Raw genomic sequence first — 60,948 nt, forward strand, 5'->3', positions numbered from 1 at the left:
AAAGCTCACTGCTTCCGCGAGTTTCTCGCTCTTCCTTCTCTCTTATCAACTCTGTCAAGCAAGAAAGAAAAGAGAGAATCCCCAAAAGCTCAAAACCGACATGCAAAGAGACCCTCTAGAGTCATGATCAAAGGACAAGACGTGCATGCATCAGACAACAGAACAAAGAAAGTTTGTATTTTGTTCCTTCTTTTGCTTGTTGGGCTCAGCTTTATTTCCACTTTCTTGTTTTTGTTTTCTTTTATGCTCTGGTTTTGTGTCCTTGCTTAGTACTAAGCTCTCAGCAAAACTGGTTTATCAGAAAAATGATTCAGATTTTGGAAGCAAACAAGGGCCAGCCCAAATTACAAAGTTAAAAACAACGGCTGCTCATGAATAAAAACCCAGAATGAAAACAAACAAAAAAACTGGTCATGAAAGATGATCAATTGATCATCGTTATGTGTGTGCCCTTTCTCTGACTCTTTTATCTCTCTTTTCTTGGTGGGGTTTCTATCTCTTCTACTCTGTTTCCTTCTCTCTTTATTTGCCCACTAAATCAGTTTCTCACATAACCCTGAAAAATCGAAATGGGAGTTGCAGAGAGACTCAGAGAGAGAGAGAGAGAGAAGGGAGGGAGAGAAAGCTCGTGGAGTTTAGGGGTTGGTGGGGTGAATATAAAGATGCGTGTGCATGAGAATCAGTGGGTTTGGTTTTGCTAAAACCACCCACGCACTGTCCAGGTTATGAATCGATCGATGGCAGTTTTTTTCACGGCAGTTTTTCCTTTTGGCCAACAATTTCTCATCTCTCTCTCTCACTCTACAGTCCCACTTTCTACAGTCACCTTACATAATTATTGGATACATATTTTTGTCAGTGGAGTTTTGAGCAACAGCCACGCGATTCACAGAGAAAAATACCCACGCACGCCAAGGCTTGACCAATCTCACAGCATCAAGACCTTTAGCTCCACTCGGCTTGGCTGAGGCTCAAGCATTACGGAATTTTTATTTAAGAACATCTCAAATCGATGTGTCAAAAGTACCACATAGACCTTTAACATCTAGAAATAACATCTCACATCACTCCAACCGATGTGTCAAAGCTGATGTGGAATGAAGGCTGGAGGTTGAGATATTATTTTTGACATCCCAAAAGTAAGATATCAAATGAATATTTTATTATTTTTCTTTTCTTTTCTTTTTAATTAAAATATATCAATACTAAAATGTAATAAAATAATAATTTAATTTGACATATCGAGTGGAGTGTAAAGCTGTGTAAAATTTCAAATAGCCACATCAGCCATCAAATTTTTTAATTTGATGTTTGGTATTTGATATCTCCCTTGGATATGTATCTTCAAACGATGTGTCAAAAATGCCACATAGACATTTAACGGCTATAAATAACGTCTCACATTACTCCAACCGATATGTCAAAGTTGATGTAGAATGAAGGCTGAAGGTTGAGATGTTATTTTTGACATCCTAAAAGCAAGATGTCAAATGAATCTTTTATTATTTTTAAAAGATAGCTAGTTATTACTTTCATTTATTATTTTCCTTTTTTTATTTTTTTTCTTCTTTATCTTAAATGATTTGATTGTTACAATAATTATTTATTTGACATATTGGGTGGAGTGTAAAACTACGTAAATGTCAAATTGTCACATCAGCCATCAAATTTAAATTTGATGTTTGATATTTGACATCTCCCTTAGAGATGCTCTAAGTTGATCTAGAATGAAAATGATAATTGAGTTCGTCTCGTTTCGCGTCATGTTATTTAGATTGTATCGTTGCGAATTTATGTACAATGTTGTTTGATCATAGTCAAAACACAGTGCTCTTCACTTGCAAAGTTAAGTTTATATCAAACACTATTGTTATGAAACTATGAGTTTACTTTTGTTTCTTATTTCTAAGAACAATTTAATCTCTGTGAGACAATTGTTGGTGGAGCATCTATGTATTAATAGCCGGCTTTATTTTTTATTGGCTTAAATGTTAAAAGAATAATGTTACTCTTATCATATTTGTATACCACTTCTTTATACCATCTTATGTGGCAGCTGAGGTGGATAGCCACATCAATTAAAATTATTTAATATTTTCTTTTTTTTATGATTTATTCCCGTATTTGTTTTTGTAATTGCTTTAATTAAAATATACTTCATTGATTTAATTGATGTGACATATAATATGGATGTGCCACATAATGTGGTATAGAATTGTGGGATAAAAATGTGGTAAGTGTAGCATTATTCATGTTAAAATGGTCCTTGTGTTTTACACATTTGGCAAATTTAATCACTGTGTTTTCAGTTTGGTCAATTTAGTCCCCGTGTCTTACTATGTTAGCCAATATTGTTCATTATGTTAAATTACCTTTAAAAAATTCATTAAAATTAAAAAATTAATATAAAAAATTGTTAAGTTAAGTTTATAATATTAATACAAATAACAAAATAACAAAATAAAAAAGAAATTCTGGAAAACCAACAGACTCTGTCCTTCTCTCATGTTTGCTGCCACCCAACACAACACCACAACCATCGTTCTTGGGCAATCTGATGTTGAATCTTTTCACTCATATTTTCGGGGGTGGGTGGGATGGAAAAAGGAAGAGAGAAAGAGAGATGGAGGAGTTGTGGGGAGGGAAGGGAGGGCTCAGGCTAGGTTTCTTTATCCCTCCAAGGGTTTGTTGGTTCGTAAATTTGTGCCCCTCACTGGGCTAGGGGCCGATTCTTTGATGGCTCCAAGAGAAAACCCATCAAGGAAACCTTCAATTGTTGTACTCATGATATTGAAAGGTGAGGCACTTTACTGCAATGAATGTGGAGCAAAGCAAAAGAATAAGCGAAAAGAAACTAAAGAACTTGGTTGCCATGTTGGGATTCGACAATTGAGAGAGAGAGAGAGAGAGAGAGAGAGAGATAGGGTGGTGGCTGGGACTCCTCATGGTGGTTGTGGTGGCATGAGAACATAGAGGCTGTCGGGTTTCCAGATTGTTTTTTTTAACATTTATTTATTTTAATTCATATTTGTTTGCTTTGTAAATAGAACTTAATAATTTTTAAAATTTTAAATGAATTTTTTAACGGCAATTTAACGAAATGGACAACATTTGCTAACGGAATAAAACACAGGGACTAAATTGGTCGAATTAAAAACACAAGGACTAAATTTGACAATTGACTAAAACACAAGGACCATTTTAACATTTCAGCCTTTTTTATTTGTTTATGAAACCTCGATTTTACGCGGAAAACTATATTAATGAACTTAAAAATTACAATGGAGACATAAAGCCTACCCAAATCCATAGAACCACAAAATAAAGGCGTCTTGGGATTGTAAACACTTGCATTTTCAATGTCTTGTCTATTTTTAGAAGTAAAACTATAATATATAGATCATATGATCTATCAGCAACAAAAACACACACAAAAACAAAACAAAAAAAGATCATATGGTCTAACATATTATACATCATTTGTGTATTTATTAGATTATTCACTAATTCTTGAAGCTTGACCCCCTCCTAGGGATGTATCAATCCCAAATATTTAGGGCCCGTTTGGTATTTAACTTGAATTCAACTTTTTAAACTTAAAAACATAATTTGAATCCAAAATAAAGAAAACCTGTTTGGTTGCCCTATTTTTTAAAACTCAAACTCAATAACAACTAAAAAACACCCCAATTATTAAAAACAAAAAATATGTTTTTTTTTTCTGTTTTTTCTAACAACTCATAAGTTCTCAAATTTTTATGATTTGAGAATAGTTTTCAAGTTGCATACCAAACAAGTTTCTGAATTTTAAAAATAAATTTAAGAACTCTTTATTTTTAAGAAAAATTCACTTCATTAGAGTATAGAATTTGTTTGCTTTATCATTTGGGCTTCGCCAGCTACCAGACCACAAAAGAAGAGGAAAAAGATTTGTAGTGGTATTCTATGATTTTTTTTATTTATTCTAAGTTGTTGACAATTCTAAAGTTCAACTTGAGAACCAAAATTCAATAATTTTGGGATCTTGGTTGAGTTCAGGTCTCATGTATCCAGGGGGTGTGACCTTTGAGGGAAGCCATTTCCCCGGCCTCGGCTAAGCGGCAAGCCGCTAAGTTTGTGGTCTGGTGGGCCCTGCCGGCCCGCTTACATCGGTGTGGGAAGTTCACGGGCGGTGCTGTAGAGTTGTAGACGTAAAATCCAAGACCGGGTGTCCTGAGCTAAAAACGTAAACCTAATGCGGGTCCCACCTAACTCCGAGTTAAGGAGTCCCCGACTCCTGGCCCCACAAGGGGTCCTACACCTCATCATGTATCATTATCTTGCAATTTCTTATTTAACCCATTAATTATAATGAATTGACAGTATTAATATTATTGGTTCACCCCACCATAATAATAATAACCCATTATAAAAGAAAAAAGAAAAAGAAAAAGAAAAAGACTTTTACGTACCTGCTTCATTAAACGGGGGCATAAAGAACCCGGAGGGCCCGTTTGGAATGATGATGTCCAATTAATGAGAACATACAATGACAAAACAGAGTATTAAATATTTTTACATAAAAATAAATATTTTCACTTTTATTTATTTTATGTATTTTTTAAAAGGATTTCTAGTCAATTTTTAGAGAGGTGGATTGGGCAACCAAAACTGGAGCTCCTTTTACATAAGCCTAGCAGAAAAAGAGAACAAACCGACATTTGTCATGAGTCAAATAGAAAAATAATTATGTTTATAATTTTGGCTGTTGAAACTTACGGCCGAGAATTATTCTCTCTCAGCCATAATCGTTTTGAGCAAAATCAGATCAAACAAGTGTAATCTACAAATTCATGCATCCATCAACATCGTCATCAATCGCACGGTAATTCATGTATAGAACGATTTGTGTTGAACGCATATCCCCTGATCAATCCGAAATGCCATGATGTAAGATTTGCGCAGCCAACACATGAATTATCCTAGTAGTTTATATGAATTTTCACATTCATCCTTGTAGAATTCTTTTTTCTTTGAGTTCCATCCTTATAGTTTTATTATGTTTGCACAGTGCTTGAAAGAAAATGCTTAAACAAGTCCACAAGTCCTCCAAAGTTTTCAACTTTTTTCTTTCTTTATAATGTTACATGTACTACATTTACTAATCATATCCCTCATAAAAATAAGACCAATCTATCACGTGAGTCCAATATGTAACTAGTATATCTACACAAATCAAATCCTAAGATAGCATTATAGCTGACAAGATCATAATTGTATATTCCATAACTTTGTTTAATAAGATAAGTTTTTTTCCTCAATTATTAGTCATAAATAAATCAAAGACAAATTAAGGCTAATCAACATCTATGAGTTTATTAATGCAATATGGTCCACAAGAAATGATTAATGAAATATTATTTAAATCATAGCGGCACTTGTGGTACCTAAGGCAGGATTTCCTCCTTAATCATTCATATGACCATGATTTTTTTTTTTTCAATTGACTTCAATCATGTAGCACAACGCACTAAAAAATCTTGAATGTCAAATACTCAAATGGGTATATCTCTGATTGAATTCCATCTCACTCATTTCGTTTCATTAAAAAGAAAATTGCGTAATGACACATCAATTAAAACCTAACCCAACCTCATGACACATCAATTAAAACCTAACCCAACCTCGCAACCCGGTGAAAATTGCAAAAGATTATACACTTGAAGTTTCCAAAGAATCAAAGATTAGGTTATTATAGCAATTTGACAAGCTTTGCGTACATTATTTTTTGTTGTCAATGTCATGCATCTATACTATACCATACTAGTCTATTTATTTTTCTGGTTGAATTCTCAGAGTACAATGTAGATCATACGTTTGTACAAAGTACTTTTGCATTACTGATTACTTGTCGTGTGTGCAGAATAAATTCTAATTTAATCTCAAATTTAATAAAGTTTCACTCTCTTTTTTTTTTTTTCTTTTTATGATTAAATGTATAGAACTAGTCTTGGGTTTCACTATAATCGCCTCTTTTATTTTCTAGGAAATTTTCAAACTTCCTCACAAACTCATGTCGTCATCCATTAAAATTCAACTCATCTATGTAGACAAATTTAAGTTCAATGCTCTTATATATATTTTTTCAGGTTGTCTAAGCTAAATTATTTAAGTTCATAATGGTTTAGGAGGTAACGAACTTTTCTAGATTTAGAGCATGAATTAATTAACATATTTGCTCTCTTCAAGAGCTTTGTTATTAGAAGCACACATACAAAGACTATTTCAAAGGATAATTACGTCGTCCACACAATGATAAATCAATTTATGTCACAGGAAAACATTCAACCCTAGTATATCACACTTATTATCAACGCCGCGATATACTCTCTAACTTAACTACATGTATAGTTCGTCATGTATATAGAGTTTTATACAAAAACATTCATTATATGTTGTATTTTATTTTGTCAAATATTCGATGTGAGACTTTACATTTTTCAATAATTTTTTCGGCAAATATGAGTAAGTTTGCATTCTAATTTGCAACTATAATAAAAGCCAAAGAAAGATTTTAGTAAAATAAGCATGTTCAAACAATTAGGTTCAGCTAAGTTTAGAATGCTAATAGGAATAGCCAAAATTGAAAAAGCTGGTAATTCTCAAAATATATATATAGACGGGACATCAAGTCACCTAATAACTGTAATCTTATTTGGTGGCAGACTCTAATAAGCACAACTACTTCAAGCGTTATTCCTTTGGCTTACGTACTTCAAGCTTCCTTTCACGAAGTAACCTTAGCTAGGGCCTTTAGGGCAAAAGCTCATAGATTCTTGAGAACTCCTTTATTTTTATTTTTTGGTTGTAATTCTTGAGACCTTGGATTGTGTTTTGGACACAAGACAGACAAGCAATATGATATGACAATGAGAAGGTCAGGGACCCCATCCCGTCTTGCCTTTCTTTTGTTTCTTTGGCCATCCCATCCCATCCCATCTTGTTAAGTAAGTTATTGCTGGGGTTGGGAGGGCCCTTCTTAGTAAGGCAGGGTCCCTTGTTGGCTAGGGAGAAGGTTTTGGGTGGATAAATCTGACCACGTCACCTATGAGATAACTCTCAAGAACCTACATATAGGGTGGAATTAGAATAGTGTCGGGTAAAACACCAATCTAGAATGTTTTTTCTTGAAATAATCGCACAAGTGACGTAGTCGGACCGTTCTTCTCCTAAATCCTAATGCTGTAAATGTCCAGTCCACTCAACAAGATTTGGATATCAGTGTAAGGTGCATTGCTTTTCAGTCGAATTGATCTTGATCAGGCTCCACATGAACAATATGATCATCAATGGAGTGGTGCAATGATTTATTCAAAGAAAAGATCCACATTGCTACAATATCCGGTTGATTGTCTGCCGCATGCACGTCAGCATATCGATGTGGACTATTTAATTTGATGAAAGGTTCTTTTTTTAAAAAAAAATTTCACTAATGGTCTTTTAGGTTTACGAAATTGTCACGAATCGTCCTTAAGGTTTTTTTTGTATGACATTAATAGTCCTTAACGTTAGGACATTCTATCACAAATGGTCCATACTGTTACAAATTATGTTATGTGTTTAACGTAGAAGATAAGTAGAGCCACATGTTCAATCACACATTGTGACATTTGGATTAAATAAATATATATATTTAATGAAAATCCTTTTATTTTTTCGTGCAACTTCCCACCTCCTCCCTATACTTATCTCTCTCCCGTTGTCCTCTCTCTCCCCCCCTTCTCTTTCCCACTGCCCTCTCTCCCTTTATTTTCTCTCCCCTTATGCTCGCCCTCTCTCCTCCATGTGCTTTCCCTCTCCCTCTATTTTTCTTTCTTGCCTAGAAGAACCCGACAACCCCATCCCCACCCTCTCCCTTTGTATATTTTGCAAAAGAATCACTTGCATAAGGGAAGTTCCACATTTCCTTTCACACAAACATTTATTCAAAGAAGTTAAAAAAAAAAAAATTAAAAGGTAAAGGGAGAGCATAGGGGAAGACTAGAGGAGGCGAGAAAATACAAAGGGAGATGGTAGGGTTGGGCGTGGGTTTCGGGTGGGGATGGGAATGTTCGGGTTGTGGGCAAAAAAAAATTGAAGGAGAGAGGGAGAGCATAGGGGGAAGAGGGTGGAAAGGGATGGCATATGGGGAGAAAGACGAAGAAGAGGGAGGGGGATGAGAAGTTGCAGAAAAAGTATTTTCATTAAAAAAAATTACTTATTTATTTAATTCACATGTTACGATGTGATTGAACATGTGGGCTCTACTTATCTTACACGTCACACTTAACAGAATTTTTAACAGCATGGATCATTTGTGATAAAAGGTCCTAACGTTAAAGACTATTAATGTCACAAAAAAAACCTCAAGGACCATTCGTGACAATTTCATAAATCTTAGAGACCATTTGTGATAAAAAGCCTTAAAGAAATGATGATGTATAGGCCTAGATAGGGTAGGGGGTCCATATGATATCATTTTGGTTTGATGGGATAAAAGATGAGACACCACCACTCAATAAAATTTTCAAGTTGAAAATGTAGTGCTAGATCTTAAGGCTTTTGATTTGATACGTAGCAATATGGATCTTAAGACTTTTGAAGAAGGTAATAATGCAAACCTCACAAGGTGTAGTTTGAAAAAGTAAAAAACCCTAGCTTCTGAGAGTGTCTTTCACCGCCGTTTCACCTCACTGAGAGGAAGGAGATCACGATCCTTCCCTTTTCTCTCATGTTTCTTACCCATGTTTTGAGTGTCTTTCGAGGTCCCTCTCGAAGCATTTAGCTTCACCCATTTTGATGGGTCCGAAGCTCTCTCCTTCTCGAGAGCTAGTGACTTGATCGAGTTTTCTTGCTTGGATATAAGGCTTTATACCTATATTCTTGTGAGTTTCTCTAGATCTCCATCATTCCAATGCTCTTAGTGTTGTCCCTTGCATGTCCCCTAATTGGTCGTTGTTTCTTCTAGGTGTATTAGTGATTTCGAATATTGTGGAGATGGAGTTTCACGGTTGATGTCGGCTATCACTCAGACTTTCTCTCTCTCTCCCCCTCTCGATCTAGCTTCATCTCTTGGTTACAACCACTAATCCAAAAAAACGATCTCTCGCGAACATATTGGAATGTGTAGAGCTACAACACAACTATGCTCGGGTGCTTGCACTGCCTCATTCCTTCATGTTTCATGGTTCTGGTTCTTATGGCATTAGGCTGTTTTGAGAGTTACTCAATTGTGGTGGCAGACCTGTGGTGGTGTCACATCCTAGAATCGACTCTGCCGTAGCACGATATGTTTGTGTCCCCCTCTCTGCCCTTATGGTTTTGTTTCTGGGAACTCAAGAGCAACTTCTCAGTGGGTCACCCATCTTGGGATTGCTCTAGCCCAAACTCGCTTAACTTTTGAGTTCCCATAAGATGGAGGTAGGCATGTACATATAAGACACATCACCCCCTCTCCGTTGGTCGATGTGGGATGTTACAATCCACCCCCCTTAGGGACCCGAAGTCCTCGTCAGCACACTCACACCACACGGTAGAATGACTCTGATACCAAATTGTCACATCTCGGGATCGGCTATGCCTTAGCTCGATATTGTCAGCTTTGGGTCCCCCTCTATGCCCTCACGGTCTTGTTTCTGAGAACTTAAGAGCAACTTTTCAGTGGGTCACCTATTTTGGGATTGCTCTAGCCCAAACTCGCTTAACTTCGGAGTTCCCATAACTCCGAAGCCAATGAGCTCCCAAAAGGTTTCGTGTTAGATGGAGGTGGGCATATACATACAAGGCACATCACCGCCTCTCCATTGATTGATGTGGGATGTTACAGGTGGTTATGTTTTTATGTTGTGTGTGTTGATGTTTTGTTCAATTGGGTGTTATGTTGGTTTAGTACAACTAGATTTGTCAAATTAAATTTTGTTTATCTGGTATCATCATCCGGGATAGTCTTGTTGTCCATATCCATGTGATATTGCAGATTAGTTTGTAATGAAATGCCATCATTCCATTTTTTTTAATAAAAAAAAAATAGTAATTCTCAACAAATCAACGAACAAGAAAGAAAGATAATAATCTCCATTTCAAGTGTAGGGCGGGCATATATCGTTAGTTGTGTTTTGTTTTCTTGCATTTCATGGTTCAAAATGAAATGATAAAATCATGCCATGCATTTGGTCTTACAAAATATATTTCCCGATGGTTCCTAAACTAGTTTATTTAATTTGCATTTGTGTGTATATATATATATATATATATCTTTAATGCGGATATTCGAATGTCATTATTGTGCGGACACTATGTATTTTATACTACCTCCCTTACTTTTTTTTTTCTATTTATAATAACATCCGCATAATAATAACGTAAATAAGAGAATAACTGTGTATGTATAGCCTATAGGCATGCATGTAGTGTATAGAAGATAAAGACAGATACCTTTCACCCAAATCATCCTACAATAAAATCAGTAAAAGGAGTTAGGTAGCGCAGCTTCAATGCCACATGGAAATGGAATAGGATAGGGTCAATTTCTTGGGGGCCCGTTCAGATGTCTCTTTCCCATAGGTTTAACCGGTGGTGGTCCCACCCTCTCCACTAATTACTATGTCCCTTCTGATTGTCCCACCAATTGATTGTGAGCTATGATCAAATTTATTTATTTTTATTTGTGGTGCGATCTCAAATTCATCGCTTGTTTACTAGGGGTTTTTTTTTTTTTTGGAGAAGTGTTGCCTATCACTTTGTTAGCGGTTGATGGGCTTCAAGTCATAATTGGCTATGGATGATTAAAAAGTACATAATATAGAACAATTCATGAATGTTATGGGATGACATCCTCACTCAAGTCTTGCCATAATCTAGCAAATTTTTTTATTTCTTTATAAATCATGTTGGAAATTGTTATTAACACTCAATCTAAATTTATGCACTCGTAAAGAAGAATGTATGAAGTTAGTTTTGAAGTATATTTATTATTTTATGTTTTCTTTTAAATCTTTATTATTTAGGAGTTTATATACGTCTCACAATATAATATTTCACTTTCCTGCTCATTATATCTCCTATAAATGATCACGATGGTGGGGAAGGGAATAGAATTGGTGATCACCATAAGGGTAATGATGAATGCATGGAAAGGGGAAGGATAGATGGGAGCATTGTCATGCTCCATATCCAACTCTTAAAATAGAGAAAGCTTTAAATCCGAGGAGCGATAAATGAATTCTTAGTGGTTGTGGTTCTTTATAGTTAAGTTAGAACAACTCGGGGTAACTCCTAAGATAACTTAGAGTCTTTTTGGCTAAAAAGTAGCTTAAAAATATGAAGCATGATTAGAGATGCCCTTGATCTAGAGTAACAAATCAATGTTTCAGAAAGATTTTCATCTTAACACAAGCATGCACCATGTCCCGTAGCATAGCATAGACTCATCTATTTGGTAAACGTTCTGACATTTTAATTATAACTAGGATGGTCCAAGATGGCACATTAAACCCAACAGACTGATCAAGAAAAAGAAAATTGTACTGTATTTCGCCAAGATCAGATCAACGTTGACATATATATGATTTTATTTATATGACCGAAAAAATAAATTAATTTCGGATAAATGATAATAGAATTGGATTTATGCCTTCAAAGATTCCATCCTGAACATGGAATTGTGCCTGGAAGGATTCCAACTTACAAGTTAATCATTATGTTTCCGATGGCTACGTAAAGCTTAATTCATGTGGATAAAATTCATCCTAATAAAGGAAGAAAAGGGAAGGGGAAGATGCCCATCAGACTATGAAGGGGAGGGAGAAAATATTTACAAGAATGCCAAACACGAATAATTTTTTATGACAAAGGAGTGAGAAAGGGACCCAACTGAGTTTTGCTCAAGGGAATTGTTCCATAACAAGTAGTAAGACAAGTTTTTATTTTCAAATTGCTAATGTTACTTGTTGATTAAATTGTACCATATTTATTCGTTGTTTGGCTTATCACATCCCTTCCCTAGGAGAGATTTACTTACTTAATCTCTCTAGAAATAGGATCTAGGGAATATCGTTTTCGTTTATGTAAAGAAACATATTTCCCTACTCCGGTATCACTGTTTTCTTCTCTCTTCATGTCATTAATCGTACGAGAAGAGAGATAGAAAAAAAGAGACAGTGACACTGGATTATGAAGTTCCTCTCCTGTGTAAGAGCAGTGGCTTTGAATCTGATAGGGTCCTTTTTACTCTGCCAGGTGCCAATATCAAAACCAATACCAATTATCATTGGCCTTCCCCATTGGAGCAATCAATTTATCATTATCTTTGGCATATGTTGCGGACAACGATCACTTCAAGACGAACATCACAGGGGAAGCCAATAATTGATGTCCCAAGTGGTATCAGTCGTTCTATGCTGTATTTTTACCCCAAGTGGTATCAGTCGGACAACGATCACCTTACATACGAACTGTATTTTTAGCCACAAAACTCATGTGAACGGTGGGTTCACTTAAATTACAACCGGGTTAATGAAACCTGCACACTTCTTACATCGAGAATCTAAGCATCTTCCAAATAACAGAATTCTGTAATGAGGGCTTTATTTATATATGGCTCTTGGGTGAGGCTCTATCTTTTAAATGTTAGATTAAATTGGTTAGTCGTTAGATCAAATTAATTAGTCTAATCCAACAGTTAAGAAATAAGGCCATCTCCAAGTGGGATCCGGATCCTCTGCTCTGATTTTCTCTGCCATGATCTGCTTTACTTTTGTTCTCCATATGCCACCTCATTAAAATTTAATCTAACGGATTTAAAAGTTGACACATCATCCTAAAACAAAAACTCAATTTATTCCTAATTAAAAAAGAAAACAAAAATCCCTAACACCCAACTAACAGTAGTTAACGTCCATCTTTTTTTAATTCTTATTTTTTTTTTTCTGTTCTCCTTATTCACGTTCTGTTTTTTTTCATCTCCTTATTCACTTCTGTTCTGTTATTTTTTTTTAATCTCTTTCTGTCATTTTCTCCTATTTTTCTCTCCTTGCATAAACCATCATGCCATCATCTAGCTAACTAGAGTGCTAAAGAGAAAAAGAATGGATGTAGGAAATAGAATCGAAGAAATATTTATAATCTCCATTAAAAAGACAAAAGGTTTATAATCTTCCCATAAAATAAATGATAAACATAAATTTACACATCAATAATAAAAGAAAGAACAGTTATGTATCTTTGGCAAGCATTCCTATTGATATATTGACCTGTATAAAAAAACAAAGAAAAAACTAGTTAGTATTATACAAATAAAATTTCATAATAAAGGTATTACTGAATGCATAATATACCCATGAGTCCAGATGCCATCTCCAGTTTGATCAACATTTGAAGCTGTATGTGGCTTATCGATCATCAAGTTCATAGCCTATATAAGGTAGTTGTGAAAATTGATTATAATAAATAAAAAAATTTACCATGACTTACAAAAAGGATATTATAAATCTTAATATACCTGACTCCGCAGAATGCCATTTGAAACTTGTAAGTCTTGAAATTGTAAAGGGAAACTTGCAGGGTTAAGTAATGGTTGGAAACTATTTTGAGGTTCTCGATAAGGCATCCATGATATTGTATTAGGTGCCCCATGATCTTGTGCCTATGCAGTATTACAGTAAAATTTTAAACTAGAAACATGATATGAAAACAAAAATTAAATAAATGATACTTACAAGATGTGTAGCTGAATGACATATGTTATTATCTCTTAAGTGTTGCATTTGGAGATGCACCTGTTCATAATATACAAATTAAAAATTAAATTAATAAAAAATATTATTATATTGGAATTGAACTTTGAATGTAAAATAAGAAAATACCTGTGACGAACGAGAACTAGATGATTTTTTATTCTTAGCTATGTTTTTCTCCAAACAACTTTTTATTCTTTTTCTTCCACGGGAGGCTTCCCTCTTCTTTAATCCCTTTGCTTGGATAACTTTTGCACTATCCAAGAAACATGCCTCATTACCACCATTTGTCACTATGGTGGAAGGTGACCCTTGGCCATCCTTATCATGTACTTGACCATCCATTTTTGAACTTAACATGTCTTCAATGGTTTTGCTTAGTTGATTCAAATGACTAATAGAAATCTTATATGTTTCTTCACTCTCAGCAGCTCGAGATGATATCTTGGTAAACATGGAACATAAAGACCTATATCGAGATGTTTGTTGTAGTTTCACATCTGTTTGGATGTCACGTCCGTGCATATCTTTCACACTTTCAGATCTTGCTTTTCTTGTCCACCTTTTTAAGATATATTGGTCAGGAATTTCTTTGACATTCATGTAATTAGTAAGAATTTTCAGTGCATGGCTGCACAAGAAACCTTTCATCTCAAACAACCTACAACTACAAGAGACATCGCCATCTTTCTGTTTTCTAACACGTCGCTCTTTTGAGTTACCATGTAGGACAATTGTATACACCAAATCATCACCATCTTCGTCACAAGATATCATGTCTAATTCAAGTGATTTGATATACTGAGCTTGGAAATCCTCAAATATTGCTTTTGTATAAATATTTCCTGCCTTAACCACCATTGAAACAGGTATTGTCACCTTAGGTAACTTTTGACATAAAGCGTACTCTGCTTCCAACTCCTTATATCGCTTATCATTAAGTACCCTTTCAAAATGCATGAAAAACTGCACCACATCATGGTCCACATTCAAATAGTCTTTTAAGGTAGCATTAAAACTTTCACTTATCTGTGTGGTTTTTACTCTTGCAGACCAAGACCACTTACAGTATGCCATTGCCCATTTCTTCCTTAAATCAAAAATGCTTTCTAACCAAGGATGTCCACGCACATTGTATTCATCCAACATTGAATCCCAAGCAACTAAGAACTCATCTTCCTCCTCATAGTAATCCATAAATTGTGTTAAAACGCTCCTAACTCCACCTGTGCACCTAAATAAACTGTTTACATGTTTCATGGCATTTTGCATTATGTGCCATGTGCAAAGCCTGTGATATGTATCAGGCATCACATGTGCACAAGCCTTAACCATCGCAGCATCTTGATCAGTAAATAAGGTTTTTGGGGTCTTCTTGGACATGGCCTCTAAAAATGTTTCAAACAACCATATAAATGAATTGGCAGTCTCATCGTACAACAATGCTGCCCCAAAAATGGTAATCTCACGATGATGATTAAATCCCACAAACACTCCGAAAGGACGATTTGCTTCATTAGTTTTGTACGTGGTGTCAAAACACACAAAATCACCAAATTGACCATAATCAACAATCATCTTCGCATCAGCCCAAAATATATTAGTAATTTGCTCATCACAATCTAATTGCACAGCATAAAAAAAATGAGGGGTTTTCCAATGCTTCATTCTGAAAATACTTTAGTAAGCTTCCTGCTTCTCCATATGCCAATTTTCTTTGCCTCTTCGTCCGAAGGTAATTTTTTTGATCTTGTTTGATATATCCAAGAGATTCTCTTCCACCAACTTGCCTACCCATTAACTCATATGCTTGCCTAAGTGGAATCCCAGATTCTTCTGTCAAATCTACTTCAATAGCCTGTAAAGCAGATATTCTTCTATGAGACGGTAACATATGAGTGCATTCTTGTCTTACAAGAGGATGATTGTGGTTTTCCATAAAATGGCTAACCCAATACTTACCATTAGATTTATTCAACTTAATGCTCATTTTAGCATTACAACCCGTCCTTGTTTCTGCCCGAGAACTTTTGGTTAAATAATCTCGCTTATCTTTCGGTCGAAAACCCTCCTTGCAACAAACAAATACTCTTGAAATTATTTGACCAGTATTCTTATTCTTGTTATGTGAATCTCTTCTAATGCTGAATCCTGCTCTTCGCCCATATTCATTGTAAAACTCATATGCAGCTTGTTCTGAAAGAAATTCCATATCACATATGGGCTTATAATCTAAATTATCTTCACAGATTGTAGCCACTGGATCTTTCATTCTCAATCTGAAAGAGGGAAATTTTGAATTGTTGCAGACATAGGAACCAAAAAAGAAAAGAAAAAAAAGAAAACGAACAGCATGCCAAATAATCCTACTTACTTTATGGGATCAAGTTCACGTCTTCACACTAACCAAAGCACCACTATCGAGTCAAGTAAGAAACAACATGCTAAGAGCCGTGAGTGGCTTCCTAGACTTCCTCCTTTCAAGGGTTGACCGCCTAGTTCTCTCCTGGGGTTGATGCGAGGCTAATAGCTGTATTTGGAGCTGTGATTGACATTCAACATTTAAGGTAAGATGAATATGAACTTAAATAAAGAGAAAATGACAGAACCTGAAGCAAGAAGGAGAAGAGGACAAAACCTGAAGCAAGAAGGAGAAAAAGAGAGAGGACGACAGAACACGAAGAAGAAGAAGAAAAAACAAAGAGCTTTGGACGTTAACTACTGTTAGTTGGGTGTTAGGGTTTTTGTTTTCTTTTTTAATTAGGAGTAAATTGAGTTTTTGTTTTAGGATGATGTGTCCACTTTTAAATCCGTTAGATTAAATTTTAATGAGGTGGCGTATGGAGAACAAAAGTAAAGCAGATCATGGCAGAGAAAATTAGAGCAGAGGATCCGGATCCTCTCTGGATCTCTAAGTGATGGCAAATTCCTAAATTATAGCGCTAAATCCCTAAAACTCATCTCAAAGAGTGGATTACACAAATGCCCAATTCCTAAATTGAGGGCCACATGTGGCCCTTTGGCCAGCCAGGACTAAATAATTGGATGGGGCCCATTTGTTTTTCGTTTTCTTGTATCAAATAGGTCATTTGTTGCCATTGATTAAAGAACCGTTGCAAATCAAGGGCTTGAAGCCACCCAACGGTTAGCTGACGTCAGCAAGCTATTTTTATTATTATTTATTTTTAATTTAAAAAATTCAAAAAAATGTATAAATACCTACCTCATTCTTACATAATTTCTCACAACATCTTCAACATTTTACATATTATCCTTCCTCAATTTCATCATTTTACATAATTTCTCACGTTCTCTTCATTTTTTTACAAACTATCCTTCATCTTTTTCCATTTAAAAAAATTCTTTCCTCCCATTGTTAGAAAAAATGGCTGGTATTTGGAAGAAAGGAGGAAATTGGACTTGAAAGAAAGATGAAACTCTTTGCAAGGCTTACTTAAAAGTCTCCAAAGATAGTCTCAAGGGTACAAGCCAAACTTTTGACGGCGTTTGGATGCGTGTTTCTCAAAAATACTAAGAGCTTTACGAAGGCACCACTTCAACGCCGAGAAACCATAAAAGTTGTAGCGATTGGTGGAAGAAGCACATATTTCCGAGCATGAACAAATGGCATCAAGCCTTGAAAAGGGTCGAGAGGAGACATCTAAGAGAAGCCAATGTCTCCGATGAAGTAAATGTTTTTACTAGTTTCTTTAATTATTATTTTTAACTGCGTACTTCAAATTTATTTAATTTACTTTAATTATATTTTCTAACAATGCCAAGCGGAGGAGTTCTATATGGAAGATGTCAAAAAAGTCTTTAAACTACATCATTGTTGGGAAATTTGTAAAGGTTGAGTGGCATTTCAAGATCCACCAAAAGAAATTTTTGGTCATACATCAGCGCGAAAAAATTTGCCCATTAATTTAGATGATGATGAAGAACCATCTCCGATCACCAACGAAGATCCTTCTTCTGCTCAAACATCCATTCCTAGACCTATAGACGAAACAAGGCAAGAAGAATGAAAGAAAAGGCAAGGACAGATCAATTAGAGAGGAACGGGTGGCACAAGTGGTATTGATCGTTGCCTATCTTCCTCCTATGCTAAAATTTGATTAGTACAAATTTAAAAGTATATGTTTTTAAGTTTGGTCTCATCTCATGTTATTTATGTATAGATTGACAATGTAAAAGTGAAAGATCAATTAGAGAGGAACGGGTGGTACAAGTGGTCTTGGTCATTGCATATCTTCCTCCTATGTGTGTAGTAACAAAATTTAGTAGAACTGGAGAGAACAAGGTAGATCAAAGGCGAACATTCCCACGAACAAAAAGAAGAAGAAAAATTTGAACTATCGGACTGATTTAATGTGAAACTTCTCTCACTTCAATATGTGCTTTTGACATGTTGAAATTAGCAAATTAATATCTATAAAGTATAAACTAATAAAAGTAAGCCACAAAGATTCAAAATTGATAGGGGAAAACGAAGCTTTGAGCTCCAATTGTCACTTTGGCCTACTCGGAAATTGCCTTATCGATAGGCGGGTACTTAAAAAAAAAAAAAAAAGATTTTAAATATATTATTATATTAAAAGAGTATAGTTCAGCATCTATACTCCCTAAATATATTATTTTAAATAGTATATCTGCATGACTATACTATTCAAATATTTATTATATTTAAAGGGTATAGGTGAGCAACTATGCTCCTGATATATACTAATATATTTAAAGATTATAGCCGCACAGTTGTACTCATGAAATATATTATTATATTTAAAGAGTATAGTCGAGCGGCTATACTGCCTAAATATATTATTTTAAGGCTATACTATTTAAATAGTAAATTAATAACTATAAAATATAAACTAATGAAAGTAGGCCACAAAATTTCAAAATTGATAAGGAAAAGAGAAGCTTTGAGGATAATGATTGACATTATAAGAAAATTTAAAATATATATATATTTACTAGGTCTATCATTTGGTAATGATTGACACTATAAAAAGTATTAATACTTTAATAGATTGGAGATAGAATTTTGTAAAATGGGACAATAGAGAGTTGAGTAATGGCCTAATAGTAATAGATAATGCTCTAAATTACTCTTATCGATAAATAAAAAATTGGTAAAAAAAAGTTAAAAATAAAAAAGGGTTCCAGTATATATATATATAAAGAGTATAACTGCTCACTTGTACTATTTATGAAAAAAAAAGAAGAAAAAAATAGAGTACTGCCGAGCGACTATACAATTTTTTAAGAAATATTAATAAAACCTACTATAGCCGCGCGGCTATACTATTTTTTAAAAAAAAAGGGAAAAACGAGTATAGCCGTGCTGCTAAACTATACAATTTTTAAGAAATATTAATAAAACCTAATATAGCCGCGCGGCTATACTATTTAAAAAAAATAGAAGAAAAAAACGAGTATAGCCGTGCTGCTAAACAATTTTTTAGAAACAATAATAAAACCGAATGTAGCCGCACGGCTATACGATTTTTGAAAAATTATAAAAACAAAGTATAGCCGCACAGATATACTATTTATAAAATACTAAACAAGAAAAAACACATATGTGTTTCAAACTACTCTTATTGATAAATTAAAATCAGGGAAAAAAAATTAAAAGAAGAAAACAATCCCAGTATATATATATAAAGAGTATAACCATTCGGCTATACTATTTTTAAAAAAAATCAGAAATAAACCCGGGTATCTCCGCACGGCTATACTATTTTTAAAATAAATAAAAAACTGAGCATTGTGAAGCGGCTGTACTATTTGTTAAAAAAATAAAATAAAAAAGAGAACGGCATAAGTATAGCCGAACGGAAATACGATTTTTTAAGGAAATATTAATAAAACCGAGTATAGCCGAACGGCTAGACTATATCTTGAAAAAATTAATAAAACCTAGTATAGCCGCGCGGTTATATGATTTATAAAACGGTATTAATAAAACCTTATCGATTAGGTGACACGTGTCAAAAAAAAAAATGGAGTATAGCCGGTCGGCTATACTATTTATGTAAAAACAAACAGAGCAGCCGCTTAGCGCCAAGTAGCGCACGTGTCAAAAAGGTCTGGCAGTGCGGCTGAACATGAATAACACCGAGTATAGCCGTGCGGCTATACGAGTTTTTTTTTTTTAAAAAAAAAAAAAAGCCGTCTAGCTATTAGGGGTCACGTGTCAAATTCAGTATAGCCGCACGGCTATACGATGGATAAAAATTCTTTTAAAAACGGCGTATAGCGGCGGCTGTACCATTTTTTTTAGAAAAGGAGGGCTTCCTATCGATTAGATGCCCAAGTGTCAAAAAAGTGTAGCAGTCCGGCTATACTATTTCTTTTATATATAAAAAACTCAGTAAAGCCGCGCGGCTATACGATTTTTTGAAAATGTGAAAAAAATCGAACGGGAAAAAAGAATTCGACGGTTCGATCTGATCGAACGAGAGGGAAGAAAGAGATGTGATCGACGGCAGGAGAAAAAGCTAGGCTTTCTCAGTCCTCGCTCGCTGCTCTCAAATGGCAACAAGCAAGAGAGTTTGGGAGTGATGGGAGCTTACACAACTCTGATCCCATTTTACCACAAGCCCACCAATTCTTGCCTTTTTTTGTCTGGTAAGCCTTTCAATTCTCTATTTTCCCATTTCGATTATTTGGACTTAGACGGATCTTTTGGCATATAAATAGCGAGAATTTCATAAACCAAAAAGAAAATTTTGATTCTGACATATTGGGATAGTTGGAAATCGGAAGGCATCAATCAGTTGATTTGAAAGAATACAACTTTAATCTTCTAGCAAAATATAACGCAACCATTGATTACACATGTTTGGAATTTGAAGCAGCCGGAAAAAACCAATTCTTACAATGATAGAAATCAAAGGAAAATATTATGTTTCTTTATGGATAAACATTGTTGGGAGAGAAAAGAAAGGTTTTTTGTGTGTGTAGTGAATGTATAATTGTATATGCCAATGTGTATAAAATTTTGTCTGGTTATGCGTTTTTAGTCTCATTGTAGAATTGTAAATTTAAGGACTTGTAGGAATTCAGTAATTGATTTTTTAATCTGTCAATGTTGTTTGGAGGGAGCTTTTGCTGGGGCATCTGGGGCAGGAATCAGGTGTATCCGGTTGAAACCGAAATACCGGGGCCAATCTTTTCTTTGTGCAAGTCAGGTATGATAATAGAGTAAAGATGTTATAGATGTAACATCCGTGGCTAATGGTTAAAGCTCACTTTTTTGGTGTGTAATCATATGGATGTCATTGAACTTCATAGAAACTCTATGTAGGAAAGTAAGTTTTCAAGCATTGGATGTGGCATTTTATTTTCTTGGTAAAGTCTTTCCATAGCTTAGTTTTGAAGCCTGGTATCAAATGTACGGTATTCCCTCCTCCTGCTTCCCTCTTCACTCTTTTTACATTATGATTGGAATCAGGCACCTCTTTAGGTCAATGATGTGCCTTCCATATAGTTAGCTTGATTTTTTATTGTTACAATACTTAGTTGGATTTTATTGTACTTAGTGTTTGGGGTTGAGGATGTTCACAGGATTTTAGAGGACATCTCGTTCATCCCCTTTCTAACTATTTTATCATTAATAAAATCCATATTTGTTACCAAAAAAGAAAAGAAAAAAAGGGCTGGCTTCGAGGTTACTACGTGCACCCTCACTCAACACTGAACGAAAGGCAGGCATATGCACTCATATGACTTGTGATCATATTGTTGCGTAATTGTGGATTTGTTTTTCTTTCATTAGGCAGATAGTGGTCATCACTGCAATGGATGTAGCTTTTGCTGGTCTAATGGTATATAGAATAGTGATAGTTTGTATGTCTCGCTCTTTTACATCATTTGCTTTGTACCACTGGGAAAATAGGATATCAACTCCAAATGACTAAACTTTATTCAAATAGGATTGCGACTCGTAACATGCATTCACCACACTAGCTTATTGTTTTATTTTGTCCCAACAGGGAAAGTTCAGACATACCGTCTTTTGATCATTGATGAATCATAGGCAGTTAGGATTTTGGCCTCTAAATGATTTAGTTGTCATTACTCTGTTGCTCTTTCCTTAATAACCTCTGGTTCTTATTTCTTCAAAATTGTGATCACTATGCAGGTTATCATGAAGGCTTGAATATTTGACTGAGTAGGGGAAGAAAAAATTCTTACGCAAGTTCAAGTATCATTTAGTGCATAGCTCACCACTACCCTCAATGGGATCAATACAAGAGGTCAGGTCCCCTGATCAACCTTGAGGTACCAGTTCTGTTTTGTGGTTAATTTTATTATCATCAGTTTCAAGTGACTTTCAGTTGTCAGTGTGGGACAAAAATCTTTTGCTGTATAATGTGGTGTTAGTGTACTTACTATTACTTGAACAAGGCTCGACGAGTCAACAGTTGTGCATGTGAACACTGATCACATAGGTGCACAGGCACAAACATCATTTATCTTTCGTATCGTTTAGGGGTTTTTACAATCCTATTGCTGTTTTGTCAATGAACCCTTGACTAACATTTTGGTTATATGTTGTCACATAACAGAGTATTGGGGACAAAATTGAGGGGCTATTGACTGAAAATATACTCAGTAAAGTTTCCGTTGATTGTTATTTCAAACTGGCCTTTCAACATCGTCTCCAAGATGGGCAACTTTCCTTTCAATCTGGTATATTTGATATGGGCCTCACATTCATGTGTAAACTTTGTATATGGTTGTATTACTCATTGGCTTACAGTTAAATGTGATAGCAAAAGGATTTTCTAAGTTCAATCCATAATGTTTGTCGTGAACTTTAGGTCAATTAATGCCTGGATGCAATTCGTTGCATATGGATGGAGGAAGATGCACAGGGGATGTTCAAAGATAGCAGTCTTCTGGATTACACTTTATAATCCACAGCTTCAGCTCCAACTTTTAACGGCTGTGGTATTTGTGAGAGACCATTTCAAAGGATTGAGAACAAGCAGGAAGGTGCTAGCAGGTTAGTAGAGAAAACGAATTGCCTTCAGAATGGGTGGAGTGATAAAATTGCACCTGAAATTTTTTTCGTATCCCATCTGGTTTGTTGAATTGATTGGGGTGTTTCCATGTATCAAAGTAAATATTTTGTACGAGAATTTGTGAACTGTTTTCATGTAATATGTGTACATACATATAAAGATAATGAAAAGAAGGTTTTTATGTTGCTTTTCTATTTTTCAGCTCGTAATATCCTTGAGGATCGGGGTAGGGGGAACTTAAAATTTTCCGACATTTAGCGGCAGTTTTCTTCGACGTTGCAAATAGTTGTTTTACCCACAGCGAGCGACGGTTTGTTTCGCTGCTAAAGACACTTTCTCGTTACTAAAAGTACGAAAACTGTAGCGAAATATCAAAACCCGTCGTAACAAAGCGTAACTGTCATATATTCGCTGATTGTGGTGAAAAAGATGCATCTTCCTCGTGAAAAGATGGTGGCGTTGCAAGTTATATGCATGGTTGTGTTATGAAAGGATCATGAAGATCATCAGCTTATATATAATTAAACTTTTTGCACAATTTTTACTGTCTAAACAAAAAGAAAAGAAAATTATAGAGACCTATGTTGATTAAGCTTACTTGAAAGAATCCCAATTGACGACAAACTGTTTTGATTTCTTGGATAACCATTGCTCGTTCATGAGGACCTTGTTTCAGTTTGCCAAAATCAATAGTGGGCGCATTGGTGATGTCTGGTTCGAACTTGGAAACTAAAAAATTCAAAGGTACCATTTTTCTCAAAAGAAACAAAATTGTGTTTTTGTTTGGACTTTGTGCAGGGATGGGATGGGAGGCAACCAATTAAAGACAGTTTCCCTCTTTTGCATTCTCATTGGAATTGGGAAACTGAACTTGTGGATCATAACTTTCTTCCCTTTCTGTATGCACATTTACTGGAATATGGGAACCGGCAATTTCTCATGTTGGTGCTGCTTCAGTTGCAAATCAGACTACTGAGGGTCCCTAGTTAATGTATAAATCCCTATATTCATGGACTGTTGGAACCAAAAAAAATGGCGCATCATTCCATAATTATGATGAGAGTCAATGGGAAGGAAAAAAAAATTATTTTGATTGTTTTTTCTTTTCATATTGAGGAAAAATCTACAGAAACACTTAATCACATTTGCAATATGGAAGCTGCAAGGTTTGTGTTGAGTGTCTGCACAAGCAAACTAATTTCTCATCTCAATTTCTTGTACAAAGCAAACAAGCATATATGTTGTTCGCCAAGTCAGCAAAAAGAGAGTTTGGAATTGGAGGTGTTTAACTGCTCACCAACCGTTTGGCTATACTATTTTTTTGAAAAACTTTTTATAAAAAAAAAGGGTATAGCCGCGCGCGCGGTATAGCTGAGAGGCAAAATTTTGACAAATTACAACTTAAATGTTCGGGACCCACACTATATATGCCACAGACGCTGGTTGCCGTGGCATAAAGCATGGGCAACACCATGCTTGAACCACAGTTGGGTGATTTGTGGCGAATATATATGTGGCCAACACCATTAGCTACGGGTTGTCTGGCTAAGTGTAAGATTGGCCGCGGTATATCCGTGGCTTATATGGAGCTTTTCTAGTACTGATATCATCCGCTACTTGCTAATAAATATGTCTATGATGGGAGCAAGGACCTTTAATTCTTGTCTGACCCAACGTAGGCTGGCGAATTCTGAATTGTAATTGAATCAATAATACTGATCATAAGTCACATATTATGTTATTTCAGAGGGATGTCTGCTGCTATAACCAACATAATCTGTTAATTCACCATATAAATTCGCTCCAACACTTGAGAAAAGAAAGAAAGAATTGTCATGAAACAAGGAGCAACGATGCAGCTAGCTATACTAGTGAACATATGTTAACAAAAACAAAGCAAGCCAAAGCCAAACTTTGAAAGAGAAAACCTTGAAAGAGAGAAGGATAAGCTTAGATGCTACCAAGGATTTGGTGTGAGCCAGGCGACTGGTCCTGTGAATAAAGATAAACCAGAAACGATGTAGTGTCTTAGATGTATATCATGTAGATCATTAGTGTCACTGTGGAGTACGTATTTGAATTCATGGCATTTCTGGCATAAAAACAATATCCGATCACGAATCCCGACAATCTCTACCCATCGAGGAGGAGGAGGAGCACCATTCTTATTCTTAAGTCTTATTATTACTAAACTCCAGCTTGAAAACTTGAAATGCTTCATCATAATTAGGTGGACATACAAGCAGATTCACAGAATGATCGTCCGGAAAAGTAATCATAATCAACTCCTTTGATGTAGAGAAATCTTTTGCAAGGGAAAGACGACTCTTTTTTATCCTAAATTTCTTCTCATACTAACAAAACAATGTAGCTATGGAGAATATATATATTATTAGTTTATTTTTACTCAAGGGAACAATGTTTCTGAATCCTACCCAACCCAAGTGAGTGTTTCATATAATTTGGCTGTAGACACGCACACGACCTAATCGACTTATTACAAGTTGCATGTCAAATAGAATTCAAGGGATCCAAAAAGGTCCAACAAAGAAGAAAAAAAAGAAAGAAGCTTACCTGGCCAACAAGATTGTAATTATATCCAACAGATTCAATTCAGAAAGAACATATGTATATGAGTTTATATAGACGTATGGAGTTTCCTTGTGGCGTTGTGGGATTAGGATTCCTGTTATGTTATAAATAAAAAATTGACAACCAAATATCCTTATAATTGAAACAATAAGGGTCTTAAGCCTATGATTATGCCTAATGGACTATGGTATATCAATTAATATGGAAATCAATATTAAATCATCAATTAATCTAACGAAAATTAATATCATATTATTAATTAAATAAGCAAATCATGTGATCGTACCTCGACTCGTGAGTCGCGCAACCTCTTCCTCCTCGAGTTGGCTACTGATTATACGGATACAACAAAGAGAGCCAAATTAGAAAAAAAAAAAAATTAAGAAAAGATAATTTAAGAACAAAATTGACGTTTGCTTGAAGAAAAAAAAAAGCATAAGACTTAATTTGGAGTTGTGCAATTGGTGTTTGTTCCTTAAAAAAAAGTTTTGCTCAAAATTAGCTTTAACAAAATTGGTGTTAATCCTTTATAAAGATAGCTCCTCCCAATCCCAATAAATAAGGAGTTGTGCAGTGTAAAGTTTCCTTTAAAAAAAAAAATCCTTGTTTAAAAAGAAGAAGAACAAAAGCTTGTTAAAAGGCCTTTTTTTAATAGCCTTTTATCATGTTTTAAGTAGCACATATTAGAGCTTGTTAAAGCCCACGTTTAACCTTAGTCCAGTTTCTTTTTTTTTCTTCTTTTAAACCCTGGTGGAAAACGATGTTGTTTTGGCTAGGATGTTTTATTAAAAAATAGGCGCGAGTAGCAAAACTTGGTTTTGGTTGAGGCAATTCGTTGAACAAGTTGAGTGCACCTCCCAACCTCACCAAAGGGGCAAGATGTAGCACTTGTAGAGGTTTTTTCGGTGAGGGAAGATGCAGTTGTACTTCTTTGAGCCTTAATAGATCCGCCACTATGTACATCCAATCCAATCCAATCCAAAGTGCATTAGGACTTAAATGGGAAAGGGCTTCCTTTTGTCTTTTGAAATGCTAATTTATGTTTTCTTTTTCAGAGATATTTTCTAAGGTATGGAAGTCTGTTATTATTATTATTTTTTTTCACGTTATCTCTAAAGAAAATAAAAAAGGAACAGATTGTGGGTCTTTTTTTGGTGCTCATCTTAGATAATTATTTTGGGGAGATTCAAATATTATACTCAATATAGAAGTCTAAATTATAATAAAAAATCCTATATGAAATGGAATTTAGAAACACACCCAAATTCTATTTACGACATAACAAAAAGGTTTTTAACTTCTTTTAAATTACAAAACTGTCATTGATTTCTTAAAACAAACTCAACCCCAAAACCTCATAAAGAAGCCCAAAACACTCAATAAGGCATCAAAATAATTTAATAATCAAAATTAAATTCAATAGGACTAGCTATCATTTTTTAGGTTTTTTTTTTTGTTTGTTTATAGAAATTAAATGGTGTAGGGTTTATCTATATTATTAGTTATAAGAATGGGTATATAACTAAATATCACTTTTTGTTGTTGTTGCTGTTGCTTAGAATTATTTATTAGCAAACAAAAAACAAAACAAAAAGTTTACTTATAAAGAAAAGTTATTGTGACATCTTAATTTAACATTAATTGATTAAAGAGAAAAAAGTTGTGGGTATTTTTGGTCCTCTTTTATTTTGTTTATCTTTGTCTAGAGTCTTTTTGGTCCAGCCTTTATTCTTGTTCTATTTCTCCTTGGTAGCTCGCAGTTTTCTCCTTTAGCTATTGGTTGGCCAGTTTAACATTTAAAATAGGTTTTTTTTTTTATCACAAATGGTCCCTTAAGTTTGCGAAATTATCATCTTTTGTCCTTAACTTTTTTTTGCGATACCAATAGTCCTTAAGGTTACCCTCCACACATCAAAATGGTCCCTGCTGTTAGCTTCCATCAAATTATCTGTTAAATGGCTGACGTGGCACGTGTGTGGAGCCTACACATCCAATAATATACATCCACATGGCTTTAAATAAAATATATTATATTTTAAATATTTTAAAACTTAAAATAAAAAAAATAAAAAGACAAGAAGACCTGTACCATCTGCGTGATCCCTCTGCCAGTGCCTCCTACCCTTGTAGACCCACTCTTTGCCTCTCTCTCTCTCTCTCTCTCTCTCTCCTTTTCCTCCCTCATCTTCCTCGATTTTTACTGGCTGATCTACCATATCTTGATGTAGTTTTTCCTATGGCCCCACAGATTGGCTGAGGCTGCAATACTACCAAAGACTATATGGGATATATTTGTTTTGGCCTCTTCGGGTTTTTTTGGGGTTGGGGCTATACTTGGCTGAGGAATTGGAGCCTCTTGGGGCTTTTTGGTTCTGCTTGTGATTGGACATGGGTAATAAAAGCCATAAGCCTTTTGGCTTTGTACAATTAAAAAAAAAAGAGAGAGAGAAAGAGAATACACGGAGAGGTATAGAGAGATATAAGAGCATTGCCACCAGAGGGCCCAAGGGGGTTGGGGGAAACCCAAAAACAAGCTTCCAGCAACAATAATCTGCCAGGGCAAACAGTGGAGCCCACGAACCTGGGCAAGCCTGAGGAAAGGCTGGCTCCAGCCCGCGGGTGACGTCATTGTTTAATTTTCTTTACTGGCGTGCAATACACGCGCCGGTTTAAAAAATTTGACGCGTGCTCTGATGCCTAACGGTAGGATTACACGTATCGCTCATTGGGCCATCCGATCCGCTTTTACACTTATCCAACGGCACCATTTTTTCGCGAATAAAAAATCAAACAGTAACCCCAACGGCTCTATGACACGTGGAAGCTCTGGGCGATCCGATTGGTTTTTCCAGCAATCCAACGGCAGGCAATTTTTTGGCAAAAAAAAATAGAAAAAAAATCGGAAAAATTTAAAAAAATACGAAAAAAATACTGAATTTTTTTTCTATAAATACCAACCAATACTCTTCACTTTTAACACCAACTCTTCATACATTTTCTTCTCATTCTACTATTTTTCACTTTGTAGTCAAATTTTTTTCACTTTCAAGTTGTTTTTTTCTCTCTTTCAAGTTGTTTTTTTCTCTTTCAAGTTATGGGTTCTTCTAGTGAAACCGGTGGAGGAGCATGGAGCATGACGGAAGATATTAGCTTGTGTGAGGCTTGGCTCCAAGTTAGTCATTGTCCCGTAACGGGCAATGAGATCAAATTCTGTCATATGTGGAAAAAAATTCATCAGGAATTTTGTGAAAGGGTAATTGGTTCGACCCGTACGGATCAAACATTATCTAGTATGTGGAAAATTCTTAATAAAGAGTTGGGAAAGTGGAGAGATGCCTTGACAAAAACGATGAACAACCATAGAAGCGGGCAAAACCTTAGCAGTGAGGTAAATTATTTGTAATTTTTTTCTTTATTAATTTCTATGTCATATTATATTTTATTTAAATTTTTCTTGCAATTTATATATTATGTTAATATTTCTTGTATTTCCAATATTAATATGAATGTTTCTTGCAATATTTATATTTTTTTGCATTTCTAATAAATGGTTAAAGTTTCTTGCGTTTCCATTAATTTTTTTAATACTTGTTGCATTGCTAATATTTTTTTTAGTTTCTTGTATTTCCTTTTTTTATTTTTATTTTTATACTTGTTGCATTGCCAATATGTTTTAAAGTTTCTTGTGTTTCCATTAATTTTTTGTTATACTTGTTGCATTGCCAATATTTTATAAAGTTTATTGCCTTACATTTTTTTATATATATAGATTATGCAAGCACAAATGTTTTTTGGTGCTACTGGGCAAGGGAAAAAAAGTTTCAACCATACCCTATGTTCGGAGGTGGTGAAGAATTGTAAGAGATTCCAAATTATTCTAACGGGTCCAACGATAGTGTTGAACGAGATGCCACTCCATGAGACACCGACATCGGATTCACCTATGGATTCCCCGATGAGTCAAGACTCACCTATTGAAAAAGAGCCGAGGCCTATTGGGAGGAAGGCGGCGAAGGCGAAGAGAGTGAGTAATTCTACCAAGAATACATCTAAATATTTGGAGGAGCTTTCAAAGATGCAAGTCATGAGAATTGAAATGGATATGAAACAACAAGAGCACGATAGAGCAATGGAAGTGGAATATGCAAAAGAAAGGGAGTATGTACGCCAAGGAAAGATTGAAAAAAATGATCGGGAAACCATGGCTATGGATACAACCCATATGTCCCCCGAAACAAAACAATATTGGAAGTTAGAACGAAAGGATGTTATGAGACGAAGACTTTTTCGTGACGATGGACCTAGCAACACGGATTGGTTAAATGATCAAAACCATTAAGTTAGTTTGCTTGCCTTTCATTTCATTGTACCATTAAGTTAGTTTGCTTGCCTTTCATTTCATTGTATTTTTTGTTTTGTTTAAAAAAGTAGTTGTAATTCATGTATTTTATTTTATGAGTTGTATTCATTTTCTTTTAGTGAATGAAGAAAATATTCAACAACATTCCTTTTTATTCAAAACATTCCATACATAAAAAGCAACCCACAACCAAAGCATAAAAAATAAACAAACCACAATCAAAGCATAACAAATAAACAAACCACAACTAAAGCATAAAAAAACAACAAAGCATAACTAAAAATACAACATAAACAAAATACATTAAAAACATATCTTCACTTTACTTTATTGTCCTTCATTGCCTTTCACTGCCCACAAATGCTCCATTAAGTCCATTTGACGGTGTTCATGAATATATGACGATTGCATCTCCGTGTAGCGCTCAATCATCCGATGCATGAAACTATCGTCTCTAACTAATGGATCATGTTGCACTGGTTCTCCATTTGGCCCCATAGGTTTTTCATAAATTCGTGTTAAGGCGGTGTTCATTGGATCTGGTTTATACTCATCTTCAGCAGCATCGTAATCATACTCATCTTCCACAATCATATTGTGGAGGATGATACAAGTCATCATTATACTCCTAAGCACCTCCTCATCAAATAGACGTGCCGCTCCCCTGATAATTGCCCATCGGGCTTGAAGGATACCAAAGCACCTCTCCACATCTTTTCTGTACCCCTCTTGATAGGCAGCAAAAAATTTTTCCTTGTGAGATCGGGGATGTGGAATTGTTTTCACAAATGTTGTCCACCTCGGGTAGATACCATCAGCTAGATAATACCCGTTCTGGTAGACGGTATTATTAATTTGATATGTAATAGTTGGGCCTTCACCTCTCAAAACATCATTGAACACCGGGGATTGACCCAGGACGTTCAAATCATTTTGAGAGCCGGCAACTCCAAAGAAGGCGTGCCAAACCCATGTATCAAAACCAGCAACTGCTTCGAGGATGATGCTTTTTGCCCTTTCCGATTCTCATAATCCCCTTGCCAAGCAGATGGACAATTTTTCCATTGCCAGTGCATGCAGTCAATGCTACCAATCATTCCAGGAAATCCACGAGACTCAGCTTTTTGTAGAAGCCGTTGCATGTCCTCGGCGTAGGTCTGCGGAGGTAGTCCCTGGTGTACAGATTTTCCACTGCATCACAAAATCGCACCAAGCTCTCCAAAATAGTGGACTTCCTCATCCGGGCAATCTCATCCACCTGATCAGCAGATGACCCATACGCCAACATTCGTATCACAGCTGTGAGCTTTTGCTCGGGAAGCAGCCCCAAATCTCCAGCACAATTTTTCTTTTGAACAAAGTAGTCATCATAATTGCAAATATCATGCATGACTTTATTGAAAAGATGGGGTTGCATTCTATATCTTGCTCGAAAATGAACATCAGAGTGCAGAGATTGTGAGATAAAATAATCTTCCATAAGATTCTTACCCCGAGAATGTCTATGTCTGTCCAAATTTGGTGCCCGGCCTTCTCGTGAACCACGGCGGCTCTGGTTTTCTTCCTCCAGCAAAGCAATGGCCACACCAAGTTGCTCATCTAGTTCTCTCTGCGCCCTTTTACTTGCAGCTCTTCTACGCATTCTTGCTCGCCTTTCTCGCTCTTGCCTCTCTAAAACCTCTTCCATGTCGTCTGACATTGAGAATAGAGAATGAAATCTAAAATATGAGAAATGAAGATGTAGAGAAGATATGGTGTGAGAAGTATGAGCTAAGCCTCTGCATTTATAGAAAAATTTAGGCAGATAGAGATGACACGTGGCGCAATTTTAGAGGGTAAAAATCTTATCTGAAATTTGAAATTCACATGAAATTTGAAATTTGAAATTTATCTGGAATTTGAATTTTGAAATGTATCTGAAATTTGAAATTTGAAATTTATCTGAAATTTGAATTTTGAAATGTATCTGAAATTTATCTGAAATTTGAAACCGAAAATCTGATCCGATATGAATAGTATTGACACATAGGAACCCAAAAATCTTATCCGAAAATATTATCCAAATTAATTGTTTAAGTAAACAAAGTTGTGAAAAAAACAAAAAAATGAATAGTATTTGCCATGGCAAGCCTTGCATTGCTGGAAACACAATTTTTTCTAGGCGAGCACTATTTACGTAAATAGTACCGCCTTAGGCTCCTGGCAAGGGGCTAACTGTGGAAGTGCTCTAAGGGAGGAAGAGGAGGGAGAGGCAAAAAGTGGGTCTGTTGAGAGGAGGGAGGCGCTGGCAGAGGGAGGGCATGGTGCAGGTCTTTTTATTTATTTATTTTTAATGGATTTAAGTTTTAAAATATTTAAAATTTATTTTATTTTATTTAACGCCATATGACTATATATTATTGGATATGTGGGCTCCACACAAGTGCCATGTTAGCAATTTAACAAAAAATTTGATGAAAGCTAATGGTAGGGACCATTTTAATGTGTAAAGGATAACCTTAAGGACCATTAGTGTCACAAATAAACGTTAGGGACGAAATGTGATAATTTAGCAAACCTCAGAGACCATTTGTGATAAAAAAACCTTAAAAATAAAAATAAAAACATCATACAATTCATTGTGAATTTCGTTAACCGTGGGTTTATAATTGTTGTCCTTCTACATCTTCCTTGAAGTCGGGGTCAGGTTAATGTTCATCATGAAAAACCCCGACTTGATCTTTTTTGGTTCTAAATTTTTTAACCTAGCTTAAACCTAGCCCAAGGAACTGGTCTATGTTGAGCAAGAATTCTTCTATAGCATGGGTGGGAGTGATCAAATTGGGATAAGCCTCTTGTGAGGATTTAATATGTGGGCAAGCCGAGAACCAATAGGCCTCACTTTGTTGAATATGAACTAGTCGATAACTGGAAACCTAATCCATTATCTATCTTTTACAGTATTTGGGGAGGGCACAATTTCGGGTCAACCCAACTTAACTGCGCAAGAGAGCATAAATTGCTATATATGGATTGAGTTATCAGTTGGAACAAAAACTTAGGGGTGTTTATAATTCTTGGTTAACCTAACCAAACCGCCCAATCTGATCACAAAGAAATTGGGTTGGCCTAATAATGAATGAGTCTTGAGCCCAAAAATTACAAACCGGCCCAACCCATGTAATTATGAGTTGGGACCAATAATAAGAATGGCTAGATTGGCCTAATAATGAGGTCTTAGTCTAAATTGAGTGGAAAGGCTATAATGAGGGCTTAAAGTGAGGAGGTTATTTGAGGAGGTCAAATCTCACCATCAACAAATGTAAAGAAATCATGGGACTTAAATATTTTAAATGTTTTGACAGTCGGATTGGTCTCCTCAAATAACCTCCTCACTTTAACTCCTCATTGTAGAAGCTCCCGGGTCTTGAGCTTAATAATGAGTTGGGTTATAAGTTGGGACCAAAATCAACTCAACCCAACTCATACCCGCCCCTACAATATAATAATATTTTCTTATTGTATTAATGAGGGCCGAACACCGACAAAAGAAAACTAACCAAAACCTAATGTGAACTAAGAGAGCCTACATAAATCTTCATGCTAATAATGTTGTTGCATTAACTTACATTGGAGTATATCATAGGAACTTTTTTTATATTTTCACTAGTCCCTTGGCATATGCTCACGCATGTGCCAATTGGTTTTCTTTTTTTCTTTTTTCTCTTTTATTTTATTTTTTTAATATGAAAAAATATGAATTTACCATATTATCCTCATTTAATTAATAATTTCAATTTTTATTGTTTGAATTAACCAAGGGTATTTTTTGGTATTTTGAATGTTTCACTATTCTTTGCCGTTTGCTCTATATATATAGATAAATTACGATAACATTTCATTTACTATTTCTTGTCGAGCATATTAACCTTTATGATTGTTCTTAAAAAAAAATTAAAAAAAAAACTTCATGGTAAAAACGAACTTTTGAACAGATGAATCACATAATTTTATCAGTTGATAAGAAGCTATAGATAAACATATCTCTAATCTCACCTTTGCAATGCCCATACTTCCTCAACAACCCTTCTTTCAGAAACCCAACTTTCTCCAAAACCCTTTGAGACCCCTTATTCTCAACCTCCACCAAAGCCTCAATCCTCACCAAACATGGGAGCTCTCTGAACACCCTACACATGGCCATCCTCAATGCCACTGTTGCAATCCCTTGCCCCCAGTACTCTGCAGACACAACATAGCTAACATGTGCTCTACACGTGTCATCACCCTGTTCAGGTTTGACAGAAACATATCCAATTGATTGGTCATCCAAACATATGGACTGACGCCATGGATGTGTAGCAAGCTTCTCAATATATGTCAAGGCTTCTTCCCTAGAGGTTATGGTGTTCCATCTTAGATAGCGTGTTACTTTATCATCACTTGCCCATTTGAGGAAGTCATTGGCATCAGAGAGTTTGAAAGGACGAAGGGAAATTCTTGATGAGTTCATAGAATTGCAGGAAATTTGAGACGGTTCCAAGCTCAATTTGGAATAAGTAGGCATGTAAAGTGGTGGATTATATGAACGTGTAGCTTTGCCGTGGAGGACCAGGTCAATTATTTTGACACTTGCCATTCAAAATCTTATCCAATAATGCATTTGGGTGCATTGAACCTGCCTAGAGTACTAGTACTGCAAGCAGACAAATTATGTAATGGGAATAACACTTTATATTATTTCCGATCAATAACTCAATAACACGTAGAATAACTTTTCCACGTGTGATTGTGTTATTGGCAGGCTATCCCTGTTACATGTAAGAATAGAAGAAATGGAAAAATAATTAAAAATTGGGTTAAGCTAAAGTCTGGCCAACTCCGAACATAGTTCCATCCTGAATAACAAATATTGTCTAGTTAAAATATAACATGTTTATGAATCTGAATTATAAATAACAACTTGTAACACATGTTATGTTTTAACTGACGGTACTTGTCACTTAGCCTGTCATGTGTCAGGATGTCCAATTAAGTTTTTTAGGACTATTGGTGGGTGGAATAAATTGCCTAGCAATATGCTAGAGGCATTGTAAAAGTACTTACAAAGGTAGACAATTATCTGAATTGTAATTCAATACCATACAAGCCTGACTGCAAATGCTTCAACAAGCTAGCTAGCATGAAAACGTGAGTTTCAAGGCATAGAATCAGAGGACAGAAGACTATACATGAAAACATCTTGAACTGCACCTTTGTGAAAAGTATACTTCCTCAAGAGGCCTTCCTTGTAGAACCCAAGTTTCTCCAACACCCTCTGGGAGGCCTTGTTCTCCACCAAAACCAGAGCTTGCATTCTGACCAAATCAGTGAGCTCTTTAAACCCATCACTTATGGCCATCTTCACAGCTCTGGTTGCTATGCCTTGTCCCCAATACTCAGCAGCTAACGCGTATCCCACCTCTGCTCGACACTTGTCATCACCACCTTGTGGCTTGATGAAGAGAAATCCGATCGAACGGTCATGGATGCAGATGGATCTGCAATAAGGGTGAGGGATGCAAAAATCCTTGATGTAGGAAAGTGCTTCTTCCTTAGAGGTGAATGTGTTCCAACGAGTGAATTGTGTTACCTTTTCATCACCAGCATACGTCAAGAAGTCCTCAGCATCTGAGGGCCTATAAGGACGGAGTGTGATTTCCAGAGAATTGTTTGCCGACATTGAACCAATTTGCACAGAATGTGAAATAATAAAGAAGAAAAAAAGTGTCTTTTTCAACAGACAAAGAGAACTGCAAAGAAAAAAAACATGCCCAGTGTTGCCCTTTCTCGGGTAATTGGTCAACCAAGGCAGCCACAAGCACATTACTTTCTTGCTGATTGCTACATTTTCTTCTTGCCCACCACTCCAAGTAATTGACCAAAAGCAAAGAACCCACCTTGTCCCTACTCATTATAATACACAACCGTATTTCTTGGCAATTTATTATGCTCTCACTTTTTTGAGCATACATATACCCAAAGGCCCACAAATTCTTCCCACAATTACTCATATTTCCAAGTGACCATAACGAGAATTTGCCCACATGGAGAGAAGTTCAGGCCTATCAAATGGAAGAGAAGGCAGTGAAGCTGACTTCTCCATGATCACACTTAGGCCCTTGGAGCTTTCTGACATTGATGATTTCATGGTGTGGGCTACAGATGAGAAAGTGCCTCGTTTCTGCACTTGGGAACCTTATGCCAGCAAAGAAGAAGGCCTAAACTTCATCAAAAATGTTGTTCTCCCCCACCCGTGGTTCATGGCAATCTGCCTTGAAAACAGGCCTATTGGTTCCATTTCGGTGACCTCGAATTCGGGCAACGATCGGTGCAGAGGAGAACTTGGGTATGTTTAAGGGTCCAGGTACTGGGGCAAGGGGATTGTAACACACGCTGTGAAACTGGTGGCTGATATTATATTCAAAGAGTGGACACATTTGGAGAGGCTTGAAGCTCTTGTTGATGTGGAAAATGTGGCATCTCAGAGGGTGCTTGAGAAGGCAGGGTTTCAGAGGGAAGGTGTTCTGAGGAAGTACTTTATTTTGAAGGGAAGAAGTAGGGATATGGTGATGTTCGCCCTTCTTTCTATAGATTGGCAAACTTGATGTATTTGTAATTTGTAAACCCAGTAAAAGCAACAAGAACATTAGTTATGTATTGATTTTATCTATTTTTCATGATTTTTGTTTGAATTTTGAGATCAATAATGGGATACACGTAGAGCAATGAAAGATGAAATCCAGACATTTCTGATATTGATTGATTGAGACTTCGGTGCAACTTTGTTATACTGCTGCAATTCAAATTGCTACTTTCCAATTTGTTACTCAGATCCAAGCAAATCTTAGCACACTTCTACATATAATATTGTGTTCTCTAACTTTAGGTAAAACACTTCAGCACGTGCTTCGAGTCAAGCCTTGCACTAGACTTCGAGTCAAATCTAATTTTAGAAAACCTATAAAGATTTCAACGCAAATCAACAATAAAATAAAGTTTCAGAAAACCTTGCGAATTTTCCACTTCTCACCTACTAGTCTTTGTGTATATCAGCCACCAATCGTTGAGCTGTAATTCTAGTTTCTAAAAGTAACGAGTTTGATATGTTATATTCTGAAATTGTAGTTGGTTGGTTAAGTGCAACTATATTCGAATATTTCACATTCTTTTTAGTCGTTGTGTATATTAGCCATCAATCGTTGATCTAACTGCTGTAATTCTAGTGTTTAAAAGTAACAAGTTTGATATGTTATGTTGTGAAACCGTAGTTGATTGGTTAAGTGCAATCATATTCGAATGTGTATCTTATGTCATAGTCTCACTACGTAACACAATTGTAACATATTATTTATTAATTTTACATTCATTAGGATAAGAAGTTCAAACTTGAAATTTCTTCTAATACCAAAAATAAATTACCATTAAACTGCTCCAATTTGCAGGGTTGCAGTTCCTTGCACTCTGTGACTTAAACTTGCCTAGTGTTTGTCCTGGCAATTGGTCAACCAAGGCTGCTGCCCATCAAGATTTGCCTAGTGTTTGTCCTGGCAATTGGTCAACCAAGGCTGCTGGCCATCAAGCGCGAGTAATATTATTATTTCTTGTTCACCACTCCACTGCAAAGCAACACCTTATTTCTAGGCAATTTCTTATGCTCTCACTTTCTATTTTTGTGCATATATAAAAGGCAAAGGCTCTTACAACTTCTGCCCATGATTGCTTTAGCCTTGGAGACAAAATTTCTTATATTTTTTCAGCCCTGCAAAGACTTTTCATAAAATTTCTAAGTGACCATAGTGAGAATTGTACACATATGGAGGGAAGTTCTGATATTGATCTCTCCAAGATCAGCCTTAGGCCATTGGGTCTCGCTGACATTGATGATTTCATGGTGTGGGGTACAGATGAGAAGGCCTCTATTTTCTGCACTTGGGAACCTTATGCTACCAAAGAAGAAGCCCTAAACTATATCAAAGAGAAGATTCTCCCACACCCCTGGTTCAGGGCAATCTGCCTTGACAACAGGCCAATTGGTGCCATTTTAGTGACCTCGAATTCCGGCGGTGACCGGTGCAGAGGTGAACTTGGCTATGTCTTGGGGTCCAAGTACTGGGGCAAGGGGATTGCAACCCAGGCTGTGAAATTGGTGGCTGATACTATTTTTAAAGAATGGACACATTTGGAAAGACTTGAAGCTTTTGTTGATGTGGACAATGTGGGATCACAGAGGGTTCTTGAGAAGTCTGGGTTCCTCAGGGAAGGTGTGCTTAGAAAGTTTTTTATTCTGAAGGGAAGAACTAGGGACACGGTGATATTCAGCCTTCTTTCTACAGAATGTCAAGCTTAATATATTAATTTGTACCCATTATGCAAATGTACCCTATATACATATATATTAAAAGTCTCATAATATGTGATGAACCATCCTTATGCAAGGCTTTTCATATTTTTTTTCAGGAAGAAATAATATTTTAAGTGAAGAAAGTGTTTGGTTGAATTGATAGCATTTCAAGAATAATGGTGGGTGAACAAAGTATTGTTCTTTTTTATTTATAAATGTATGTAAAATTTTATAGTGCTGGCATATAACGTTGGTGGTAAGGGTGGACACAATTTCGGGTCAACCCGACTGAATCGAGGGTTGGCCTAAAAATGAGTGGGTCTTGAGTTCAAAAAATTACAAACTGCTATGTACAGTTCAGTTACGGGTTGGAACCAAAACTTTAAAATAGATTTAATTTTGAATTAATCTGATCAAACCGCCCAACTTGATCACAAAAAATTTAGGTTGGGTTGAGTAGGCCTATATAATGATAGTCTGGGGTCCAAGAAATCATAAACCACTATATATCGAGTTGGTTTACGAATTAGGACTAAAACTGACCCAATCCAACTCATGTCCACCCCTAATTGGTGAGGAAATAGGACATGCAGGTGAGATTGTAGTTATTTTTAATGATGTGTTATACTTGGAATAATATGTATGGGAAATTATTCAATCCTTGACTTACTCTATGTTTACTAACAATGAGTATTGATATCAAATTCCCAATTTCCTAAAGTTAATTAACTCACAAGAATAAAAAAAATTATGTGAGTTTCACGTTAAATTATGTAGTCTAATATCAGAAAAATCAAGAATTAAACTGGTTAGAGAAGAGTAGTTAGTCGCATACCAATTTCTTCTTCCCTCTACTCCTAATTTTTCCCAAAGGACTTAAAAAAAATAGAAGCAAGTAACTCGAAATCAAATTATAACACAACAATTTCATTGCAATCCATATAGTACTAATAAGTAATATAATGATTTCTAACTATATTTATTGTCGTATAATATTTAATTGTTATTTAAATATTTGTATGATATTTTTGCCCCAACCATCACATTTTCATTTTCACCTTATTATTAGCTCAAATGATTAATAATATTTATCTGTAATTTTCCTCTCCTAATATCGTTTGTATAAAAAAATGAAAAAAAAAAAAAAAAAAAGGCCTTTCCCGATTAATGGCTTTTCTAGTCCGAAGTAAATCACCGAATCCAAGGCCCATACTGATTATAGAGAGTCGGCCCAAAACTCAAACCAAATTCTTCTCTTTTGCGCTCCGCACATCGTCAGTGTCTCAGTCATCATCACTGTCATCACTTGCACAGCAGCAGGAGCTTCAGCAAGCAAGAACATCATCATCAAACATGGACCCACTCTCCGCCCTCCGCGACTTCACAATCCGAGGCGAGTTGGAGAAGATCGTCCGAGTCAACGACGAGTTCCGGTTCGACTCAGACTACAGCTTCCCCTGCCACGCCGAAACCGCCTACCGGTCCAAGCAGGGCAATCTTTATACCCTCGAAACTCTCCTTTATTACGTCACCAACCACCACCTCAAGCACACCGACTACATCCAGAGCGCTCGCACCCAGGGGATCCCCTCCGTCACTTTCCCCGACCGCAAGCCCCTCCTCGACTACCTCACCGGAAAGATCTCCTCTTCCGACTCCATCGAATTCCTCCTCCCCCCTCAAAATGACGCCGTCCATCCCAAACTCCCCAGTCTCGATCCGAACGTCAACAGCGGCATCAACAAAGACAGCAACGATTACGGTACGACTGATTCTAGGGTTTTCAGTCAAATTGAGACCCCGGTGGACTACATGTCGTTGATTTGCTCCGGGGAGAGGCCGTTGAAGGACCGGGAGGGCTTGTTGGAGTGTAAAGGGAGGAACTTTTACGGCGTTTTGACTTCGGCGACCAAGCGAGAGGAGGAACGACAGCGTATCGAGTCGCAGCAGAGGAAAGACGGGTTGGTGGCGAAGAGTAGGCTAATGGGTTCGGACGAGAGGGGTTTGACCGGGTTCGGGGACGAATCGGGTTACGACCCGAATCCCAAGCCCAAATTGCACTTGAAGGGTGGTAAAATTGGGGAAGGTGTGCCCATAATTTTGGTGCCCAGTGCGTTTCAGACGCTGATTACGATTTACAATGTGAAGGAATTTTTGGAAGATGGGGTTTATATACCAACGGATGTGAAGGTGAAGCAGATGAAGGGGGCTAAGCCAGACTGTGTGACGGTGCAGAAGAAGTTCAGTAGGGATAGGGATAGGGTGGTAACGGCGTATGAGGTCAGGGATAAGCCCTCGGCGTTGAAGGCCGAGGATTGGGATCGGGTTGTGGCGGTTTTCGTGTTGGGGAAAGAGTGGCAGTTCAAGGATTGGCCTTTCAAGGACCATGTTGAAATTTTCAATAAGAGTAAGTGGAGCCTTTCTGTTCTGGGCTTAATTTGATTGACAAATAGTTATCTGGGTCATAAGGATATTTGCTTTCTGAGTTTGTTTATGTGATTGTTGAAACAACAGTGTAGCTTATGTGATTTGGGGTTGTTTGTGTATGTTTGTCTGTAATGCAGTCGTGGGGTTTTTCATGCGTTTTGAAGATGACAGTGTGGAGTCAGCTAAAATTGTGAAGCAGTGGAATGTAAAGATCATCTCGGTGAGCATCTTGAGCTGGTTTGCTGCTTTGATTTTAGTCAGTTATGTTAGTTAGGGTCTTGCTTTTGTAATTCGAATCATTGTCAGTGTCACTGCATCTTCCACTTCATTCTTTTATCTGTTTGTTCTGTTCTCATTCCATGTGAACATATATTCTAAATGTGCAGATTAGCAAGAATAAGCGGCATCAAGATAGAGCCGCGGCATTAGAGGTGTGGGACAGACTAGAAGAATTTGTACGGTCACGGTCACATTCTTGATGTGCGTCAAGTTTTGGGGAGAAGGATGTATGCAGCTGTCTCATGTTGGAGATCACTTGGATTTTGGTGCTCCTGTCTGTAACTTTGAAGTTTAGTTGCAAAATTTTGAGGATATTATAACCTTATGTTTTTAGCTGAGTGGAAGTTATATCAATCAAGAGAAGAGTACATGGATAGATGATTGGTTGGTTGAATATCAAGGGTGGATATTTGAAGATGGATTTGCCATTTTACAATTTATGCAAAGATTTGGCATGCATTTGGCTGCTCGCACAGTTATTTTAAAGGATTTCTAATTTATCTTTGAACTGATTGAGAAATAACAGCCGGCTCCCTTGAATCAGCTTCTCCTGAGCTTCTTCAGCCGGAGTCCTAGACACTGCTTGGCTTGCTTGGAATTGCTGGATGTTTTACATATTTGCAAGCTTTGGAGTGTACAAGACCGACCATCTCCTCCGACCAATGCCAAAGCCAATCGGAGGGGCTAACCTTGTCATACAGAAAATGCGTTGAGTGGAACTGCTATGTGGCTATCCCAGAGAATGGAGATTGAAAAGCTTATTTGTATTAAAGCCCTAATTTTTTTTAAGCTGGTGTTAAAGTTGCAGTCTTATATTTTCCGATGGCTCCTTTACGGACGCCTTTATGTAATGCCAGTACCCCTGGTTGATATTCAGTATCATAAATCTTGTATAATTGATGCTTTTCAGTGCAACAATTTTACTCTTGGCAAGTGCATTTGTTTTTGTTATGCTCCCTGTGTACACTCAGAAACCAGAAACCTTTATTATCAAAAAGGGAAGAGAGCAGGATGCCTCTTCTGTAGTACAAAAACAAATATAAACCTCTCTGTTGAGGTCACAATGAATAATAAATTACATACATATATCTAACTACTGAATTCTAAACAATAATGGAATACATTAACAATCATCAAGAGCATTATGTGTAACTCGAAAGGTTGGCCAACAGGAAAGAAAATCAGCACATTGAGAGGGTAGCATATGCTGCAGCCAGAACAACAAACAGTTGAGTTGTAGACAACTTGATGGAGTTTCCAGATGAGCCAGCTTCAGTTGATGGTACATTTTTGGATCCAGTTCCTACACAATATGAACATCGTAATTTGAGATGGAGCAGAGCTTTTAAACTTTGTTAAGGGGGAAAAGAAAAGAAGACAAAACTATTTTATTCATGCATAGCTGAAAGAATGATATGAACTATTTTGTACCTGAAGGACCATCACTTGGAGATTCTGGTGTTCCTGCTGGAGAGTCAGCTGGAGAAGCAGCTGCGCATTTTTAGCAGTGTACAATTAATTAGTAGAAGATTAGCATCGACACGAGCCAAAAATCAAAGAAAATAATCATCTGCAGGCTTACCGTTACACTGGCTGAGGGGTGGAGTCTGAACATTGCAGGCACCTGGTAATGCCAGAGCCTGAGTTTGATTGACATTGATCCCGAGTGATGAGCCACCGCCGTTAAGGACCTCACACAAGCACTGTGGAGAGGAGCGGACGACGCTAGCAAGCTGTGAGCAGCATCCTGAAGAAGGGGTTGAGGAGTTGCCAGTAATGTAATTGAGGCAAGGTGACATACTGATGATCACATTGGTACAACTAGACTGTGCTGCTGCTTTCGCCAAGAACATGGTCACCAGGACAAGGACCAAACTCATCTCCATCCTTTGTGCCATTGCAACAATTAAGTTCTTGAATTTGTGCAGGAAATGCTTGAGAAGTTGTAATATCTGTACTGGGATTTGAGTGTTTGATTAACTTGGTGAATTTTAGAGGAGGGGCATGGGCCTTTTGTAGGGGGCTAAAAGAAGAAACAGACAAAATGTTGGCTTAATTGGGTAACCAACTTCTCCTACTTATATTATTTCATAATGGGTCTTTTGTACGTATGAATCTTGGAACTTCAACATTTTATTCAAATGTTGTGGCTCTGCTGGCATAGGACTAGTTTGGAGGCCGGTTATTGGGTGACCCAACTTCTATTGTTTTTGGGGATCTGTTAGAAGCTGGAGACTTCGAGAAATTGTTAGAGCAAAAAAGCTACGTACATAGGAAGCGGGTTTTGGAGAGAAGGGAAATTACATTTGTTTTCTTATTTTTTCGGTATTTCAATCAGACTGATGCGCATGGTTTATTTGACTTATGACTGTGTACAATGAGTGATATTGGATACCTGTCAATGAGAGAGGGTCAACTACTCTCTTATCCTGTATCTGCATGCGTCTGGCAGTATCTTTGCACATAAGTTGGTCAGCGAAAAGTTGGGATGGTAGGGTTGTCAAAATGATTATTGAAGCCAATTCTTTTTCTTCTTCTTTTTTTGGTGAGAGAAAGCTTCTCAGCAAAATAGAAATCTGTCAATATTGAAGTCCTTCTGCAAATTGGAGTACAAGTAGCATTTGTGGTTGAGTTTTGGGCTCTCCCAATACTACTAATTTTCGGACAAATGTGAGTTATGCTACTTGATGACGATAGTGTAACCCCCTCCTTGCATGTCCCTCTCCCATAAATTATAGCAGTTTAGAATATCGCATTAAAAGCTCTAGTTTTGGGATAAACATTACCCTCATTTGAGAATATCCTAACACATTTGAGAGCTATTAACCAACCATATGAATCCACATTGCATCAGGGGGTTAGAAAATTTCCTAGCCACCACCAGGTCAGCCAAAATGCAAGTCAAAATGGGCTCCATACAAATATGCCACATAATGCAAATCCCACCTACTCAAAAGTTCCAAAACCCCTTGTTTTCACAAAAGTTCGTTAAGGTAGTTGAGCTCCAAAACCAACTCACCTGTTTCTTCCCTCCATTTCTCCTCAATCCCCTTCATCTATAAATTCTCTCACCCTTCTCACCCCTAAACACAATTCACTAAACCCATCTAACTCTTCTCTGATAGCACCATAAACTTATACATTTTACCTACTCCTACAAAACCACAAATTTGCTTCAATTTACAATTTCAGATATGGAGATTTCAGTGCCTTTTTTCCGTCTAGCTATGGCATTGGCAATGACTCTGGTCTTGGCTATGCCTGTCTATGGCCAAGTTGGTTCTCCTTGCAATGCTTCGGCGATTTCTAGCTTGACCCCTTGCATGAGTTTTCTCACTAATAGCAGCTCCAATGGCACCTCACCAACCGCAGACTGCTGCAATTCACTAAAAGCGCTCACAAGTACCAGCAGAGATTGCTTTTGCTTAATTGTAACTGGAAGTGTTCCCTTCCAACTACCGATCAACCGTTCTCTAGCCATCTCTCTCCCTCGTGCCTGCAACATCCCCGGCGTCCCACTCCAATGCCAAGGTAAAAGAAAAAGTTTCTAATTTCATATCGCACTTGGGTTTTCAATGTCAACGTGATTGTGTATCTTTTTAATATGAATACTAACATGATGTTTATAATGTGCAGCCACAGTTGCACCTATTCCTGCTCCAGGTACGATTATTAGCGCTTTCTTGTTTGACATGTTATATTATCAATGGGACATGTTACATATAATTCAATTCTCTCATAACTTCATAAGTGAACATTAATTTCTTATATTGTTATGGTTGTTAAGTTGGTGAACTAATGTTGACTAATTGTATTTTTGGGCAGGTCCTAGCTCCCTTGCGCCAACCCTCTCTCCTGGAGCTTCACCATCTGGTCCAACAGGTAATCTCTGAAATTAGTACATTTTCAGCATAGTTGTCTGTCTCATTTAAAAAGGCAGATGTATAATTTTTTTAGGTGTCTAAAATTGTTGACACACTTCTTGTTGATTCCCCATGTATGTTTCTCTTGAGCAGCTTCCTCTGTCCCAGAGCCAACCTCATCTGCTCTGTCACCGGAATCCGACACAACACCACTTTTAACTCCGCCATCTACAACAGGAGGCTCTGGAGCTCCAACCTCAACTACAGGGAGCCGCCCTGTTTTGACTCCTTCGGCTGCCTTTACCTCTTATCGTCTCTCACCCTCTCTTATGCTTTTTGCATCAGGCATTCTGGCTTTGAAGTTTTTCTAGGCTGATTATGTTCATCTCTATACAGATTTCCATACATTATTTGAGAAATATTCTTTTGTTGGTATGAGTGTGACTATAGTTTTAGGCTAGTTTAGATCATTGCAACCCATGTTGGGTGATTATCTATTGAAACTTGGGTTTCTGTATTGTATAATTTGAATCAGTGCAAATAAAAATTTGTTTTACTTCATTTTGGATCCCTTCAGACTTTATTTTGGATCCCTGCAGGGATGTCACTGCATACATGGATGAAAAAAAAGATCATTAAAAAGAGAAAAGCTTAGAATATCTCAATTCTTCTGTTCTATGTCACCATTTAACTCTGGTAGTGAGAAGGTTCCTCAACAGAGAGGTCGCTGCATACATGAAAATGGAACTCAAAACAAATTTATTTGGTACTGATGAAACTGTCATACAAATAAATCAATAAAATGGCCTTTTCAACTTGGTTAGCAAAATGTTTGAATTGTATAGCGTAATTATCATAATTTCTATACTTAACAATAAAATGGCATAAGATATCAGTTCAAGCTTATAAATATGCAGACAGAGCGAGACATAATTACCTTCTGATTCAATGATAGTCATGGGCATGAGGAGATTGGTTTTCTCCGGGATTTCTTGGATTTTGGCATTTCTGCTTTGTGTTTCACCATCTGCAGTTAAAACCCAAATTCCTGGCTGCTCCATGGTGGGTCTAGACCTTGAGCATTGCTTGAAACTAAGCAGTGGCTTTATTTCCATGGATGATACTTGCTGCACAGCCCTTAATCAACTCGTCCAAGCCGGGTATGGATGCTTGTGCTCTCTGATAGCAACATCCCCATCTCTGCCTCTTTTAGGCACCCCCCTTTCATTGCCATTATCAAATTGCTACATATCTGCACCACCGAGTCGTGGTTGAAGTGCTGCAGGCTCCATTGAACTCAACCAGCAATGGAAATGCTACAGTGTTAGAAGCAAAGCAGCCGCCAGTGACCAAAAGCACTGATGATATATCAAACAGAGGAAAAGACCAAGCTGCATCCACTGCCAATGCTTTTGCTTTCCTTGGCTCTTCAAGCTTGTAAAGCATTGTATTAGTTTTAATTTTCTATTTATCTATGCAATAAAAAATCAACTGATAAAGTAATCTTATAAATAATGATTGATTTAAAACTTCTATAAAATCATCAAACAGTTTAGTGTTGAGGCCTCTTCTTGTTACAGTTAGTTTGGAAAAAAAAACTACCGACTGTCAACTGCCTCCAAAATCCTAAAACTTTGGGTAGTTGGTTAGATAGAGATCACATTCTTTTCGTTATTAAACAAACCTAACGGCCTTCACACAGAAGCCAGAAAGGGTACTTTCGGAAAATCAAAATTCCTCTGTTTCCCGCCATTTCTCTCTCAACACTCAAAGCATGATCACCACCACCACCGCCCTGCACCGGTGGCTCATGGCCTTCGTCCTAGCCTGGACACTCGTCGTTCTCTCCGCAGCAGCAGCAGAACCACCGCCGCCGCCAGGTTGCGCCGACGAACTCGTGAGGTTCTCGCCGTGCCTGCCGTACGTGTCGTCTCCGCCCAACAACCGCTCCAACTCGGCCACACCCAAGTGCTGCGACGCATTGTCGTCGTCGTTTGAGTCCGGCGGCGCCTTGTGCCTCTGCTACTTGATCCAGGACCCTCCGATGCTTGGGTTTCCGGTGAACGAGACTCGCGTTCTGTCTCTGTCCTCCACATGCCCTCTCAGCAACAACGGCACAAGCACAAAGAGCGCTGATAATTCTTTGGAGTCGCTCTGCTCAGGTTCTTGACTTTCTTCAACATTTTCCTTTGCCCAATTTAGTTACTTATCGATTGAAAAATTACCAATCTTTATTTCTTAAAGCTATGAATGTAAATACGATGAAATCTGGGTTCGAAGTTCTAATCCATTGGGTAACTGCAACAGGGTCGCCTGAACTCCCTCCTCTCCGCAGCTCAACGATTTCAGGGATTTCAAGTCCTTCTCCTTCTCCTTCTCCTTCTGGTACATTTGGATTAGTCTCTCACTCCTTCCATGATTTTCTTGGATTATTTATTTACCTTCATTTGGATTATTGTTCGTTTTTCAAGTACATTGAGATTTGAGAAATATGCGAGTGAATAAATGGGAGCATATTGGGTTGACTAGCTACCTTTGACTTAGGTTTTTATTCATTATTTTTCAGGAGCTGACAATGCTTCATCTCCTTTGATGAGCTTACCATCAGAATCAACAAACAGTTCAAGCTTGCTGCCGGGAAAGAGATCGCCGACAACTCCACCAAGCTCAGCAGTAGAACCAGCTGGGGTGTCTACAGCAATGAAGCACATTTGCAGAAGCAATACATGGTTTCTACCTGCCGTACTGATTTTTCTTGTTCCCATCTCCACTCACCTGTAGTACTAAGCTCATCTGATCATACACCTAATCAAGCATACTTGTGTTACTCTGTTACATTGATATTCATGAATTTGTATATTCTGATACAAAGTTCTGCTTAATTGTGTGATGATGACCTGTGATAATTGAGCAATGAAGTCTAAATTTCTTTAGAAAAGGTATTAGCAATATCAATTCAATATGGCAGTAGGCAAATGAAATTCACCACTCATCTATTCTTTATAATTGTATGATAATATGCCAACTACTTGAAGGCTATTATAAGTAACTTCATCTGCATCAACTATAAAACCCACTTTCACAGCATACACAATGCATTAACTGCAGTACTACTTGGCACTAGCTTCACGAATCCTGCTTCAAAATCCAGCTCCACCTAGAGCCACAGACTCATGGCACACCAAAAGCGAAAAAGGAAAATATATTTCCAGCCAACAATCATTGTAAATCCTGGGATTCATAGTATATGAAGAAAGACAAATGCTTTATTGTCGCATTATATGTTCAGAAACTCAGTATTTACTTCCAGCCATCAGACCATTCAGCTTCATCATCCACGACAGGTTGGGGAGCTTCTGTTTGCCAGGACTTTTCCATGACAGGTTGGGGAACTTCTGTTTGCCAGGAGTCTCGAGCCCATCCATCATCTCCAGAGCACCAAGTGTTTCCTTCATTGTTTAAGAGATCTTCCTGTGGGTCCTCATAAACAAGCTCCTGCCTCTCAGGGGGGTTACAGCCCAGATAGGATGAGTTGTCTGCACAACGCCATAGAAGCCTGTTCCAGTTTGGGTCCTGCCAAAACCAAACAACTGATATTATAAGAAAATAAATCCTTGAATTGCACATATTTATTTATATAGACCTCAGTTGATTTGAGAGAATGTCCTGCAACCTGTAAGACAATGGGACAATACCTTGCTGATGATGTGCGGATTCCCAATTACAATTAGCAAAGCTTTAGCACGAGTAATAGCCACATTAAACCTTTTTGGATTGCTCAAAAATCCCAAACAGTATCTTCTGTCAAATTCATCGTGTTTGATTGTTGATCGGACAGTTGATATTATTATAACTTGTCTCTCTTGTCCCTGAAATTGCTCAACACTTCCAACCTTGATGTTAGGCATCTCCAAATTTTCGAAAGCCTTCTTCAGTTTTAGTACTTGCTGCCGGTAAGGTGCTATGATCCCAATATCTTCCTCACTCAAATTCCTTTTTGCAGTCAATCGCTTAGTGACCTCTACTACCTTACTTGCCTCAGTCCGATTAAACCACGATGGATTACTTCCTTCCCTCTCATCACAGCCTTCGATGCCAAAGAAAAGAACAGGGAAATCCTTGTTAGGAAGAAGGTCCACCCTTGCCATGAAGGGAACTGAGTCATCTTTACAAGCAATCAACTCTTGTCCATAGAACAACATATTAGGGAGATACAAAATTTCTGGGTGGCATCGATAATTTCTAACCAATTTTGTTACATAGCTTTTATCCCCATTACTATAAAACTCACATTCGAACATTCTCTCCAAGTATGATCTCCCCAAACCAAAGGATTCTGCTTGGCTGGAGTTTATGATTGGACCTAATTGCTTAGGGTCTCCAGCAAGAACAACTACTGTATTCCGATGGTAGAGATTCGATATCGGGATCATGGTTTCTGGTTCTGAAGCTTGGCCTGCCTCATCCAAGATAATATGAGAGAAGTGGCCTCGTGGGACACCTTCTGCATGAAGCAAAGAGGCACTCATATAGGTTGATATGATGATCCTATAGCGCACGAAGACACGGAGTTCAGGACACTTGAAGGTATCGTCATCAAAGAAGCAGAAGTCAATATGGTTAGGATTGACATCTTCATAAGGACGGGAAGATGCATTGAGCCTGAATATTTCGTTCTCTCGAACTGCTGTACCAGCCTTTGCATTGAGGAGTTTTTCCAGAATGTGGTCTGCTGCACTATTTGAAGGTGCACACACAAGGATTCTAGTATTCTTCCGAGTTGCATAGAGTTGGAGGATTGCTTCCACTAATGTCATAGTCTTGCCTGTTCCAGGAGGACCATAAATCACATAAGGTGGCCCTCCTTTGCAGCCAAGGATCATCTCAACTGAGCACATCTGCTCCTTATTAGGTGTACAAGATATAGGCACCAGTCGAGTGCCTCTAATCATCCTTCTTTGATAGGACTCAGATGGAAAAAGGAACATTATCTCTAATTTTTCTGCTGCATCAACCGCTTGATATAACCTTCTCATGGTGATTCGATTAAATGTAAATTGTACACTATAAAGGTTACCATCTCTGTGGCATGCGTGAAATTCTGGAGGAAACTTCAAGTATACATCATCAGCCTCAACACGGTAGATATAACCCTGAGCAGAACACATTAAATTTTTTTGGAAAGATAAGCTATAGAATTCTGGATATTTAAATAACATGAAAACATTTGAGTATTGATGAAAAAGGCCAAATACACGCATTAGCCAACAGCTTGTGAAACACAATGCATATGCATGGATTAAATCTCTTTCTTCATGAATGAACTGCCCATGGATCATGAATGGCCAACTTCTGCCAACATTAAAGGAAGGAACCTTTCAACTATTTTCTTTGGCCAAAAATTACTTTGGAGAATGATTTCAAGTACATGACAAATTATAAAATGTAAGAGTGGCAATAAGTTGTTTTAAAATATAAATAGTGTGGAATGATAATACTCTAGAAGTCCAAATCTATATCGGTAGAGCTAAGCATTTACAAATAGATAGATGAATAAGTATATAATACCAACAGCTAACAATCATAGCATACAGTAAATGCATTAGATGTTTGGTCTTAATGATAAGATTTCGTTTCAGAAGGACAACCTGATACGGAGGAACTGTATCATCTGAATACTCAGAAAGTTTGGCCAAAACATAATCCCCTTGGACAAGTGAAGGCCTTCTCTCAGCAAGCCCTGGGACTTCAAGGGACAAAAATTGAGGTCCTCTCTTCCTCAAAGTAACACCTACCATATCATGGCTTCTCATACTTTCCTGAAGCAATCACCAAATTTATCACAAATCAAGAACAACTTCATACAGTGTTGTTACAAAATGAAGAACTTACCTCTATCTGTATTTCCTCCATGATGAGTAAATTTTTGAAGTAATGTGCATAGTTCCCTCTCGTAAGACCTTCGGTGACAACATAAGGAATCTGCTTGCTCTCAAGTAATTCTCTGATGTCTTTTGGAATGTCGTATCGAGGAAGCCTATTCTTGTACGGTCGTCGGTCTGTTACTCCACTAGGGCGTACACCCACATGAAAACCATCCACAAGAAGTGGTTTCTTTCTAGTGGCTCTTGTGTATGGTTTTGTTGAGGCCATAGATTGGGATATTTTATCTTCTGCTAAGAGAATAACAACTCGTTCAATCTGTTCAGTCTCCAAATCAAAAAGCACAAAGGCCTTGTGCTGACCAATTTCCTTGGGTTTGCAAGATAGCCATATAGTCAATGTATCTCCTGGCTGAAGCATTCTGTCCTCCAGAGAAGTAGACTCAAGGAAGGCTTGGATGGTTTCGACATCAGAGTCTGCAGTTGGGGGTTTCATCAGAGAAAGCTTGAAAGAGTCCTCTGGACTTGAGGCGTAAATTTTAACACCGCATAGCTCCACCGGGTCATGGGTGGTGTTCTTAATAGTTATCTTATCCACAGTTGTTTCTCCTACGCATACTGATTGAGGCTTTTCTCCTTGCTTTCCACCCACATAAGGGAATGGGACTGAAATAACAATTGGACCTTCTTCATTTGGGTTGTAACTACGCACCGATTTATCATCCTCGAAATCTATGAAGCCGATTTCTCCTTTGTCTCCAATGACAGAGCATTCCTCATCCGACTTATAACCATTTATACCCATCACCAAACGGAGACTGACATGAAGAACAAACTGTGAGTTACAAACTAGGGAAAAAATGAATAAAAAAACAAAGAGAGAGGAGAAGAAGAAGAAGAAGAAAGTGGTTTCTGACTAGAAGATTAAGGTATCCAATGATAAGTACCAAAGACCAAATCCCCCCTCCCCCGTTGATCCAGATAGAAAACTACCAGTCTACCACAGACCAATTTCGCTACCAAGGCTTGGCAAAGGTACATTGGAAGCAGTAGATTCAAAATCAGAAAAACAATTACATGAAGGCTCCAACAAAGTTAGTAGACCCACAATCAGAAAAATCGCAGAACAGGGAGAGCAAAGTGAAAACGCGGCTACCGTGAAGCATTTAACAAAATTTATATAATCTTACATCAATTCCAGAAACCCATATGAGAACCAAACTCTACATTAATACCCGAACGCACGCAACAAACACATTGACAAATACAAACAAATACACAAACAATAAGAAATCGCTATGAAAGAAAGCTAAGAATCAGTTGAGAGACAGACCTGAGAAAAGAAATGCGGAGGCCTTGAACGACAGAGATGACCCAGAAACCCACCGCTGATCAAACCTCAAAGACTAGATCTTTGAGAGAGAACCAGACAATCCGAAAAAGGGTTCACTGCATTTCATCCAATAGAAAGAAATAGGCAAATAAAGTTCAACTTAGTGTACAAGGAAGACTGGAGAGTGAGAGAGAATGAAAAGGAAAAGCCCCGGACAAACCAAAATACTATTTTGTAAAAGTTGCAAACAAACAAATAACCTGGACCCATGATTTGATTTGTGAAGTGGCATTTTCCAGTTTTAGATTCATCTTGTCAAAATTCTTCGCTCTAACTTCCCCCTTAAGTATTATCACTAGTGAATTAGTGATGGATGGCCAAAACGTGGTGCAGCGGTTCAATTTTCTGCTGCTCCATACAGTGCTCAACATGGGATAAAGGGGTATCCTGTACTGTCTCGTCCCTGCCCAAAACTCATTTCTGTCAAGGTCGGATAGAATAGCCCAAAGTAATTGAATTTGTGTTTCCAGTTTCATGCAAGTTTTATGAGAGTGAACTGTGAGTATGGGCCCATTGCATTCAAATAATATGATCATATAAAAATACTCATCTGGTCTAAAATACACTGCCCATGTTCCAAAGTTTAGGTTTTTGTTCATGAAAGATTTGTGAGACTTTTTGTGTAAATACCACGAGATGTCCCCACACATAAAAGGTGGGATTAATCCCCGCTCGGGATTCGGCTTGCCTCTAGCTCCAAAGTGCTTTCAACGGGTTTGAGACCCCATTATTGAGGCACCAGATAACTCGCCATTAGAGGTGACAGTTTGCCAACCGCACAGCACCTTGTGGTTGATTTGTGAGACTTTTCAAATGATAGAAGAGTTGAGTTACTTTTTCTTTACAAAAGTTGAGTTCCTTTGTTAGATGGACAACTGCAATATAAAACAACAATTTTAGAGATTTATTTGTGCATGAACACCAAACATAACCACCACCCATATAGGAGAGGTTCGAAATCCTGAAGTCACCCAATGAATATTTGTGTTTGCAATAACACAAATAAAAAACCACAGGGGAAATAAGAAATCAAAGATATTTCCAACAAGAAAAAAAGAAAAGGAAATGAAAGATAAGGAATGAGGAGACAATGAAGCCTCCCACATGTTCAACATACCCTGTCCCCTAAAGAGAGTACTCCAGTCATTACAAATGAAACTCACACTTTTAAGGACCATTTTTTTGTTTTCAAAATACAACTATTCCGGCATATCAGAACTTCAAACAAGAACAGAGCTACTTTTAGCATTTTAAATAGGTTCTGGCAGGACATCAAATTCCCTTCCTAGCATTGTCAAATTCACCCAGCACAAGTTTAAAAGTAAACTAAACAGAAGTCTGATGACAGATATTAAAAGATCATGCGGCAGCAACACTAGCATCCCTGATGGATTCCCGCCACGCATACTCCCTCGCACCATCCTTGTCAACTATCTTGATGACAAAATTGGGGGGAGCCACCACCAGCCTCGACCGGATCTCAATAATGCACTTATCAACCAGATCAATTGCTTCCTCCACAGACATGCCACTGTGGTAGTGCCTGTCCATCAGTGAGAGTGCGAAATATGACCCATATCCAAAGGCTCCCTTTTCAACCTTGTGAAGCGAGGCAATGTAGTCAATGTAGTATAGGGATGCCCCGGCCTCTTTGTCAAAACCAGCCATAAGGATGTTCACCATGTATGGGTTCTGAAAAGAAAGAAGAAAGAGAAGTTATACATCAACTAACAACTATTTAAAAATTCTATTGGCTTAAAGAATAAAGGTCAAGTTAAAAAAGCCTTCCAGGGATAAACTAAGCAATGGACTTCTTGGTAAACAACACAATAAATTAACCATATGGTTATTTGTTCTTAGCAAATGAAAATTCAAAGTGGAGTTTGCACTAGATACAGCAAATTCAAAACTAAGTGTTTGAAGTCGCAAAAACAATAAAGAAAAAATTTGTGACTTCAAAAGGAAAAATCATAGTACATACAACCTTTCTTGAGTGTTTGAACCCCCACCCCAAGAATTTTATCCTTCCTTTGACAATACCCATAAAAGTGAACTGCTAGTGTCTAAAACCACTGGTAAAGCCAATTTGGGGAACCCAAGTTGACTAAGCAAATTTATAGAAATACCATCTTCAAATATTCACTATTTCATTGATGCTCCTTGCGCTTAGGAACAGCCTCAAAACTGAGAAGCTTATAAAATACTGCAGACTACCCCGGTGATTTACCCTCAATATCCTAGACCTTTGATGAAATGGTAAGAACATTCCTGAGATAATGTTCTAAAATACAGATGCAATCTCGTTTGAAACCATAAGCAAATGGTAATTCAAATAGAGGTTTAATGTATAGAAGCAAAGGGGGCGAGGAATGGTAGGATACTTTGAGGACTACTAGGGTTGGACTTGAAGGCAAGAAGTCACTAGAATTTTAGAATTGATTCTGGAAGTTGAGGCAGCAACTACTCCATCACTTTGGGTTTCATGGTGATTAAAGCTAGGGCTGTTATCAATAAAATCAGGGAAGTGAACTTCAGGGGGCGTTTGGTAGTTGATGTAAAACAGATGAAAAAAGCATTTGGTGTAATGTTTTTAAAGTTTGGAGAAGACAGTTTTCAAGATATGGAAACAAAAAAGCACTATTGTTTTTTACAACAGCTCCGCACTGTATCCCGCATTTTTGAAAACTAGAATCCAAAACAATAGAAAATATATTCAAAATCAAAGCTAATACAACATGGAAGCTCTTTTCTTCCCCTTTTTGTTCTGCCAGACTCTTTCTTCTCCCATTCCTTCAGAGGAACACTTGGAAGCTCAATTAAGTTTCTACGGAACTTCTCAAGCGACCTCATTTCAATTAAAAAGTTTGACTAGTTAACTAACATAAATACTTTCAAAGAAGCACAGTGAAGCTTAATTCGGTTTGTTAGAAAACTTCCCAAGATACCTCATTTCTAAATTTTTAATTGTGGATGTTTATAGAAACATTTTACATAAGTTATGCACGGATGGAGCAAATTTAAGATAAAAATTAGATTGCATTAGTATGACTAACTAGGGTTACAACTCTTCTCAAACCACATACTAAGCAACATATACGTAGCATGTACAGAACCCACACCCTTCCCTTTAAGATTATTTTATACACGAATTCAAACTGGTAGTCTCTGATCACTTAAGTTCGCAATATAACTTAGCCCGCTCAATCACCTCCTATGTTACTGGTAATTAATGCATACAATAAGAAAGGTGTTTTGATCCTCACCCCTAATAATGCTGTAATATGTAACCCATTGAGAGTTTTACTCAGGTTATAAAGTCAAACACCAAAACTGGCTCACTCAAGAGGACATTACAACAGGATGCTCAAACTCAAAAACAATGTCCACAGAGTAAAGAATTTCCCCACTTCACATCATTATTTCTTTTTTTGGGCTTGAAACCCACTTCATATAATTAATTCCCACGCTGTTGCATCTTAACTTAAACCCGATCACGTCACAATGAATCAAGAAAAACCCTAGATTTGCACAAGCGGAAAAACACATACAAAATGAGACTATTAACCTTTACCCTAGATCCCTAATATTGGGCAAAATTCTAATTAACCAAGTAGTGAACAAAGAAGTTAAATTTAATCAACCAAAAAATTAAAAAATAAAAACCAATACCTTTCGCAAGGCGGTGGCGAGCTCGCCACGGGTGAAATTAGCCGCAGCAGCAGTGGTCAATGGGATCCCATTACGGAACTGATACAAGGCCACATTTTTCTGTATGTACTCTGTGAACTGAACTCTATTTCCCCCAATTATTTAAAAAAAGTTAAAATTAGATTCCAAACCACAATGATCGATAATCAAAATAAAACCCCAAAACAAAAAACAAAGAGAAAAGATTTTGCACCTGTCGCCGGGCTCACCGCTGGCGGCGACTAGTTTGTGTGAATCGAGCACCATGATTTTGTCTTCGTTAGACTTGTGCACCAGTATGCTGTGCACGGCTGACGTGTCCGCCGCCACCACCGCGAAGCCGTCCCCTACCAAGCCGAAGATGGACTCCATTGCCTTGTTCTTGATCTGCTAGGTTTTCGAGTTTCGATCTCTCTCTCTCTGCGTTTTTGATTGCTTTGGAGCTGGGTCACACTGTTTGTGCTTTTGGGTTAGGAAATTGGAGGTAATAGCAGGGGACTTGAGGAACAAGTTCACTCAGAGGGTCTGTTTGGTTGTATGCAATTTGTTGGTCCACATACAGAATAACACATCTCTACAACCGGTTCTGCTATCCCAATAGAAAGATAAACTTCTATAAAATATTTTTTTTAAAACAAAAGAAAAGATATTTCTTATTTTATAATGAAAAATACTTCCCTCGTTATCATGTAAGTATAAGCTCTTATATTCCTCAGTGTGATATGTGTGCATACGTTTTTGTTTTTTGGATAAATCATTTTTGCATATGTATTAAATTATGATTCGCAAGAAAGAGGAATATCTCATTACTAGGAAGAAGACAAACAAAATCCTTTTATAATACAAAATATATATATTTTTATTTTATGAAAATTATATTTAATATTTCTAATAAGAAAGATAAAATATGGTGTTGGCTTAAAAGATTGTTAAAAATTGGTAAGCCAAAGTTAGTCTTTCCAGCTTACACTCGATTTAAGTGATTAAAATTCAAATCACTTAAAGTGATTATATAGAGAAGTAGAGGCTCGATCTATGCTTGAATGCAATACATCAATATTTTTTGTTGGGTTTAACGAAATGGTGCCTGAACTTATGTCCGAGTAACATTTTGGTCCTTTATTTATTTTATTTTTTTTTCACTCTAGTGGTGGTGCTCCAGCTCTCTATTCAGTGTCAAATTGATCATGCCGTCAAAGTCCGTCAATATTGTGGGCATTTGAGACTCTTATCATTATTTTGACTGCACAAAAATAAAACAACATTAAGGCAAATATATAAGGAAATTGCTGATCATATTTATTTGTTTAGGTGCAGCAGGACAAGTCTAAATTGTTGATAGATCATGTTTGATTTAGAATTTCCAAGTCAACGATTCAAAGTCACACATACAAATATAGATGATTGTGACTGACAAACATCAAGCGACACCGCTTGAGTGTTGCAAATGCTTTGTTTGTTAGGCTTACGATTTTTAATAGAAGCATGTTGTGCATATTTCGATGACAATAAATTGTTTTTTATTTATCTAATGTATTTTAAGTGTGATAAGTTGTAAGTAGAGGTGGGCATTGGGATCAGAAAATCGGAATACCAAATCGGAGTGTATGAAAAAAAATTGGTTGACTAAAAAAGTCAACAAATCGGACTGGAACCGGGCTGAACCAATTCCAACCGGTTTTGATTTCAGTTTCACATCACATCAAACTGGACCGGACTAGTTGTGTTTTTTTTTTTTACAAATTTTTAAATCCATTGCTATAATTTTAATTTTATAATTAATATTTTTCCAAGTTCAACTTCAAAACATTTCTCATTGTATGAATTGGATCATTTGTTAATTTTCAAGCTCAAAAAAATAACTTTTTTATTTTATTTTATATTTTATTTTTAAAAAAATTAATAAAATAATAATTCGGTTCAAAACTGGAATTGGTCATAATAGAACCGGCTGGTTTTTTTTTTTTTTTTTTTTTAAGTCACTTAAACTGGACCGAACCATATAAATTAAATAGTACCAGTTCCAATTATAGTTTGAGGTGAGAACTGGACCGTACCCACCCCTAGTTGTAAGGAGTAGATATTCCCAAATGGATCAAAAATATTGTACACACTGGAAGACGTTTAGAACACTGAGCAAGAAGCCGACACTCAGCAAATATTTCTTAAATACATAAGAGTTAGGTTATTGTTGTAAAACTCTTTGTGTATTGAACATTTAAGGCTCTTTATCTAAATTGACTTTAGGTCCCTTCATGCATTCATTTCATACATGAAAAATTGTTTTATAAAATATTGGCTAAGTATGAAAAATGGTTTTTCAGAATAATCATTTTCTCAAGATAATTTTTGGCGGCTTTTATTTCCTACACATCAAATAAGAAAACATGATTTTATGGGATTTTTATATAAAGTATATATTGACTTAATGAGCTATTATTTTTAGCCTAAATCATATTTTCAACTAAAACCGATTTTTCATATTTTTATTTGGTGGGAATTTGGTTTTCTAATATTTTTATTTGAATCCAAATATAAGGTACTTCCTTATTTACATTGCAAACGTAAGTAAATGGAGTAATATAAAAATAAATGAAAGTAAAACTATAAAAACAAATATTTCAATAGCTATTTTCCTAACGTCTCAATTATTTCCAAATGGCTATATTCCGAACGGTGCAATGATTTCCAAAAACTATATTTTTGTACTTAAAAATATGTATTAGATTTTTGGTTCAAATAAGAACTCAATATATTCATCCAAGCTTGAAAGCATTCATCATACTCTGAATATTATTTTCTCTTGAGCCAATCTTGTTCAAATTCATACAAGAGTTCTAGTGTTCGAATTACTTCTGTATCATCTACTTAGAAAGGAGAGTTACCATTGAGTGAGCTTCAATTGTATATCCCTATCAAGTAGGAGAGATTTTTGTTTCGAGAGTTATTTCATTCAAACTTGTAAAAGGGGTTGGTTTGACCCTATGAGGTGAGAAGGGTGTCTTCCACCTTGTGTGTCAGAGTGGTGTGCTCTAGCTGTGAAGGAGTGGTGTGCTCTAGTAGCGTAAAGGTTTCAACTCCACCTGCAAGGAGTTTTCCAACATAGTGGATCAAATTCAAACTCTCAAGTGGTGTGCTTGAGGATTGGATGTAGTTTAGGTGGACTGAACCAATATAAATCTCTGAGTTTGAATCTCTCCTTCCCTATCTCTTTATTATTGTGCTTGTTAATTTAGTTATCCGCATTTAAATTTAAATTTGCAATTAACCTTATTCACCCTTCCTCTAAAGTTGATTCCCTGGGCAACATGCTTGATTTGATTGCTAAAAGATTGAACAAATCTCCAACGAGGAATTAGCAAAAAAAGAGGTGATGAGAAATTCAATTCTGAGACCAAGTCACACCACAAGACTTGTTATTTACCAAACCCCAAAGACAAAATGGAGAGTGAGAGCGGGGGAGGTGCAGCTAGAACCATTTTTCTCATTTGATATGATTCGCAAAAATATGAAAGGACAACATACATAAACCTTTGCGATTCATTATTACATCAAACTGATATGTCTTGTTCTCAATATTGGCAGTGTTGGTGCTAACGATTTAATAACTATCTTTGTAGAATGTTTCAGTTTATGCTTACCATAATGTAAATGGTTTTCTGCATTAAAATTATAAATTAATTTGCGGTGAAATTGGCAGCAGCAGGAATAGATCGAGGCCAGTTCGGGCACTTTGGTGAGCCAGGAGGGTTGCAAGGGGCACCATTGGCCATGGCACAAATACATGAATCAATACCGCCAGCAGATTCACAGTAAAATCTGGTACGCCCAACATTCCGATAACAAGTACTACATGTCAAGGCGCACTCGTCAATGTCGGGACAACCGCCGCCAATAGTTGCTAGTGTACATTCATCCGCTTTCACCATTGGCATCATTCTTCTTACTGTCCAGAAAAATAAAACAACTTACTTAAGCTAAATAATAAATTAATTATGAATAAAGACCACACATATATATAATTCGTATATAATTTCGTTGGATAATAGTTCAGATTGATGCACCGACATGGCAACATTGTGACAACTGTGAAAAGAATTATTCCATTCATTCATCCATAATCATGTATCAAATGTGGGTGTAAAATATACGAAAAAGAAGAACACAAACCTGAGGTGAATACAAAGAGGGCAAGAAGCAAGTAAACGGGAGCAAAGAGCTTGGCCATTTTGAATGCTTGTTTTAAGACCGTGTATTGGAAGAATAAGAAGAATGAAAGCAATGCTTGTCAATTGGTGTTACTATGGTAGGTTTATTATAAGTAAAGCACGAGTGAGAAGATGTTCCCCTTATTAATGCAAAATTAAGCAAATTAGGCAAATTAAGCAATATCTGATGAGACGAATCCTTCAAAATCTATCAGAGATATTTTGGCTATATAAGTTTCCTATTGAGGATATAAATGGTTATTAGCCAGATAATAAGGGTAAGTATTTGAATATTTACCCTTCAAAGAAAAAGTGAAGAAGAGCGAGAAACTGACCTTGTTTAAATGCGAAGGAATGGATGGCTCTGGATATTTGCTTGCGAAGCCGGAGTCGTAGGTGTTGTGGCGGCAGGGATGGGAGGAAGCAAAATATGGAGGTAGTGACGGGAGGAAGAAGAAGATGTTCAAAGATTTTGGGTTTTTAGTTTTTAGTTTTTACCCTCTTTTTTTTTTTGTTAAGTTAAATTTAAAAGTAGAAGAAAAAAAATATTTTAAAGTAAATTTTTCTCAACTCTTGGATTAAATCAAATGGTGAATAACCACAAGTCTCTTAGAAATTGTTGCACAAAATTAAAACAACATTAAGGCAAATATATAAGGAGATTGCTTGTCACAGTCTATTTGTTTAAATGAAGGGCAAGTCTAAATTGTTGATAAACCATGTTTGATTAAAGTCTTATTATCACAAAACGTCCCTAAAGTTTACGAAACTATCAGATTGCATCCTTAATATTTTTTTTTGTCATTCGTGGTCCTCAAGGTTAGTATGCATGATCACAAATGGTCCCTGCCGTTAAGTTCCGTAAAAAAACTCAGTTAGTTTGCTAACGTGGCATATATGTATATCACAAAACATCCTTGAGGTTCACACCTATCACAAATGGTCCTTACGAAATTTTTTAATTTTTTAAATTTAAAATTCATAACATTTTTGTTTTCTTTTTAAAATTTTATGAATTATAATTATTTTAAAATATATATTAAATTTTAAATACATGTGACACTATATTATTGTAGTTGTGGGCTCCATATATATGCCACATCAAC

At 36.8% G+C, this 60,948-nt stretch overlaps 9 protein-coding genes, 1 long non-coding RNA gene and 1 pseudogene across 13 annotated transcripts in view; 5 read left to right on the forward strand and 6 right to left on the reverse strand.

Moving 5' to 3' along the window:
• Positions 1–742, reverse strand: part of LOC103324037 (NAD(P)H-quinone oxidoreductase subunit, putative (DUF581)) — a 2,859-nt gene extending 2,117 nt beyond the window's left edge. Inside the window, exon 1 of the mRNA XM_016792569.2 lies at positions 1–742. This exon is cut by the window's left edge and continues 268 nt beyond it. The gene's annotated coding sequence lies outside the window, so the exon portion shown is untranslated.
• A 13,053-nt stretch (positions 743–13,795) lies between these two features.
• LOC148919929 (protein FAR1-RELATED SEQUENCE 5-like) lies at positions 13,796–15,352 on the reverse strand. Its single transcript, XM_089044671.1, has one exon. The coding sequence runs from the start codon at positions 15,327–15,329 to the stop codon at positions 13,824–13,826; it is 1,506 nt and encodes a 501-aa protein (XP_088900797.1). The 5' UTR covers positions 15,330–15,352; the 3' UTR covers positions 13,796–13,823.
• Positions 15,353–17,136: 1,784 nt separating this feature from the next.
• On the forward strand, positions 17,137–17,835 carry LOC148919930 (uncharacterized; annotated as a pseudogene).
• A 2,393-nt stretch (positions 17,836–20,228) lies between these two features.
• Positions 20,229–22,983, forward strand: LOC103324036 (uncharacterized). 3 transcript variants are annotated; one of them, XR_513566.3, is made up of 5 exons: positions 20,229–20,387; positions 20,861–20,950; positions 21,904–22,043; positions 22,331–22,454; positions 22,586–22,983. It is a non-coding gene; the product is annotated as an uncharacterized LOC103324036 (long non-coding RNA). The 3 variants fall into 3 exon arrangements; XR_016123510.1 differs by having other exon boundaries at positions 20,233–20,387; positions 20,865–20,950; XR_016123509.1 differs by having other exon boundaries at positions 20,234–20,387; positions 20,818–20,950.
• A 1,606-nt stretch (positions 22,984–24,589) lies between these two features.
• On the reverse strand, positions 24,590–34,670 carry LOC103324034 (uncharacterized). 2 transcript variants are annotated; one of them, XM_089046712.1, is made up of 3 exons: positions 33,777–34,670; positions 25,668–25,708; positions 24,590–24,781 (listed from the first exon to the last, which is right to left on the reverse strand). In XM_089046712.1, exons 1-3 carry the CDS (start codon positions 34,357–34,359, stop codon positions 24,740–24,742), a joined length of 666 nt encoding a protein of 221 aa, XP_088902838.1. In that variant the 5' UTR covers positions 34,360–34,670; the 3' UTR covers positions 24,590–24,739. The 2 variants fall into 2 exon arrangements, with proteins under 2 accessions (XP_088902838.1, XP_008224292.2); XM_008226070.3 differs by having other exon boundaries at positions 25,668–25,711.
• Positions 34,671–39,326: 4,656 nt separating this feature from the next.
• On the forward strand, positions 39,327–41,760 carry PHP (PLANT HOMOLOGOUS TO PARAFIBROMIN). The gene is made up of 3 exons (XM_089046925.1): positions 39,327–40,510; positions 40,668–40,750; positions 40,917–41,760. The coding sequence occupies exons 1-3, from the start codon at positions 39,457–39,459 to the stop codon at positions 41,007–41,009; spliced, it is 1,230 nt and encodes a 409-aa protein (XP_088903051.1). The 5' UTR covers positions 39,327–39,456; the 3' UTR covers positions 41,010–41,760.
• Positions 41,761–41,771: 11 nt separating this feature from the next.
• LOC103324029 (non-specific lipid transfer protein GPI-anchored 26) lies at positions 41,772–42,820 on the reverse strand. Its single transcript, XM_008226065.2, has 3 exons — positions 42,392–42,820; positions 42,241–42,300; positions 41,772–42,112 (listed from the first exon to the last, which is right to left on the reverse strand). The coding sequence occupies exons 1-3, from the start codon at positions 42,705–42,707 to the stop codon at positions 41,991–41,993; spliced, it is 498 nt and encodes a 165-aa protein (XP_008224287.1). The 5' UTR covers positions 42,708–42,820; the 3' UTR covers positions 41,772–41,990.
• A 1,076-nt stretch (positions 42,821–43,896) lies between these two features.
• LOC103324028 (Bifunctional inhibitor/lipid-transfer protein/seed storage 2S albumin superfamily protein) lies at positions 43,897–45,233 on the forward strand. The gene is made up of 4 exons (XM_008226064.2): positions 43,897–44,340; positions 44,446–44,472; positions 44,635–44,691; positions 44,826–45,233. Exons 1-4 carry the CDS (start codon positions 44,004–44,006, stop codon positions 45,041–45,043), a joined length of 639 nt encoding a protein of 212 aa, XP_008224286.2. The 5' UTR covers positions 43,897–44,003; the 3' UTR covers positions 45,044–45,233.
• A 1,039-nt stretch (positions 45,234–46,272) lies between these two features.
• LOC103324193 (Bifunctional inhibitor/lipid-transfer protein/seed storage 2S albumin superfamily protein) lies at positions 46,273–47,610 on the forward strand. Its single transcript, XM_008226233.3, has 3 exons — positions 46,273–46,834; positions 46,980–47,057; positions 47,239–47,610. Exons 1-3 carry the CDS (start codon positions 46,447–46,449, stop codon positions 47,451–47,453), a joined length of 681 nt encoding a protein of 226 aa, XP_008224455.2. The 5' UTR covers positions 46,273–46,446; the 3' UTR covers positions 47,454–47,610.
• SDE3 (P-loop containing nucleoside triphosphate hydrolases superfamily protein) lies at positions 47,598–52,387 on the reverse strand. Its single transcript, XM_008226062.3, has 6 exons — positions 52,148–52,387; positions 51,888–52,003; positions 50,565–51,372; positions 50,321–50,491; positions 48,368–49,825; positions 47,598–48,245 (listed from the first exon to the last, which is right to left on the reverse strand). The coding sequence occupies exons 3-6, from the start codon at positions 51,357–51,359 to the stop codon at positions 47,973–47,975; spliced, it is 2,697 nt and encodes an 898-aa protein (XP_008224284.2). The 5' UTR covers positions 51,360–51,372; positions 51,888–52,003; positions 52,148–52,387; the 3' UTR covers positions 47,598–47,972.
• Positions 52,388–52,969: 582 nt separating this feature from the next.
• Positions 52,970–56,166, reverse strand: LOC103324026 (proteasome subunit beta type-2-A). The gene is made up of 3 exons (XM_008226061.3): positions 55,849–56,166; positions 55,617–55,740; positions 52,970–53,639 (listed from the first exon to the last, which is right to left on the reverse strand). The coding sequence occupies exons 1-3, from the start codon at positions 56,004–56,006 to the stop codon at positions 53,307–53,309; spliced, it is 615 nt and encodes a 204-aa protein (XP_008224283.1). The 5' UTR covers positions 56,007–56,166; the 3' UTR covers positions 52,970–53,306.
• Between the last annotated feature and the right edge of the window lie 4,782 nt (positions 56,167–60,948).

Source organism: Prunus mume, linkage group LG2 (genome assembly GCF_029339155.1).
Source record: "Prunus mume cultivar Tortuosa linkage group LG2, ASM2933915v1, whole genome shotgun sequence".
Classification (NCBI taxonomy): Eukaryota; Viridiplantae; Streptophyta; class Magnoliopsida; order Rosales; family Rosaceae; genus Prunus; species Prunus mume.

Bases quoted from the DNA above. Each gene is read 5' to 3' on its own strand.
- LOC103324028 (XM_008226064.2), top strand. From the start codon at position 44,004: ATGGAGATTTCAGTGCCTTTTTTCCGTCTAGCTATGGCATTGGCAATG. The intron at 44,473-44,634 runs GTACGATTATTA...ATTTTTGGGCAG, and splicing joins TGCACCTATTCCTGCTCCAG to GTCCTAGCTCCCTTGCGCCA. The intron at 44,692-44,825 runs GTAATCTCTGAA...TCTCTTGAGCAG, and splicing joins TTCACCATCTGGTCCAACAG to CTTCCTCTGTCCCAGAGCCA.
- LOC103324193 (XM_008226233.3), top strand. From the start codon at position 46,447: ATGATCACCACCACCACCGCCCTGCACCGGTGGCTCATGGCCTTCGTC. The intron at 46,835-46,979 runs GTTCTTGACTTT...TAACTGCAACAG, and splicing joins TTTGGAGTCGCTCTGCTCAG to GGTCGCCTGAACTCCCTCCT. The intron at 47,058-47,238 runs GTACATTTGGAT...ATTATTTTTCAG, and splicing joins TCCTTCTCCTTCTCCTTCTG to GAGCTGACAATGCTTCATCT.
- LOC103324026 (XM_008226061.3), bottom strand. From the start codon at position 56,006: ATGGAGTCCATCTTCGGCTTGGTAGGGGACGGCTTCGCGGTGGTGGCG. The intron at 55,741-55,848 runs GTGCAAAATCTT...TGGGGGAAATAG, and splicing joins AGCGGTGAGCCCGGCGACAG to AGTTCAGTTCACAGAGTACA. The intron at 53,640-55,616 runs GTATTGGTTTTT...CTTTCTTTTCAG, and splicing joins TCGCCACCGCCTTGCGAAAG to AACCCATACATGGTGAACAT.
- SDE3 (XM_008226062.3), bottom strand. From the start codon at position 51,359: ATGGGTATAAATGGTTATAAGTCGGATGAGGAATGCTCTGTCATTGGA. The intron at 50,492-50,564 runs GTAAGTTCTTCA...TGATTGCTTCAG, and splicing joins TGGAGGAAATACAGATAGAG to GAAAGTATGAGAAGCCATGA. The intron at 49,826-50,320 runs GTTGTCCTTCTG...TGTTCTGCTCAG, and splicing joins ATACAGTTCCTCCGTATCAG to GGTTATATCTACCGTGTTGA.
- LOC148919929 (XM_089044671.1), bottom strand. From the start codon at position 15,329: ATGATTGTTGATTATGGTCAATTTGGTGATTTTGTGTGTTTTGACACC.
- PHP (XM_089046925.1), top strand. From the start codon at position 39,457: ATGGACCCACTCTCCGCCCTCCGCGACTTCACAATCCGAGGCGAGTTG. The intron at 40,511-40,667 runs GTAAGTGGAGCC...TCTGTAATGCAG, and splicing joins TGTTGAAATTTTCAATAAGA to TCGTGGGGTTTTTCATGCGT. The intron at 40,751-40,916 runs GTGAGCATCTTG...CTAAATGTGCAG, and splicing joins GGAATGTAAAGATCATCTCG to ATTAGCAAGAATAAGCGGCA.
- LOC103324034 (XM_008226070.3), bottom strand. From the start codon at position 34,359: ATGGCAAGTGTCAAAATAATTGACCTGGTCCTCCACGGCAAAGCTACA. The intron at 25,712-33,776 runs GTGAGATTAGAG...CCGTATAATCAG, and splicing joins GAAGTATGGGCATTGCAAAG to TAGCCAACTCGAGGAGGAAG. The intron at 24,782-25,667 runs GTACGATCACAT...CTTTATTCACAG, and splicing joins TGCGCGACTCACGAGTCGAG to GACCAGTCGCCTGGCTCACA.
- LOC103324029 (XM_008226065.2), bottom strand. From the start codon at position 42,707: ATGGCACAAAGGATGGAGATGAGTTTGGTCCTTGTCCTGGTGACCATG. The intron at 42,301-42,391 runs GTAAGCCTGCAG...AAAAATGCGCAG, and splicing joins ACCCCTCAGCCAGTGTAACG to CTGCTTCTCCAGCTGACTCT. The intron at 42,113-42,240 runs GTACAAAATAGT...CATATTGTGTAG, and splicing joins TCCAAGTGATGGTCCTTCAG to GAACTGGATCCAAAAATGTA.